Raw genomic sequence first — 60818 nt, forward strand, 5'->3', positions numbered from 1 at the left:
GAAATAAATCTGTACAAGGGAATACTGTGTTTAAATGAAGGCCAAGTTACTTATTCCACTGATTGGCTGGTCTGCTTCAACACAACTAAACCCCCCTGGTGATTAACTTAGTGTCATCTAACATTTTGCTAATCATTGCTAAGTGCTAATGACTAAGGTACCATTAATGTCAGTCACAGTCACAGCCACTGCCCAGCCTCTTGCCTGTCAAGAGGCACAGAGCAGAGTCTGCCCCAGCTGCCTCACACCAAGTGGGTTGTTGATCTGCTTAATGTGTGACTCCTCTTTTCAAAGATCGAGGGAAGGCTGACCAAGGAAGGAGAAGGAACACCCTGTTGGACAAAAACCAAAAAAAAGTTATTGATAATATAATATACGAGCCAATCTCAATAGTGCAGCAGTCATTTCTCAACCTTCACATATCATACAAGGAATGTGTGAGTGCAGAAGATCTCAAAGATTGGCAGCTTTTGAAATTACTGATTCAGCATTTCAAGAGTTTGAACAGGAAACATAACATACTGTCAAAATTGCAGAAGAAAGATTTTTTTTTTCCTTGTTACCAGCCTTGAGAGATTTGGAATGCAAGAACATGTTTTTGAGGAGTGGCTGTTAACAAGTATTAGTATATATCTTGCATCGTTTTTTGTAGTAATAATCTCCCTCCAAAATGAAGGCAAGATACACTGTGATAATCTCTTAGAGAAACAGAGCTCCCCCTCCAATTCTACAACTTTCTGTATTATCATCAGCTCTGAGCCCCAAATGAGATGCTGAACACATGTCTCCTTGGCTGCAGGAGGCAACAGACATCCCAATGATTTGTCAGAGCTTGCTTTAGCTGTGCCTGGATGGGCACACACTAGGCAAGAAGCTGACTTTTCTGATGCTTGGAGAATAAGCTGCTTCTGAGACTTAATTACTGTGAAACCAACACATCAATATGTAGCACTAAAAGTAAACCTCTTTGGATTAGCTGAGATTTTATATTCTTTTCACATTAGACCTCAAGATACTTGCACAAGCAATCCTCTGTTGCTCTTAAACAGCCAGCCAAGCTTCTCAGCACATCAACAGGTCACGGTAGTTGGGCAGCTTCTGCACCTGCATGCTTCAAGAATCTTTTAAACAGGGATATTTTGGGCAAGTAAGGGAATACACACTTCACTACGAACAAGCCCTATGCCCGTTTATGGCATGTCCTCCATTTGCAGTCATTGGCAATATCTGAAAATTTAACCCTAAACTCCTCTTTATAGAGCAGCTCTTATTAGGCTTGAGATTTGATACCAGATTTCTTTTTAAGTCTACAGATAGAGAATAAAAAACTAAAACCACAGCTAAAATGAGCTTGCAACCAAGTTATTAACGTTCTCAGAACTCTGGCCAGTGAGCTACATGGCCATTTGGACAACAGAAACAGTGAGGAATTCAACTGTATATCAACTAAAAAAAACCAAAAAAAAAACCCAAAAAAACAAACCCCATTTAAAAGTTTGTGAAAAAATAAGTTTGCACCCAGAACCAGAACCACATGTGAGTGCTGTGCATTAGAGGATGTTAAAGAACAACCCTGTGCATTAGAGGATGCTAAAGAAGAACCTAACACCACTTGAAGCCCTTTGTGCATTAGAGCTGTACCATGCTCTCTTAGCTTACAGCACTCAGGATTTCTTGCTCACTTCACTCAGGATCTGATGCACAGAATTTCCCAGCACCATGCTGGTTATCATCTCCAGCATCAGCACAAGTGGCAGTAACAACAGGGAAAGCACATGGTCTGTCCAAGGCATGACCATTTAAGCTTTCAAAGTTGGAAGAGGCTTTTCCTTCTAGAGCATTTGGAAGATGAGTATTTGGAGAGCCAGGACACAGCACAGGTCGAGGCTTGGAGCTTTGAGAGCTCCAATCAACAGAACTGGAGCGATGGACATTAACAGCACATTTGGCAGATCCACTTAAGCTGCACGTGGAAGAGGAACGAGCAATCTACAATTAGGAGGGATTTAAGAGTTAGTTCAAACAAGAAAAAACCCCCAAGTATCCAAGCTCTATTGATATTTTTTACTCTATGGCTATTTTCTGCACCAAAAAATTCCTACATAAGCGTAGGCCAAGATTTAATTTAAATAAAACAGTATGTCTGAATGACAGCTTTGACTCTTAATGGACTCAGACAGGTTTCCTGCAGTTTTAGTTTCCTATCAACAACTGCACTGGTATACCAGCTTGAGGGGCTGGAATCCAAACCTCTTTTCCCCTCAACCTTATAATTGAACCAAAAAGACTTTATGCAAGTTCAGTGGTGTGTGGCATTGGTTAAAAAAAAATCACAACACATCATCTGCTGCCAAGCTGTAGCTTATTACCACAGGTGCAAGAGGTCTGGGAAAAATCTGAAACAGGAACATGCTTTTGCAAGTTTTTAAGATTTTGTGGAAAACAAGTATTTTTGTCTGGGGTAGATATGCACAAAAAGAAAAGTACATGACATGCAAGTTCATGAGAAATGAGATACAGTGCTGTGTCAAAATGAAGACAATTAAAATGCAGAAACAATTGTTGCCATAATCATAACAGAAGGAAGAAAATCTCACTACAGAAAACTAGGCTAGAGCCCCATTGGTAGATGATTTTTTTTTTATTTCCTCTAAAGCAAGGGAGTCTGCTGTGCTACTTCCTCCCTTACTGCTTCATATTTTCTCATGTGGGAGAGCAGGGCTATATCTTTATGTTGTACAATTTAATGGCCACTCAAACATAGTGAATTACCTCAATACTGAAGTACTGACACATCAGTCAGTAATAGAAAGGTGAAAAGGATTCCCTTTTCTTGGCCTTCTGTCCCACATACTACAGATTAGAAAGCAGGTGCTTACTCATCAAATTTACCCAAACATTATAATAAAAAGCAAAGATGATGAAAAGATTTCTCCAAATCTAGTCTGCATTACTAGACTGTATTAGGAGATTGAGTTTGGCCTAATCTAGCAGGAGAAAGCTGTAACAGGCAGCCAGGCAGAGCAGAAGAGTTGCAATATGTAGAACAATATTTTATTTTACCAAGTTTTCTTAAACATTTACGAGGAGATAATTCCCTTGTTGTTTACAAACTTGCAGGCTGCAGCATCTATGTTTCTCTACCCTTCCTTCCCAGTTTGTTTCACAGGATGTCTGTCATCTCACTACTTTGACTGAAACATTCACTATACTATTCAGGGTTGTACACCACATTTCTTCTTAGTATTCAAAATCAAAAGCATGAACCAATACAAGACTTGTGTTGAAATTTTCTCACTCTCTCAGAAGAGGAAACATTCACTCCTGAGCAAAAAGATTGGTGGGTTTTTTCAACTTAAATGTCTAAGGCAACCCCCCAGTTTCTAGTGCATCAAGATTTTTCTGCATTTTCAGGAAGCAAGGCTTGTCATTAAACAGCTCTTGAAAATAATATCCCTATGAATGCTGTTAAAAATATTTTCTCCCCGCTGTAGATGCTGGAGTTGCTAAAGTGAGAGCAGCAGCAGCCATGAAAGGAGTGTGATGTAGAGAAGGTTCCTGGCTTGCCTGCACAGCTCACTCACCGCGAGGGAGGTGGTGCTGGTCAGGCGGCTGCCGATGTAACTCTCGGTGGAGCTGGGGCTCCGCCCTTCCGTGGCGCTGTGAGACATCAGAGCCCTGCGCAGGGCTCGCTTGGGCGTTTTGGAGAAAGAAAAGGCTCTTGTGACCTGAGGAGGTTGACAAGTGGTTAAACACTGACTAAATCCAGGCTGTAATAACTACTATTATACAGGCTACCATTCTGAAAATCTCTGGGATGTGTATCAAGTGTTGGTGGTTGGATCACATCCAGCCAAACACCCACACCTAAAGTGATCTGACTTTTAAAGGCTTCCCATCATCCTAGCTCTTCTCATTCTGTCCAAATACAAAGACAACACAGGATGGAGTGAGGAGAGCAGAGATTCAAGGAGAAGTCAAAGCAAGGTTTGGTCACCAAGGCTTCCCCACATCCCCCAGCCCTGCAGAGTCAGGCCTCCCCTCCTTTAAGTTGCTTCTCAATTTTGCATTATATTTAAAAGACTCAAAGTATTAAACAGCCTAAGTTCCATAACAGACTGAAAAATGACTACATAATACTTATGACTGTAATACTTAAGACTATAAATTCAGATATTCCAAAACCTTAAACACCCCTCACCTTCTTTCTTTAAGGAGATTATATTTAAGAGTTTTAGCTCAGATTAAGTTTTTCCTGTCACTACTGTAAATACTACAAACCACCTGAAAGAGGAATCCCAGCACAATTCTCTGGATAAAAAGCTCTATCTTACCTTTTTTGATGTTTTCTTTATTGCTCTGGATGCTCTGCTTAAAGTACTGTCCATATCTTTAGTATTCACTTCAACTGAATCAGGATCAGCAACATAAATGAGATTTTCCTGTAGACAAAAATATGGTCTTAATAATGGTCAAATATCAGCACTTGCCAAAATATAGTTTTCTAGTGCATTAGGTCAGATTTAGAGGGTTTAATAGCCATATTCCATATTTAATTCTTTACACAGTCCAGGAGCTATTCGTTTTCAAGCCATTTTGTTAGATCAACAGCTGGTGCAATCAGTTTGAAACCACTTCATCAGTAGTTTCACATTCAGTTTGTCTGATTCAGTTTCAAGTCCAGGGCTGACCAAATTAAAGGCAGTAGTTCTGAGGCATCCCCAGAGAGTTTCCAAGATAAACATTGCTTTATTCTACTGACACATCTAGCACATTTCTGAAGGGAAATCTTGAGAACTCCAGCTGTCAAGCATTAAGACTAAAGCCTTTCAGCTTAAGTGCAATACATGTTGCAGAATAGCCACGAGTTCTGGGTTTTTTTCATGCCTCATTCTTAAACTCCAGCATGTGCAAAGTAATCTCTGGCTACCTACTTACAAAACTGGGGAGGCAGAGGGGGCACACATGGGAGTGGGAAGTTGCTGGGATGATTTTTTTTGCTGTTTGTTGTCTGCATTTTGAGAAAAGACATTTTACAGTTAAAAAAAAAATCTCAGAAGGACCCCAGTCAGCAGCTTTATGGCCCTTCCTAGGGCCTAAGGAAGAGTAGCCAAAGCCTTTGCTGCCACCAGGTGGTAAAGTCAATGTTATCTCCATTTACATGATGCTCTAGAAGTATAAAACCAGGCAAAAGTGCTTAAACTGAAGCTCAATTTGACATTTAAATAAGCAAGAAAGAAACATTATATAGTTGGTACAGAAATTATAACTAATGAGATTCAGCAAAGTAGTTTACAATTTGTCAGCATATGATTGAGTGTCTTGGGGCAAGAGGGAACTATACATTTATTACACAAAGGTTTAATTCCTATTAAAAATCCAAGTTATATGTTACACAAAATACTGAAAATAGGCAATAGACAGACTAAAGAAAATTAACACTTCCACATCAGCACTTTTCATACTCAGTACCTAGAAGGGAAGGGAAACAACAAAGCCCAAGTTTTATTCCTAAGTCCCTAGACCACAAGACACACAAAATAAAAGATGCTGTTTTCATTACTTAATTACCTCTAGTGTAACAAAAATGCCTTTAAAAATCATAACCAAATACTGTTCTGTAAGAACACACTGTAGAACATAAAGCATTTCTAGTTTACACCAAGTAGCTTCAGCTGTATGTATCGCACGTATTTTCAGCAAATTGAGATGACTGATATGCATAGACTTTTACATAATTAAAACATCAGCTGAAAGCCTCTTGCTGTAATTGGAGAGGATCTACTCCTCAAATTAGTGGTTTTCTGCCTATAGAAAGCCCACACTGAATTTCTAGAAATGTGACAAGGCCAGTGCCTCCTTTATTTCACTGGTTTTTTTCATTTCCTTGTTATAAGGTTGTAGATTTCTGTCTACGGGAGGAAGATGCTTCATGTCTCTTGCAGTATTGTGGAGATAAAGTGTAGAGCAAAGAACTCAAACCAAAACAGAGTTAATCCAGCACAAATGATCAACAACGCTGGGATTGTAAATTCAAAGATAGCTGTGAAAGAAGCAAGCTGAATACAATTCTTGTTAAAACTACAGTGCAGAGTTGAATCATACCCTTTTCACCATCACAAATTGATTATAAATAATTTTTGATTTTTAAGCACTACTTAGCTTCTGCACAAACTAACTTGCAGGCTGTTTCCTTTTCTACCTTTTAACACTCACTTGCAGGCATGTTAGCACAAATGTTTTCTGCTCTACTTTACCTCAGGCATGTCCACTACTTCTTTCACTTCAGGTGGTTAAAGCCAAAAAGAGGGAAAAATCTCAATCAGCAGCATGGTTCCAGAGTACTTACTGCATCTGCTTTACAAATAGTGTTGGCCACGTGCCGACACAGCATCTTCAGCCAGTCCTCCTTGCAAGGGTCTTCAGTTGTCATCTGGAAACTGAGCAGCTTGTTGTTGAGTTCTGTAGGAGGCCTCACAACTAAGGCAAAAGCTTTCTGGCAATCTACATTTTGTTTAAAAAAAAAAAAAAAAAGCAAGGAGTTAATAAAAAGAATACGGATTTTTTCATCTAATTCATGTGGAAACTTCAGAAGGGTCAACTCTCTATCTGCCAGGAGCTGGAGCTACAGACAACATGATTTGGTGTGATAATTTCGTCTTTATTTACACACTAGCTCTTGTATCACTTGCAAGAACAGAATTCTGTCCACAGCCATCATCAAGAGGCTGCAATCAGCTATTCAGGCAATAGCTGAACAACCAAATAATCTGCAGAGCAGTCAGCCTCACCCACCCTCTTTGCCATTTCTCTTCTTAATTGGGTTTCTATGTTCAGGTGCTTCAGAGTACATAAAGCAGAAGACATGATGTGCATATCCTCTTCACTTACAGTGAAACACCAAATCTTGCCAGGAAAGAGATCTAGAAACTGGTGTGCCTAGATTCTTCATAAGTCACTATTAAAGCTGGAGCAGTATGGCAAATCAGACAGAAAAATTAAGTCATCTTTTAAGATGCCAAGCACAGCTCCTCCTGAGCATTATCATCACCAGTTAGAAGAAAATTTGGTTTCACACCAACAGCACTTTTCTCTGGCCAGTCTAATGCTTTGGGCTGAAGTTTGAGGTTTGGTTTTTATTTTGTAAATCCAGAGCTGTCAAGTGTTTAACTCTGTTTATTTCATACTGCCAATTGGTTGGCTTATGCTAATGCCGTCTAATGCCATCAGTTCTGCCAAATTCAGCATCCTGCAGCAATTCTCAAAAAGCCAAAAGGGCACCAGTACAAGGAATTCTCAAGCTCATACAGAGATTCAAACAGAGGATTTTACTAAAATCACATACCTAACTTACCATACAATAAATACACCTTAGCATTCCATCCCACAAGAGCAGAGCTTCCTCCTTTACACCCTGAAACACAGTTTAATTAGCTACCACAGCACTTCAAAACACACAGACCTTCTGTCTCCCTGATGTCCAAGACTTTCTTGATCTGGGAGAGAGGCATGAGAACAACATGCTTGAGAGAAGCAGGAGGCCTTGTGTGGCCATGGGGACTCTTGAAAGCTCCAATAACTTTATGCCGTTTCCTCGCAATCTGCGGTTAAATAGAATAGAAAGGGTCAGTTGGAAAAGGTCTTGCCATTGTTTCCTTTCCTTTCTATATTTTTTACCTTTTTTTGCCTGTTATACCAGGCACAGAAAATCTTGCTACTCTACCACTATTCACTGCCTACAGCCCAAGTGGCCCAGCAATATTTGCTATTTGGCATCAAAACCCTCAGCTGAAAAATACAATAAATTTTTTAAAAAATACCTAGAGAGGAAATAATTGTGCATTACAGACCTCAATTCTACCTTGCATAACAAACAAGGGTCCTTTGAAATCTACCACAAGGTAGTCTAGATTTAAGCAGAAAAGACGACATCTATATGCATGAACCAACCTAAGGTGTGGTGTGTTATGTCCTAGAATTATCACTTGCTGTTGCTTATGCATGCAACCATTGAGGCTGCAGGCTCTGCATAAAAACATGTAAGGCACTTGTGTGTTCAAGTAATGCATCTTGTTGTTTATCTCTTGTCCAAGAGACAAGCCAAGAAGCTTTATTAAAAGTGGTTTTATTTTCCTTTCCTTCCTCTATGAGAAGTGATGAAACTGAGTTGACTCAACAGGGAGAGTTCATCACTAGTCACAAGAACAGGCTTTTCTAAGTGCTGCTCAGGACAGCACTAATTTGGAATTATTTTAGAGTTGGTCTTCTATGAAGACCGTGTTCTTCACTGCTGCAGACAGCAACAAGTACTTTATGAAAGTGTCCTTTATAAATTCAGTTCTTCCACTTAAGTCTCCAAAACCCAGCAAGATTATTCTTCCCCTCTACTTCTTCCTAACATATTTTTAGTTTAAGGCATATATTACAACTTTTTGGTTTTTTGGTAGCTTAAGAACAGACTGGTCTACCAAGGCCCACTATTCACCCCCATTATATACAACTAAACTTTAAAAGGACAAACAACCTGATGAGCCAAAGACTCCAGCACTTTTTCATCCATTGCTGCTACTCAAAGTGCTATTCTGATAAACATTTTTTTAACATATTAAGCTGGTTCTATGTTTTTACTCTGGCTGCAATGCATAAAAGGCTACATTAACATCTCTCAGCCATGAAAGTCTTATACAGTAGTTAATAGAAAAGAAACATCAGCATGTGCTGACCTATCAGCAATCTCTGACTTAGAATTCTGCCTCAAAAGGTCTTAAATTCTACTTATTTATATTCACATGTAGTGTCAAGCCTTTTGCAATTCAGTTCATGAGATGTGCTGGTATAGTCACCTTACCTCTAGACAATCATTGAACAGAAAGAGCGTGACCTGCTCTCCCCTGTCACAGAGGTCATCCCCAAGAGCCACAGTTTCCAGACGCTGCACCAAGCTGCGGTGGGAGGACAGGAGATTGGCCTAAATGACAAAAGCAAAAAGCTCATTAAGCATTTAGTTCAAGGGCTGGATTACTGCTTGCTTACAGCTTAACACTGACAATCTGTTTAAACCAGCACCGTTGCATTGTAGCCTCACACATTTTTGCAAAGGGAACGAAGTACTGCAGTCATTTAAGAGATCTGCAGCTTTGGAGAAATTACTTACTGGACATCCATCCACTTCATAGACAACGTCAAAGAACTGCCTTTGTGCCTCTGTTTTTCTTTTGTCTTCATTAATGTGTCTAAGGAAAGCATATTATATTAATCTTCAATACCAAGTAACAGTAAATGGATGCACTGCAGTTAAGACATACAAAAATATTAAAGCTAAACATTCAGGGAGTGAATTTACACAGCAGCACTTGCCACATTTGCCTGAAGAAATAACCAAATACCACATGAAATCACATAGGAAACTTCATCTCTAGAATGCTATTCTTGTCACACTACCAGCACTTGACAGACCAAACAGTTAAAATAAATTCCCCTCTCCTGCCCTGCAATATTTTGAACCAGACACTGACACAACTCCGTTCTTTACAGCCTGCATTTTGTCTCCCCCAAATCAGGACTGCAGTTCATCAAGCAGCAGATCCAAGAATAATTACAATTTAAAAGTTGTTGCTAAAACTGGACAAACATTTACCCAATTAATGCAGGAGTTCTTGTTGCTGGAGACATACGCTACACTTCAAAAGAGGTGAGACTTACAATCTAAACAACTTCAGCCTTCAGCTAATTAACTCATGGAACACTGCCAAGAAGAGCTAATACAGGACCAGAAGAAAAACTAGTCTCCCACCAAAAGTCTGTCCTTTCAGTAGATATAATGCATAGGAGTAAGCTTTAAAGACAAAAAACCCAGCTCTTCCATTTCAGAGGGAAAAGATAGGAATAAGAGCTGGAACAGAACAGAGGACTGGGGACAGCCCCTGCTGAGGCAGGGGGTCAGCAGAGTACAAGTGCTGGGGAGTGTCACAGACTCCTTCAGAGCTCCAGCACAGAACACCAAAGTGACAAGAGCAGCCAAAAGGAGGCTGAAGAACACCTACAGTTATGTTTACTTACGGTTCCTTGTGGCAACATAACACTGACAATTTAGGAGGAACAGAGGGATGTAACTGCAGTATGTTTAACAGTATGCTCCATAGAATCAACATGACTTACGTCATCACCTCCTTTAATGACTCAATAGCTCGCTCTAGAGTTATTTTATCTGGGTTCTCTTCTGCTGTATGTTTCTTAATATCTACAATTAAAAAAAAATATAAAGAAATAAAAACTCTATGCATATTACAAGTGCCTGAAAAGAAACATTAAAAACTCGAATTTAAACTGAGTTAAGATAAGCTGACTGAAGACATCAGATCTACCCTGGAGTCCAAGTAGCACTGATTAAGTGGGGAACAGAAGCTGTCCAGACATCTCATTAAGAAAAAAAGACACATACAATACAAAAACCAAACCCTTAAACTATTAAAAAAAAAAAAATTGAGGTGCAGAGACAAGCACAGAAGCCTTTTTCCACCTGAAGCAAAGGATGATGTGGATTTTTTATTATCTTTATTAACAAAAGCATTATTACGGCAAGTGGCTGATACCAGGTGGAACACATGAAACTGAGCCTTGTCAATATGAATTGCTCTCTAGTTTATGTTAGTTTCATTTGAATCTCAATTATATTCTTGTTTGAAGAGACAGAATTGTCAGTGCAAACTGTTCCTCTATCTGTATCCTGCATACAAATGTATGAACAAGTGGAATTTAGACAGAATTTATGCTTTCTTCAGTAGTGGGTCTCACTGACTGCCAGGAATCATGGTTAACTCAGATAATCAGGCTTTTTTTAGATGAGAAAAGTTGTTTCTAATGATGACAAAAGGTAGACATCATCATCTGGTTTTAACACTTTCACAGACAAACTAATAAAAATCACATGTCTAGGTTACCATTTAGTAGCAGGGCAACACTGGGCAGCCTTTGAACAGGGCGGATAAGGAGCTCGGCGAGGCTTTGGCGGCCACATTCAGGTTTAGCTTGATTTATCTGGGGAAAAGGAAATAATGCTTACTTTTTTTTTTTTTTTACACACATACACAAGAAGAGCACAAGATCAGAGAAAAATTCCCTTCCTTGAAATTAGCATTGCTATACAAGTGTGAGAATTGTTTACCACAGTCATTAACAGAGCATGTTAAAAACCACATTCTATTCAAAAGTACACAGTGATTTATTTTCTCAGAATGCCTAGTTTTAAAGGGTCCACATCAATCCTTCAGCTCTTGTTCCAGGTAATGTGGAGTGGGACTGGGGATGACCTGTTCTCTTATTTATTCCCCATCTTTTAGATATCAATACTTGGAGGTAATTCCTAGTTCCTCAGAAAACACAAGCTGAAACTGTCAGTGTTTGACACTTGACTATTTAGATATAGGTGTTAAAGCTACACTGCACTATTAACAGTACACACATATCCAAGGAGATCAAGAGTCTTAAGCCTCATCTTCAGATAACTTTCTTTGAAGATCATCTTCCTATTAGATCTCCACTGTTAGGCTCCGATTCATTAGTCACAAGAATGTTGAGAAATCCTACCTCCCTGGAGCTTCACAGGTGCCCAAGGAAAGTTAAAAGCTGTTTCAGAAATACAAGTCTCACAGGGAGGGGACCAATCAAAGCAGCAGCTCCAGTTATCTTTACAGAAAGGAGAAAACATGTATTTGGGAGCAACTTTTTTCCAGCAATAAATGCTTATAATCAAACCATCTTGAAAGCTGTTTAACAAAGGAACTCAGACTTTTTCTGAAAGGGTCTTATGAGGAGCTTGAGGGATTGAAGTTCAAATCCTTCCTATTTCTGTCTCACCAAGAAGTGTTTGAACTTCACATTCTTCCATTTACTGCATTCAGTAGAACATGGTAACAGCCCCCATGTTCTACTCATAGAGTTAGTTCTGCAGACACTTACCTTTAGGAAGGCATGAAACCTTGGTTTCTGCTTTTCACATCTTGTAATCGTCTCCTTGCTCATTTCAAAGAAATTGACAAATGGAGGGTATGTTTTCAACAAGTCTTTTGACTGAAAGAAACAACTGTTAGGGCTCTGCTTTACATATTATGTATCCTTGTACATATGTTCATATGCCCTGAGCCATACAAATCTGCTCAAAGGCACACTGCAATAAAGAATAATGAAAAATGTGTTGTAAACCCATACGTGTTCTCAGAACAAGTTAAGACATTTTTGCATGCCAGATGCCCCAGATTGATGCTGCTGATTAAACACAGGTGGCTCCCATCAGCATCAAGCAAACGTGACAATCTTAGAAGCTGCTGAGCAGCTCGAGTAGGAGGCAGGTTGTCACCTAGCAAGAGGTTTTTGGTGAGAATTTTGGAAATTTCAGACAGGTACTTTCGCCAGTTACTGCAATCACCTTTTAAACCACCAGAAGCAATACCTTAGACTGAACTTTTGAATGACAAGTACTATTTGTCTCAAAATCATCAGATCAGCAAAATCATAAGATACCTAGCAACCTATTTATGTTAAAATACTTGGCAGTCCCAGACTTATCCTTCCTGTTCTACACAGGACTCCTTATTCACTTACACGTTTCAAGCCTTGAAGAAAGAACATAAGTTTGTGAAAAGTTATTTTCTTAGTTCTTTATTATTGATCAGAGGCAGCAGGTGGCTAAGGGCCTGGGAAGTGGCTTTTAATGTCTGAGTAAAAAGCGTGTCTGTAGCGTTGCAAATTGCAGTTCTCAAACTGTAGCTATTTGTAGTTATAATCCTTCATACCTGTGAACAGACATACACACTAAAACTTGACATGGATTGTATCACCTAACTCAACAGAAAAGTCTAAATAAAAAAGACAAGGATACAAATTGGAGCTCTTTCTCAGCAGTGCTTTGCTTGTGTTTGCTAGCTTCTAGAAGTGGATTGTTCATAAGGCAAGATAATAGTTGCAAGTATAAAGAAAGAAACAGGAACTTACATATTTGAGAATGATATCACCAATACTTTTGCTTTCAGTCCAGTTTATCATAAGATCTTCCAGGTCTTCCTAGAAGACATGCAGGGATGGGGGGAGAAAACAAGCTGAGCATAAAGTGCATAAAGCCATTAAATGGGATAACTATTTTGCCAAACACACATCATTAGGTGTGGTTTTGTGCTGACAAAACAGGCAATCCTAAAAGCTGTACAATTTTACATTCAGCCCCTCCAGTCTACTGAGGGCTGAAAACAAGAGATGTCTGGCTTACTGAATATGTATATATAGCTGTAAATCAGTGCAAGTACAGCTTGGCAGCATGTCAGGACTAGCCAACTCTGCAGCAAGATGACACTGCTGCATCCAACACAATACACAACACATCCCAAAGGAATACTGAGAAAGGATACACAGAAGAAAGTTGAACCAATTCTAATTAAGATTGCACAACTTATCTAGGACTTAAGTCTATAAGACAGGATTGAAATAGAACTAGGGTAGATTCCACTTGCTTGCTACACCAGGGTGTCAAGGAAAGTGAGACCAAGCCTGTTAAGCCTATATGAGCTTGCTAAGGATCAAGCTCAATCACCATCAGATAATAAGAGGGACAGGAGGGCACAGCTGAAGGTTCAGGATTCACCTTCAGTGAAAAGGATTTATCACTAATATTGGTTTGTTGCTGCCACTGCTCATATCTTTATAACACCAAAGATGAAGGAAAACACAACTACATCAAAGCAACTCTCTGCTGCAAGTGACTTCAATTTCCACACAGACACACAGCTCTGCTTTCATCTCTGTCTCAGTGGGCACACATCAATAGCCGGTGTGATTAACCAGACTGGACCCCACTGGTTGGAAAAAAAAAACCCAACAAAACCTGTACAAACAAATCACCAAGTTGCAGGTAGACTGCAAGTCTCTCTACTTTAAAAGCCTACAGAGAAATGTTGCCAGGAATAGGCAGATGCCACTATTTGAAAGAGTATGTATCAGCACCAGAAGAGTTTATACCTATCCAGCAGACACAACTGAAAACATACAAAAAAGACTCAAAGTCTCTATGAAAGCTTGCCTTGATTTTAGTGTGCACATCAAGAATATCTGGAATGCTGCCAAATATGGTCTTGATCTCTTCCTGTGCAAGGATTGGTCCCCCAAGTTGTCCTTCCTTCTCCAATGGAACTTGAAACAACTGATGAATTAAGGGGAAAAAAAAAGTTAATGCCCTCCCAACTGCTAACATTGTGTTAGAAAGTTATGAAAGCAACAGTGGTTTCCTTCTGGATCATCATTTCCCACAGTCATAATCTTGAGATGTCTCCATTCAGCAAGAGTGGGTTTTGGAGAGTGGTTTGAAGATACAAACACTTAGTTTGATACATTTCTACAGCATAGCCCCCTCTCATCTCTTTCTACTCACACACATCTTGGTTAATTCTTTAATTAGATAATCAGCTGCAATAGAAATAAACTTTCAAGAAATTAAGCTCTTCCTGTAAGTTGTTCGCTATTCTGCTCTTCTTGGAATAATTTAAAAAAAAATATTTTCCCCCTCTGCCATCTCTTTATTCACTAATATCTAAAATATTAGTCAAGAAGATCTTACTTTCCTGACACTTCCAATTTCCATATATATTGCACTACCACTGCAGATCCCAGATTAGAAATTGTATTTTCCAACCTGAACCTGAGTGTTTTTATATGTCAGTAAAATTACATGAGACTGCTTATATTGTCATTTTCCTGTGAAGCTTTGATGCACCCAAGCCCTCAAAAGCCTGCAGATCACAGATTGAAAATACTGATATAAACATTGGCTATCTTATTATATTTGACCTGGACTGGCTTTAAAACTATCTTACCTGAATAATTGTTGTCAGAATATCAACATAGTTACTTTCTGTCTGATACAATTCCTTTGCAACCTGCCATCTTGCAGACTGCTTGAGAGGAAGAGAAGTTGAGTTTTTGGAAGGTCTTGCACAGGATTTTGGTGTTTCTGATGAAAGATATTCCCAAAAGAAAACAGAGCTTTATTACAATAGAAAATAGAGCTTTATTACAATAGAGTCCCTAAAAAAGCTCACCCTCAAAGACAAATGAAAAAACTTCAGAATTTTTAAATGAAGATAAGTTTGGGGTTTTTTTAAAAGGCTATATTCTAGATTTATCAGGGCTCTTTCAAGAAAATGGCTCTCTATTACAGCCTACTTATGGAGCAACAGTAATACATTATTCCTCAAAATTAGACTGAAACTAATAAGCCATTTATAGGCAGGTCAATGACTTGACCCTATATTTCAAAGACCTAGGAGTGGGCCCTGCAGGAATTTTCCCTTTAACTCCTCTAGAAAAGAATCTTTGTCCTCTTTCCTCCAAGTATCCTATGGAGAATGTTTTAGATGATTTACTGTTGACCGCTCTGCTACAGACTTCCAGCACAGTACTTGAAGCATTCTGGAGCAACACTCAACTGTACTCCCTATTTATCACCTCTGTATCTATTCCTTCAGATATGAACACACTTACTGTGATGACAAGAGGCAGCTTGGCCTGTGTCTGAACTCTTCACTCAAACTTTTTCCTCCCCACTTTGAAAAGCCTGGAATTACATTGCAAATCTATAGCAGAACCTGTAAGATTTCCCTACCACCACCATTTCCACTTGCACGCAAGAGCTGTTAAACACTAAGTGTGGCTGAATGGAAGGTTTTAGCTCTACCTCCATTGGCAGTGCTTGACTCTGGAGTGTTGGAAATATCCAGCAAGGAGCCAATAGAGAGGGAATGTTCAGCTGAGGGGCGTTTCCGAGGAGGGAACGGGGACATGTCTGTTTCCCTGGTCAGCTGGGCCAGAGTCTCTTTCAAGCGGCGCCGTTTGCGGTTGCTGTTGGGCGTGCTCAGGGAAAGCAGCGACACAGACTTCTTGAAATCAGGACTCTCTGACTGCAGGGAAAGAAAACTTCATTCAGGGGGTTCATCCTCTGTGTCCACCTCAACTCAGTGCAGAGATTCACAGAGACAACACACAACACAGAAGGAAACTTCTTAGGGAAGCCAAGGGAAAATGGGTGAAGCTTTTTTCCCCCCCCTCTTTTTAAAATGGAAACCACACTGGCATTTTGTTAGACTAAAAGTAAAACCTTTGGGAAGGAGAAAAAAGTTTCTATTCCAAATTACTACTCTATGTATAAAATTTATAATGGATGACCTGGAACTTAAATGCTGCTATAAAACCTCTGATCTCTGGCCCCCCACACACTATGTTGCATGCTAATTTTACCACCAAAATATGCTGTGCATTGTGTGAGTGGTCAACATACCTTCTCAAACAAATACATGGACTCTCCAGCTCTGGCATCCATTTGAATGCTTCCCCAAAACCACTAAAGGAAAAAAAAAAGTTTATAAACACATTACAGAGATTCACCCAAAGTTAAAAATATTCAAAATAACCTATAATAGTTACACAGTTGGCATGGAAGATATTTTTTCAGAATAAGAACACACAGTTCTACATAGCAGCATTCTCTAAAGAATTTTCAGCACTAACCTCTTGCTTTACAACATAAAGTTTTTTTAAAGGCTCAAATGGAAGATCTTTTACTGTACTTTCTTCAACCACCAAGTGCGTACACCTTTCATCACCAACTGGTAAATAATGTCCTCCTAGATAAAAAAAGAGGCAAATAATCAGGAAAGAATATTCTTGTAAGAAATTAGTCTATTACTTAACAGTTCTGTGGCACCTATCATTATAAACTCCATCCCATTCTTCCCACAGGTTTTCATAAACAATCACCTTGCATTTCTGTCATTTCTTCCATATTAGCTTTCTCATCATCAGAGAATCCCAGGAAACTTAGCATGCAATCCTGAAAGGGAGGAACCTTGAACTGGTTTCTAAAATCATCAGCAGCTGCACAGAAATCACTGAAAGAAAGATGCACAAAAAAGTCACTTAAGTGACTTATATCAGTATTTAAGCAGAAGCTCACAACATTTCAGGTGAACAGGATGCAAAGTAAAGGCTGAAGGAAAATAAACACCTACATTTCATTCCTTTTCTCCCATGCCTTATAAATCCACTCAGCTTTCACGATAGGAATACCAAGGCTTACAGCAATCTACAAAACAGGAAAAAGCATAAGTTGTACCAAAGATTTCCATTTAAATCTTTGCCACATCAAGAAAAATTTGTAACCTTCCTTTTACTTTTATAGACAGATACTGCAAAAAGTGCATATATTCCTTCAAAAGTCATATCCAACTGCAGCTCCCCAGAGTTAGAACGTATGAATTCAGTGAGTAGGAAATCAGATCAATAGCTATTTTGACATTTCCTCAAAAGTGCACTATTTTGTTCGTCTGATATCCTTCATCACTCACAAAAACACAAAATCAAATCTCTGTTCCAGTGGAATATGGGATTTTTTTCTACTTTTGATACTTTGTATGAAGAAAAATATCCCATCCTGCTTTTATCAAAGAGAAAGTGACTATTTGAAAGGTAGCTGCTATGACTTCTTGAGAGGTTGTACAGTTTTCCTACATTTTCTCCTTTGAGTTGGCAGAAAGGAGTGTTTGAACAGAAAGTAGGACTTCTCTTCCAACTGCAAGATTATAAAGTAAAACAAGGGAAAAAAAAAAAGGCAACATCCTACCAACAATTCAAACCAGGGAGAGTCAAGAGGCATAGATTTTGCTACATCATATTGAATAGTATAAAATTCTATAATCTGTTATTTACTTCTAAGCTGAAGTGTCCCAAGTGATTCCCTTTTGGAATCGGAAAAGAAAAAGCATGCTCATGTCTATGCATAAAGTTATATTTGAATCCTCACCCATAAACAACTTTAAAATAATTTTTAGAAGACATGCACCAATTAAAGAATGAAGTTTTCTACACGTTACCTTAAAGTTTATTGTTTGGACAGACAAAAGCAGGCATTTGTTCATCACTATCTTCACTACTGGTAGCAAATCTTGTTATTTACTACACTTGTCTATTTCAAATTTATGTTATTTAGATCTCCCACAGATGTAAAAACATGCCAAAGCTAAACACCAGACAAAGATGAATTCACCATTACAAGTTATTGCTGTTAGTACAGGAAAAAACAGCAGCTTCTGAGCTGAAGTATAAGGAACAAACAGTCTACAAAAGCCAAATTCCAAAGGTTTCTATGAAACACCAACTCAAGCTTACATACTCTGAATTTGTCTCCATGTGTTGAGTTTGCCACCAGATGAGTAACTTTTGAGCTAAAGTCCCTTCTAATAATTCCACCCATGTGATGAACCAAGGTCACAAGCTTAACCTGAAAAATGAAGATGAAAAGTTTTCAGTATCTTTTGAAGAGCGAGTTCAGTACAAAAGTGGTTTACAAAGCAAGTTACAGAAGGTTACATTAAATGTCTAGAAATAGAAATACTCTGATCAGTTCTTAAAACAACTTGTTCACAGCGACAGCAGATACAGCTTATACATCAAAAGAGCTATTAAGATTTATTTTTATTTCAACATTTAACACAGCCTTGCTGTGTAGCCTGAAGACTGCATGCTCGTATCCAAGCTACCAGTACTCTCATGATCATCATACATAATGCCCTCACCTTTTCACACATGTTAGATTTGACATTTTCCTTGCTGATTTAGTCAATTCTAGATCAAACCTAACTAACCCCAACACCAGGCAAAGGCTTTTGGCTTGGGTTTGGTTTTTTTCATATGAAGATGTGGAGCCATATTGTTGATTCCCAAGTGTCCAGTAGGGAAATTAGATGGCAACTGCCTACTGAAATGGAAAAGCCATGTGCTAGAGTATCAAACAGAGTAAAGTCCTGATAGCACAATATCATGACAAGATCACAAGCCTGCAAATGCTCTGAACAGAGCTACAAAGATTTACTTGCTTATTCTACTACATGTACAAAAAAAGTGAACACTACTGAGTAAACATGTTCTTATCTGAAGCTTCAACTTACAAACCTTTAAGCCCTATTGAATTAGAGCAGTTTAATGTCACTTAACAAAAAAGTGACCAAAAATGACACAGACAAAATGACTTGAACACAGTTTTGTTCCCATCCTCAAATATCACTGCCTCTGGACTTGCAAAAATTCAAAAGAACAAACAATTCATTCTCCCCATACAAGCCTGAGAGAGTCATGGTTAAACCTTATGGGTGATGGAACAGAAGAGTATCTTGAAAATACACTTAACATGGTTTTACCAATCCCAAAAAGAATAAATTACTTACTAATTCATCTTTCTTTCTGAATCCTGTAAAGCACAGTACCAAGTTCAACATACTTGCACAGTACAGTGGACGGCAGAAGAAAGGTAAAGGCTGAAAACAAGAGGAAAGCTCATGAGTCAACAGCATACTGCACCCATTAAAGTTTTCACATTACCTTCAAACATTACTGTCATTTCTAGTATTAAAATGCATCAGACACTAGTCCAGGACTGTGTGCTCAGTTATACCTCTGCTCCAGGCCTGCTGATAACGTAACTAGAGCATCCCCAAGTCCTACAGGTAGCAGTCCATCCTTTTATTTCCTCCCCAATCCATCTGCTCTACATTACAACTTTGGAAATATAGAGTGATTACTGGAGAATCATTTGTATGCTGCCTTTCCCAATGGCACAATCCCAACTGGTGATCAGCAACTCCCACAACTATAGCAGCAGGTGTAGCCTTACCTCTGTCTGCCTGCACTCTCTCACTATGTGTGATATCCTAACACAGCATTAGAAACTTGCTTATCTCAAAATTCTCTTGCTAGGGATGTTTCTAACTGATTGGAGGAGCAAGAGGAATTTTACTGTGAACTCTTAGAACTCACTGCAGTGGGGAGCTACTCATCTGCAGGAAGCACACACCTCTCCTTTCTGTGCACAGTGCAGCACAACCGGCGGCCCGATGACTCGGCAATCTGCCTTGCAGAGGTTGCTAAAGATGGGAGCTTGGAAGTCTGACACAACGAAGATTGTCTCAAACTCTGGGGAATCAGAATCTCCAAGCTCTTCTATCGTGTCTGTCTTTATGTAGGGCATCTTAATTTCCTTGATGCACAGGGGTGAAAGGGAAAGCATTACTCAGGTAAGATACTTGCACAAGTGTAAAATTCAACTGATGTTTATTTGGACCATTAGAAAAATGTGTGATTCATATTTCAGGGACAGAGTTAGGATTTGTGAAAGCTGAATGCAATGCACTGTTCTCTAGCATAAGAATAGCTATGAACTGCTGCATGCTTTAAGACTGAGTGTCAAAGTAATTCCTGCTTTTGAAGATCAGAATTCTGGTTGCTTAAGTATTTTATGTATCAGTTCACCCCAATAATGTAGCACTGGAAGGAGCTAGATAGAATAAATACCCTAAGCTCAAAAGATAAATGAAATTTCAGATTGTCAGAACAGCTTAGGGTACTGCAAGATGCTACTAAAAAGTAGCATCCAGTTTGCAACAGCAAGCTCCATGCTGCAAAACACCTACAGAACAGAAATAGGCTTTGTTCATTGCTTGATATTTTTTAGGGTTTAAAAAAATTTGTCCATTCCATTTTCAAACACTAGATCCAAACTTTATGTCTTTCGCATCAAGAAACGGAAAAGCATTTCTTGCACTTCAGTTTGAATGCAGTTTTCAGTTGAAAGAGAAGTCCATTGACAATTACAATGCCAGTTCATAGCACAAACTTATGTGTGACTGAACATATGCATGCAGTTGGATGTTCCCATGGATATTCTGATGCCCCTGTTAGAAAAGAGCCACAAGTATTACTCCATTTTTTAAAAAGTGCTAATTGGATGAGCTGTGACACCATCAGAACCATTAGCATACATTATGACCATTATGCCCAATTAATCCAAATTAAAGTGCGTGCACATTTCAGTCCCAGTGAAGTGTAACATGCTGCATGCAATTACATGTGCTGAATTGCATGACATACCATATGAATAATACTTTTTATTAGTTTTTCTTCTGATTTATCAGGGCTACTTTCCTTTATCTTTATAACAGGTACTTCCATTATCTTAATGGTCTGTGGAAGAGGAGAACTTTAGTACAGAAGCAAATTGGTTACTACAAGTCTGAAGGCATAACATATCCTTCCAGTGACTGTTTTATCTCAGGTCCACATACCTCCAAGGCTTTCAGAAGCTCCTCACGTTTCCCTGCTTCCTGAACCAAAACCACTCGTGTTTCTATTTGAGGCATTTCTTCTGCTTAGAGAAAAGCAAGGATAATATTTGTATTTTAGCAGAAAAATCTATGTAATGTCTAAATCAAGCAATAATATATAGAAGAACACAGGCAGACAGTAGCCTTTCAAGATTCCTTATCAGGAGCAATCCTGAAAATAAATGTTACTTTAAGAAGAGTGTCCTTTAATTAAGGCAAACCAAATTGACTTAGGGCCCAACCTTCTTAGCGTGAGGTGAAACAAGAATCTGCAAGTCATGACCAGTCAAAGCAATAACGTAAATCAAGGGGTAGGGAGGAGGAAAGACAACAAGCAAATGAAAACCCCAAAAAATTACAGGCTTCATGCTTCTAGCAGAATTAGATACCAAGATCTGCTGGAAAATAGCTAGTATCTTTTCTAGTTTCTGTGTTCCTGGCTGACAAGGTTCTTTACTTTCTTGGTAATTGAGCAGTTACCAGGAATATCAGAACTGAAACTAGATGCCTTTTTCTTTTTTTCCATGCATTAATAAGCCTTCAAAATATTAGGAGTAAGAACAAGTCTTGCCTGCACATCATTTACATCAACAGACCACCAGCAGATTTTGGCTACTACCTTGGAGGAAAACATTGGTGGTTGTTTTTTAATTTCAGGATTTGTTATTGAATTAATTTTGGGCTTAAGACTGTTAATCCCTTCACCTCTCTACCTTATACCTATTAATCTGTCCACCTGTACGTAACAGAGCAGCTGCAGTTTCCAAACACTGCTGTCAAAATGTCACCTGGAGTGATTTATTCTACAGAAGAGACATCAAATGAAACTGACAGCTTTCTGTACAACAGCCAGAAAAATCATTCCGTTTGGGCTGTAACCCCAAATGCTCTTAATGAAAGGATTCCAGATCAACACCCTTTTCCCTGTTCTATGTACATTCTGGAGTTCAAAGTACTTCTGGTTTTTCAAAACTACTAAATACCAACAAAGTAATCAGTCATTGCAAAAACCAAGCAGTCTTAACATAAACTTCCCCCATTACCTTCAACATCCAGAACAGCTGCACGGAATACATTCTCTTTGGAGGTTTCTATAATCTTTGAATCAAGAACAGAAGTATCAGCCAAGAGGCTCCTCCCAGTTTCAGACACCAGAGTACTGCTGTCAGCCATGATTATGCTTTGTTTCCTTCTTCAACAGCTGGAAAGCAGAGGGGCCAAGCTCAGTTACACGTGCAAAAAGCTTATGAATAAGTCCTATGACCAAAGCTGTCAGAAGTGACTTCAGAAAACAAAACATTTAGGCTCTTACTGAACTCCCACTCAAACTGATAGAGCATCAAGAGTAACACAACTGATAGAAAAGACTGACAACAAAGCTGTTACAGAAATGGTTCTGTAATTCATCTGCACAGAGGGAACTTCAGCTCTGAGCACAGGCAAGCATGAACTCAAATGCTCATTTAAAAAAGCTGAGCCACAAAGCAGCAAACTAAAAGCACTAGTTTCTTTCAGTGACAAACTATTTATAAGCTACAGCTGAGACTAAAATTAGCATTGTTGATTTGAAACATTAGCAGAAGAATTAGGGTAAGCATAACATCTTGCTAAAATCTGACTTTTCAGGTGAACTGGCTAGAGATACTGTGGTTAGAAATGAGCCCCCAGAGAGTAGAGCCAAGACTATTTACTCTTAGAAAAATTAAAAAAGCTTGAGAGTCTCTGCAAAGTTGATATGCACATATATGTCTGGCTGTATGGTCTGGTCTACTGTCCTGCATTATGATAGAGTAGAAGTAGCCTTTCATCATTAGATAAAGAGGCCTTCTCTCCTCTCAAACACCATGGATCTGTGCTCTCCCTGCTCATCAGCCTTGTCACCTACTGGAAAGGAAGAATCCTTAACCCTCTCAATTTCTAGGAGCTACCTACCCAAATCCTGCAGCACAAAGATTGTTCTCAGACACCTGCCAACACACAGCCCCATTCTCTGCCACGCACGAGGCAGGCAGGGTGCAGCTCCTGTGACTCATCACACACCCAGGTTTCAATGTTTGCACAGTGAGATCAGGAGTTACCCAGGGCAGCAACTACAGCTGAACTGCTGTTGGATAATAACCCTTTGTAGCACTTGAACTGAAATTGTTCTGTGACTGCATGTGCCCTTTGAAAACAGCAGCTACTCAAATAATGCACTAGAGCATTGTCTCAAAGAGGACTCTTGAGGCAGTACAACCCCTAGAGAACAGCACATACTGTTTTTCAAATTGGGTAATGACCATCCCATTACACAGCAAAGTAAGTCAGAAGACAAAAAGCAATGGGTACTTTGGCATACCAGCAATATAAAAAAGACTTTATCTTCCAGAGATCACATTGGGACTCGTGGAAAGGATTCAAATCTTCATAATACACAAGTTCCTAATACAGTGATGAGCAGTAATCAACGCCACAAATCTATCATTATTCTAGACATACTCAGCTCCCACACTTTCCACCTTAGTTTCAATTTCCAGGTCACACACAGCTGTGCACGTCCATGGAGTTGAGTTTCCTACACCTATGTCCCAGCCACCCACCTCATTTTTCTCAGAGCAAGAGGAGAGAGTAACCTCAATCATAAATTCTTTGGGGAATCCCCTGGCCAGAATGTTACAGTGTCACCACCAGGAACTGTAACACAGTTACCAATTTCTTTGGCAGTGGTGAAAGTAAGTATAATCTTGGCAGATTCAAACCATATTGTTAATAACGATTACCACAAGGACAATTACAATGTAAATTCAGAGGAAAACAAGCCCTCCAGTTAGAGGCACAACTAAACGTAAATCCTAGAGATTATTTCCTAGAAGTCTGAGACACCAGTACAGTTGTTATTATACCAAGTAAAATGTACATGAATTCACAAAGAACTTAATTGGATATTTGAAGAAGCCCAGACCTTACTCTGGGCATTGATTTTCTTTATGGATTTTTCCAATTAATTTACTTCTGAGGTTCTATCCTGGGTGTGTTTAAAAATACTCCTTGTTTTAATAATAGCAATATTTGCCACTAAACTGACGGACTGACAGTGCCAGGATACAGAGGAGAACAAACTGCACACAAAAACACGAACACAACATTTTCCCTCACATCAAGAGCAGAAGCCAGAACACCATCACTACAGGCTTCAGGCAGAGCCAACACCGCCACAGCATCACACTCAGAAATGACCTCCCAATAATTTGTGGAAAGCCTGAAGGGCACAAACCACCCACAAACCAAAACAGGTTTGTTAAAGCAAGGGAAGGACAGCAAACACCTCCCACGCTGTCCATGTCCCTCCCGAGGAACCACCCAGGAAGGCTCCCGAGCGCTCTGCAGGGAGGTGGCCCAGGACAGGACAGGACAGGACGAGGGGCCGCCGCCGCCGCCTCACGAGCCAGCAGGTGCCGCCGGACCCGGGGCTCCGCCCTGCCCAAGCGGCGCGGCCGGCGGCCTGAGGAGCCCCGGGGCAGCGCCGGGGCCCAGAGCCCCCACAGGTGCCCAACACACCGACCCCGCTCCGGGCGGGCCGCCCGCACCCCCCGGCCCCGGTGCCCCCCTCACCGCCGGTGCCGCCCGCCGCCATCCGCCATCAGCGGCCGCCGCCAATTCAAAAAGCGAGCCGCCGCACTCACACCGCCGCCCATTGGCTGCCGACCCCACCGCCCCTCTGTAAGCCGCCCCCTCATTCGCCACGGCTGCGAGATGCCCCGCCCACTTGCCCTTACTTTTCGGCAGCACTGCGCCTTTGTCCCTTTCGGATTGGTCGCTGCACCTGCCACTCAGACGGAGCGCGCTTCTATTGGCTGTGAGACGTTTCCTGGGCAGACGCAAAGCGCTTGTTGCGCTACCGAGAGCAGGTTGCTGAGTAGGCGGGGAGGAGGAACTCTGCGCTGATTGGCTGCTGGGAAGGGCACGCTCTGCGCTGATTGGCTGCCGCGGGGTTTGAACGCTCGCAACGGCCGCGCCCAGAGTCCCGGATGGAGCGGGCGGGGCGGGAGCGGCGCTGCCCTCAGGGCTCCCTCATGGCCCCGTGTACGGCCGTGCTTCACACCAACCCCGGGGACCTGGAGAAAGCCGCTGTGGTCACCGCAAAAACATTAATGCTGCTAATAAGGAAAACAAACAAACAAACAAAACGGTGTGCATCTTTTGTTGTGAGTTTCAGAATAATCAGTTCGTAGGAAACTGCCGGGAAAACACGACTGGTCAAGGTGAAAATCAACCAGCTGACTCCACGGCAGCAGTCCCGAAATAAATTATGTCAAATGTTTAAACTGTCCTTTTATTTTGAATTTTCCCTGATACTAAAGCTTACTGGTACGGAAAGGGATTCTTAGGGGCTCAGCATCCTGGAACCTGATTTAGCACAATGTTTCACTGCAAATGTAAACAAACTCCCAGTGTAAAAACAATGAGAGATATATTTTCTCTTTCCACAATGTTCTGTTATCTGCCAAATTGAGTTCTTAGATTGTCCACATTTTTTTAATACAACAATTTTTTTTCAGTTCAGACTTTTTCATGATTGATCCAGCAGTTGTAAAAGCCCATTGACTTTTAATGATTTGGAAGAAAAACAAAATAGGAAAAAGCATAGGAAAATGATAATGGGTGTTGTTTATATGGATATAGATTTACTGATGAGGTACACTGAAATTGGGACTATTTTCCTGCGGAAAAGATTTCAGAATAGCAGCCTGGAAAACAAGGCGGTCACTTTGATGTTGACACTTGTGTCCAATTATTATACAATTACACGAGCCCTACAATTACTTTATTTCACATTGACTAATTTGAATGATAACTTACAGTCAAAATCCACCCTTACCTGAGGTCCTTTTGTCACCTTCAAGTACCCACTTGGGCCATCATTTTACAGTTCCGGGCCAGGTCAACTTTCACTGGATTTTCCACTGCACACTCTTAAATAAAATTCCTTTTCAGCCAGGTTTCCCCCACACCTGGAACCAGAGGCCAGGTTTCTCCTAGGTTTGTAGCAAGTTTTACAGCACAGGAGTCAATAGTACTTGTTTCTGGAAAAGATATTGGTGATTGCACATTAATTTTCATTTAACATCAACATCTTAAAAAAAATAAATAAAGTCTGTATAAAATGTTGTGCTTGCAAAGACAGGAGAACCATATTTAATTGGACAGGGGATCAAGAGGTAATAAGATGGATCACTTCCCAGATAAAGGTTTAAAAAATAACATAAACAATACCCAAATATTCAGTACATAAATAGAGGGTCCCTGTGCATTTGGGAGTGACTTGTATTAGCCATTTTTACAATATACTTGAAAATCCAGAATTACAAACTGATAAAGCAGTTGTTTATTCTGGTGAACCTGGAGTCCCAGGAACAGAACAAATTTTAGGTATTAATCACTTAAAAAAACATGGCTAAGTTGTTGGGTTTTTTTTTTAAGAAGTGCTCTTATCCTCTCTAAAGATTAATACAGAACTGATGACAAAATAATTACTATTCTTCATATGTCTGACATTTAAACATCAAAGTGCTTTTCTTATAAAAGGCTCTGAAATAGAAACACCCATTATTTTGTGTTCTGTAAAATGTAACATGCAGCTGAAACCTGCCCTTCCTTCCAGTTAAGTAGGCATCAGTAACCCAGGAGCATAACATTTATTTTACAGTTAAATATCTTCTTCAAGCAGTGACACCCACAGGGAGAAAGTTTCAGGAGATTAAATCATTAAATAAATCCTGACACACCACCTGTGTGAGAGCAGGGATCTCATACCTGTGGCAGAGGACAAGGAGGCCACACTGGAAAAGCTGATGGGACCCCAGGAGGCCCCAGGAGACCTTAGTGCCCCCTTGGTGCCCTGTGTTGTCCCAGGAATTTGGGGTCCAGCACCTCCTCCTTGGCTTTGGGGTGTGGGTCTACACAGGTAAACTGCTGGCCCTGAGATGTCTTGCAAGCATCCTGGGGTTTCATTTATCTCTTTTACATGTTTTTAAACAAAGGAATCTCAAACTTGTTGTTGGTTTGTTGGTTTTTTTTTTCAATCAACTGAAAATGACCTGAAATTTTTTTTCAATCAACTGAGCCATTCATTCAGTTTAGCCAGAGCAGCAGTTTTCAAAATATGAGGAAGGGGAGAGATCAAGCACCAGATGTATGTGGGGGGTCAGAGGGAGCATGAGACACCTCAGAAAAATCCCATCCAACCTTTTTATCCCTACTTGGAGGAGATAAGTAGCTGAGAGAGGAGTGGGGCTCAGTTTTGCCGGAGGTTTGGGAACAGTGAGTTTTGTTAGGAGAGATGGGTACCAATTATTACACTGAGGATGCTGGGTGTGAGTTTTAGGGGCAGGAGCTTGGGAAAGCAGAGGAACAGGGCATGCAGAGCAAGGGAGGCAGGGGAGCAGGGCACGAGGTGAAAGAGGAGGTGCGAGCACAAAATAATACAGAAAGGCACAACTTTGTATAAAAATCTGGAGACCTGAGGGACTTACCCTGTGCTGCTTTCTTGGCTTGTTTCTTCCCTTCTGCAGTCTACCCAAATGGACTGTGAAAACCACAGAAAATCCATCTGCTGTTGTTATTAGAAAAGGTTAAAGATGCTTGAGGGCCTGACTTTCTCGCTCATTCCAGAAACATTCTTTTGCAACCTTTAGAATCAGCAAGGTGGTACTTCAGTTCCAGGAACGCTTGACTAAAAGCTGACCTTTTAGTTTGCAGAAACATATTTTTCTTATATTACGTTTTCATGTCAACTTTTAAAGGAAAGTTGTGCTTTCCAGGTCTCTATTTATACTTCTATGTGACTTTTTAGTATTATGAATTCATTTTTAATTATAGTCAGTGTTAAGTTTGGTGCTCATTCTTTTTTTTTTTTCTGCACTGGATTCATAATGTACGTGAATCTGGCTATTTAAATAAATATTTTAATTTGCTGACGATAGGACTGTGACTAAGTAATGACTTGTGTAAAGGCTGAACTCTTGATTTAAAAAATCTATTTAAATTTTTTTCCTGTCTTAGGCACAAGAAATATTTCTGTGTTAAATAAAATTTGTTACTGACCTATGGTAAAAAAATGAAAACCCCAACAAACTCCCAGTCCAAAACAAAATTACAAAACAAATGTACCTTAAATAAATAATCTTTCTGGAATCATTTTGTGATATGTTAAATGGGAAACAGTATGGTTTCTTCAGGTCAAGTAAGGGTGTCCCTGAGTTTCTGGAAACACCTTGAATCTGAGATCTTGTCAAACTGACTTGAATTGATCCATGTTGCAACTTTCATCTCACCTCCTCAGCCTCCGGGCTCAGTGGAGAGGGGCCAACCCTACCTGAGCACTGATATTCTTGTTCTCTGCTGGCAAAGAGCTGCCGCCACACATATCTGCTGCAGCTACAACCCTAAATATGAAAATCAATGCCAGCTCTGACAGGGCTGGGAGCAGCTTGGTCTAGTGGAAAGTGTCCCTGTCCATGGCAGGGAGTTTGCAATGAGATGGTCATTAAGGCCCCTTGCAACCCAAACCATTTGGCGATTCCATGAAACTGGTGGAGTTTGCTCGTATGTCGGGGCTGGCTGCTGCCAGGTCAGCCCCCACAGAACCACTCAGCCTGAGGTGGGCAAAGCTTTTGGGTGTGGCTACAGGGGTCAGGTGTAGGCACGGGGTGCCAGCAGTGGGTATGGGATGCTGGCTGTAGGTGTGAGGTGCAGGCAGTGGGTACGGGGCGTCAGCAGTGGGTACGGGGTGTCAGCAGTGGGTATAAGGTGTCAAGCAGTGGGTATGGGGCGTCAGCAGTGGGTGCGGGGTCTCAGCAGTGGGCATAGGGTGTCAAGCAGTGGGTATGGGGTGTCAAGCAGTGGGTATGTGGTGCCAGGAGGCAGCACTGCAGATGTGGATGCCTTTGTTGGCCGAGAGCGCGATGGAGGAGCTCCGTCATCCCATGCTTCGTGTGTCCGCACAGCCGCTTTCCCCGCGGCCCCGCGCCAGACCCGGGCAGCCCCGGGCGGCTGCGATGCTCCGGGGCGGCAGAGGCCGAGCGCGCCCGGCCGCGGGGCGCGGCGGCTCCGCGGGGCGGGCGGGCGCGGGCGGGGCGGCGCCGGGCGGGCTCTGGGCTCGGCTCGGGCCGGGCACACGGCCGGCGGCCCGGGAGGAAGCGCCGGGACTTCCTCCGGGGGAGGCCGGGCCGGGGGCGGTGCGCGCCCCGCGGGGAGCGCGGCGAGGCGGCCGCACACGGCGCGGAGGAGGCGATGCGGGCCGCCTGGCTGCTGCTGCCGGCGCTGGCCGCCCTGTCCGCCTACTATGTGTACCTGCCGCTGCCCGGCTCCGTGTCCGACCCCTGGAAGCTGATGCTGCTGGATGCCACCTTCCGGGCGGTGCAGCAGACGGTAAGGCGGCCCGGCACCCCGCGCTGGGGAGGCGGGCGGACAGCCCCCGCACCGGTACCGGAGGCGGTCGGAAGCGCGGTAACGGTGCCGGCCCGGGGCATCCGAGCAGCGGGAGCGACCGCCCGCACAGCCCTCCCGGCCCGGCCCCCCGGGGCTGCCTTGTGGCTGGAGCCGAGCGGGGAGTGCCCGGGTCGGTGACATCGCGAGTGCGGCGGGCCGGAGCTGGCCCGGTCCCGCATGCAGGAGGAGAAGCGGGCTCATGTCCCTCTGTAACTGCGACAGCGCCAGCGCCGCGCGGGACAGCCCCGGGTGTCGCCCCTGTCCGTCCGTCCGTCCGGCGAGCGCCGCTCGGAACCGCCGGCTGCCAGCGCTGCCCGGGGCTCCGGCACAGCCTCGCCGCGTGCGGCTCGGTCTGGTGTGCGAATTGCCGGCTCTTGGTCAGGAAAAAAGAATTAGTGGGTTTTAATCTGATCCCTGTGCCTTAGGGAAAGAGGACGTACGAAGCTCTTTCAAATGTTAAACTGCCTTGATTTGGAGTCTTGTTACTAAAGAAAACTCTATGAATGCTTGCTTGTTGTCACAGAGCAGTTGTCACTTAATGATTTCTCCCTTATTTTCTGCCAGCGTTTTTGTGCTGACGTGAAACAGAAAAGAGATGGCAAATTTTATGATAATGACTTAATCTGTGAAGTTTGTTTTCTTCTGATACTATCCAGTCTTTCACAAGGACTGATCAGTCATAGACAGGACTGATATAAGGCAGGGTGTATGTGAAAATTTAAAGTCGTTTTGATTTAAATTTCAGTTTCCTGTATTGTTTTGAAAGGTGCAAAAGCTTGTCTTTGGAGCAGATGATGATCCCTTCAAAAAGGGATTAAATGAGTTAGTGGACAGAAGGCTCATAAATGGACTAGGTGGGAAAGTACCTGCTACATTCTTAATGCAGTAATGGTGAGTAGTGGGAAGCTCGAGGACAGTGACCCCTATAAAGTGTCCAAACTTGTACATTCTGCCTGAATAGCTTCTCTGGTTGTCACCTTTGGAGACAGAGGCTGGGACTAAATGGATCACTCATCTGATTCCCTGGGACATCTTATGGTCCAATTGTATAGCTGAATCAAAGCTTGCCTCTAGGTTGAAATGATAAAAACTGTTTGCTGTACAGATAAAATCCACTTGTATGTCCTCCTGTATGAGAGGAAAATTATGCAATACAACAGCTTAAATTCTGCAGTAAAATCTATGGCTTGACATTTGCTCCCTCCATGTTTTTAACTCAAGTGACTGAACTGCAGGTGCCCAGCTTGCCCAGATTCATTGGTGGGTAGGGACAGAAGGGCCATGGTGCCTGCACAGCATGGTGCCTGCAAAACACAGTGTCATGATTTGTCCAGGAACACCTGAATCAAGGCCAGAACCTCTGGCTCAAGGAGACCTAACTTTAGAAAGTGGTATGACTGTGGCTATATATATGAATATTGCTGCTGCCTCAGCTACACATTGTTTGTGTGGTGTGTTGGGTTGTAGATGAATTCTGGTGCCTCTAGCTTGCAGGCTAAGGAGTATCTCTTTTGAGATATTCTAGAGGTCATAATCCCAGGAGGAGCTGGCAGGACAAAGCCAGCTGGAGCAGGCTGGTGGCAGGACTGAGGTGCCCACATCTACCCCACTCTCTGGGGCAAGGAAGACTTTCTTAGGGAAAAGTGGTCATTTCTTAGTTCTTTACATCTCTGGCCTTAGAAATAAAAACTTCAATAGTGAGAAAGCTACTAACCAAGTAATAGTTCCTGTAACATCACTTGCAAAGCAAAGGGACAAGTGAGTTTTACCCAGAAGCATGAAGGAGGTCAGTTGTTAGAGGTGCCCCAGTCACACAGCAGGTGAGCCTTGGGGCATTGGTTTCTGGAGAGAAAGAGAAGGTGCATTTCTAACACTGAGGCAGCACAGTCGGGAATAAATGACTGTCATTAGGAAGGAACTCTTGTGAACCAAATTTTATATATAATATATATATATATATAAAATAAAGTGTATGTCCTTTTCTAGAGGTCAGCTTCCTCTTTCTTTCAGCTATTTCAAGGCCAAATGGTTTAACATTTCTCTCAGTAGGACTGCTGAACTTTAACCCACTTCTGAATGAATTTCAGCTTGCTGTTTATTACTTTGCTTTATAGGTCTGATAGCTGACAGAAATACCTTTCTAATTTTAAAATCTCTGAAATGTATTTTTTCCCCACAAACTTCAAGTGCTTCAAATAAATTAATTGTCTTTTGCTTATTTTGAAATGGATTTGTCAAGACTCTGATGATTAAGTGTGACCATTTCTTATTAGGGATAATGTGTTTATTTGCTCAGTGCATTAATAATCACTGTGAATAAAACACAATAGGGCTGTCACTAGCTTCCAGTGTGCTAATAATAAGGTTTTTACATTTGCATGTAGAGTTTTGTCCCAGGCAGCTATAAATTTCTTTACAAGCTTGGGAATGAGTCAGTGTCCTGGCTCAGTGTGAGACTCAAACACTCAAGAATAATCCGGTGCTTTAAAACGTGTGTAATGTTTATAGGGCAGTTCCTTTAAGCAGGTTTCAAAACGTACTACAGAAGGGAACTGATACTGCTGAAGTATCAGTTTAAGTTTTAAACTGGGGGGAACAGAGGTAGGAAGAGCTGGAGTGCTTATCAGAGGTCACAAAAATTCCAGTGAAGGAGCTGAAAACTGAGATGACTTTCCAGAGCCTTGTTCCTGTGCCCTCTCTAATGCCCTGTGCTACTCTGGAAAGAAAACAGAGAAGCTGAGACATTATTGATATTAATGAATTGATGTGAAAATGCTTACCTAAGAAAGGGCAATTTGCCCATCACTTGTCTCAAAATGGGGCCTGGTAACATTTTAAATAAAATTGATATAACACAATTTGAGATTAGAAATTAAAAACTTGTATACGTACATATATATACAGGTACATCCGAACTCAGCTTCACTGAAATTTGGGAAGCCACAGAAAGTTATTTACAGGATTGAGCCATAGATTTAACCATAGTCATTTTTTCAGTGGGTGTCTATTTACGAGTGTCTAGAGCAACAATTCATAATTCTGCTGTAATAGCAGTTTTGATAACAGGCATTTTCACTTTTTCCTCTAACCACCCTCCCTTAGAAGAGGAAAGAGAGCAGCACATGTTTACTCAAGTCCTTTGAAATAAGTTATTTCTAAACACCGCTGTCAAGACACTTGCTATTCTGGTGCATGGCAAGGAAAGAGGAATTTTTTTGGAATTGGGACAGCTGTTAGCAAAGGTTTGGAAGGATAAATGGGTTGGCATAGGGGCCATCAGATAGATGTATATGGAAGAAGGCAGGCAGCTGGACAGGGCAGAAAACTTCTCATCAGCCAAGTGTTTTCTTTGTGCTTCTTCTCCACTCACTTTTGGAATAAAATCAACCATGAGATATCAACATTCAGGAGTAAAGAAAACAGTTGTATTTCTGTCTAACATTTAATTTCTCTCTACCCACATATTTCAGAGTGTGTGACTTCTGGACAGATGTAAGTCATAGTTGTAGGCAGTGCAGTAAGTTGTTGATGGTTCTGGATGCAAGAACAGTCTTAGAACTGATTTACAGTAAAACGGGTTTTTAGTTATGGAAGGTAGGTCTCACAGCACTGGCATCTGAGCAGAAACTGAACCACACTGTAAGTCCTGCTTGCAGGAACAGGTAACTTGTGTTGCTTTAAAAGCAGATCATCGTGGTTGAATAGGTATATGAGCAAAATCTTACATTAAAACATAATTAGATTTTGTTTCTAATTAATAAACTGAAAAAACAGTCTTCCTGGTTTATTTTGAATTCTAAAGGAATTTCAGAAAACTAAGAGCACTTGTCTTTGAAAATTGTCTTATCAATTAGTATTAAAAATACATGTTCTTTACTGGGCAACAAGACACTTGCATTGAGAAATCTTTTTGTAAAATCACCCTTAAACAGGGTAAATTGCCCAAGATGCACACAAAGCAATCTGTTCCACACACAGCTAAATCTGGAAATGATCATGTTTATTTTTCACTAATCTGTTACGGACTACAGACATTGTCGTTGGCATTTTGGCCTGTAATGTTTGTAGAAGTATCCTTTTCAAAGCAATGCCTGAACTGACTATAGTGTCTGTGTCTTTTAAGGTAAGAAGTTGAGTTTTAGACAGTCCAGCCTTGCAGTTCCAGCATCATTACTCAGTTGAGTCATGAGTGAGATTTGGCTGGCTCCCAAGTAGTGCTGGATGTAAAAAGAGCCTTAGCTGTTTGCCCAGTTCCTGATGCCCCCAAAGCCTGAAAGGTCGGTGCAGGACCTTGGCTCTGCCCGCTGGGAGGGCACTGGAGGCAGCAGCTGTTGCCTCTGGAGGGTGGTGCCTTTGTGCCTTTGTGCGCTGCAAGCGCCACCTGACCTGTCGCAATCATTCCGTGCTAAAGGGCAGAGCCAGGGTTAGCCCAGCAAGTCATCTGAGGACAGAGAGTCCCAATGTGCTGAGTGGAGTTAGAGGTTACTGGACATTTGCAACAGAAACTTTTGGGTTACTTTTTTGCAATAGAGAACTTATGATGAGAATGGAATTCAAGTCCTTGAGGGAGTTTCTTCATTAAATTATCAGCTGAGGAGCCAGTAGGAGAATCCATATAATTTAGGGGCAGATATTGGTGGTTAAAGGTGAAGTAATGGTGCCTCACTGGTGCAGTACTTTGTTCATTCTGCCCTGATTCCTTTCTTCATTTACTGAAAAATTTCTCCTACATCAAAGAGAAAAATTTCTCCTACATCTCCCATATCAAAGAGTTTACCAGAAGGAAAGTGTCAGTTTTGAACAGTTCAGTCCCTTGGGAGTACCTGCATAGTCCTTACCTTAAAATCTCAGTCATGGGAACATCCTGGCAAAAGAAAAGATTTTGCTGTAGTGGAAAAACTTGCAGCTGTGATCCAGAGTGAGCAATGTGCTATGCCTGTAGCTGGCATGGCAGTTCTGGGCCAGTTGCCCACAGACTTTTTATTTTTATACTATCTCCTCTTTCTTTCCTGTAGTCTCTTAACTTCCCCCTTTTCCTGACGCTTTCTCTTCCCTTCCACTAGCCTTTAGTATTACAGCTCTGTCTGCTCTCCCTTTTCACCAGAGAACATTCTCCTCTCCTCTCCTCTCCTCTCCTCTCCTCTCCTCTCCTCTCCTCTCCTCTCCTCTCCTCTCCTCTCCTCTCCTCTCCTCTCCTCTCCTCTCCTCTCCTCTCCTCTCCTCTCCTCTCCTCTCCTCTCCTCTCCTCTCCTCTCCTCTCCTCTCCTCTCCTCTCCTCTCCTCTCCTCTCCTCTCCTCTCCTCTCCTCTCCTCTCCTCTCCTCTCCTCTCCACATCCACATCCACATCCACATCCACATCCACATCCACATCCACATCCACATCCACATCCACATCCACACATAATCCCCTAAAATATTGAAATGTAACATTTGATCACCTGCAGCAGCAGCCCTGCAGGTTGTAACTGGGAGGGTGTTAAAAACCACAGCTACCAGCAAAGATCAAACCCATTACTGCTCACATGAGACGAGCAGTTCCAGTTTATCCCAAGTTCAGGGTGATCCAGCTGCTGCCAAAAGGTCTGGTCCCATCCTTCCTGTTCCTCTTTCCTGCCTTGGGCTATCAGTAAGGTGGTGACATGACTAAAGTTTAGTGTTCCTCTGGCTCTGCTGGGTTTGTATTTAACTGGTGCAGCAAGATCATGCTCTGAGGCTTCCAGGGGCACCACAAGAAAGGTGCCAGGGAAGAACGGGCATCAGGATGGGCAGGGCTGTCCTTTGAGCTACTCCTAGGGGAGAGTTGGCCAACCACACCTTCTGCCAGGAGTATTAGTACAGACTGCTAAGGTATGATAGGTCTTTTTTTCATATTTAGAGAGAGGAAAATAAGAAATTTATTTGTGAGAACTTTGTACAAGACTGGCTCTTTGCCAGCAAAAGTGCAATCCTGATGCCTTGTAAATAACAAGCCAATAGGCTGATTAGGCAGATTGACTAACAAAGAATCTATCTGATAAATGCTTGGCAGAAAAACCGCCCATGCCTGATAAATAATTAGGACTGTTGCCTTTGGGTGCTGATGTGGAAAGCATCTCTTCCAGGTTTCTGGATTCTTGGAAAGCATGGTCTATTCTAGGAGAAATAAGCATGAAAGGACATGGTAGGCTGCAGATGGCCAGGGTGCTCTGTGATTTGAAGAACAGGGCAAAACACTTCTTGGTAAATACCCCTAACTAGCCTTGAAAACAAAACATTCCTGACTCCAGGGAACATGTGGTAATCTTGTCTACAGAGAATGAAAACTAAAGTGTGAGAAAACAAAAACGAGTTGTCTATTGCAGCACAGTCAAGCTAAATAAAATCTACAAAAACATTATTTTCTTGAGCAGTATTTCTCAGACTGCTTCACAGTGGTTACCTCCCCTGGGAACTTCCACAGGGCACAGAGAGGATCAGACATTTATGTGGTTACATCAGTGGCAGCCAAGCAAGTTGTGTGCCAGATTATTAATAGATGTATTGCTGTTCAGATTTCAAACTAGTCCTGGGGTTTCCTGTGGGATTTTTAAGTAATGGTGGGAGAAGAACATGGGCTGAAACTCAGAGGTGCAAATAGCCTTGTGAATTCAGCATTTCTTCCTGCCAGGTGGATATTTTGTGTTTCTTGTCCCAGAGAAAAGACTTGCAGTATGAAGAAGTGATGTCCCATCCAAAAAGCAGTACACATTTTAAAATTTGGATTCTTACCAAACCATCTCAGCAGGGTGATGTTACCACAAGTTAAAACAAGAAAATAAATTTTTTTTTTGTTAATTCTTGTTTTGGAAGTGAGTTCCCCTCCCAGGTCACGTAACAATAGCCCATTGTATTTGGTGCAAATTTTGGTGTTTTTGTTTTTTTTTAAACATCAAACTTGTCTTTTTTTTTCTACAGCAGTCTGCAGTGGGAGCTGTGCAGGGCCTTTTCTGTACCAAACCTGGATGAAAGCAAATACTTCAAATTTTTTAACATTCAAACTAATTAGGACAGAGAAAAAAAATTACCTGTAAGAGATTGTGGCTGTAAGATCTTTGGAAGAGAGGATGCTGAGTGCTTCAAAGCTGGCTTTTATTCTGGAGGGGGGTGTGTGCAGATTTTGTACAGATTAAACTGGCAACTATCTGTTCTTCAGCAGGTGAATGTGGTTAGACCAGTACCTGGGTGACCCTGCTCCTCTGTGTCAGCATCTTGAATTCTTTGTAGCAGGTTACCCTGCACTAGTGGGACTGGCAGAATTCACACTGCAAAGTGGGCGTGTGTAGAAAAGCCCTATACAACAGGACACCTCTTCTTCTTCCAAGTATTTGGTACCTGGACATACAATAAAAGGTCCCAGCTGACAGTTTTCCTAGTGGTAGTGTTCCTACAGGTTAAATATATGTGTTAATTTTGCCTCCCAACTGCATTGCCTTGCCTGAGATAGTTGTGCAAAAGGCCTTGCTGGTTGTCCAGTTTCTGAGCTCAAAGGGGAAAGATCTCCACTACTTTTCCTTTTAAAGGTCAGTCTGGACACTGAAGTCCCTGTGGTCCTTTGGCTGCCCTTTTGCCACCCCTGGTGCACCATCCAGGGCATGGGAACAAGTATGCACTACAAATAGTGAGCAGATCATGTGTGGGGAGCAGGTCATGACCATTTCAAAGGGAGGAATGCCTTGAATCCCAGTAGTGTTTGCTAAGAGAAACAGATTTCTAATTGAGTCAGAGCAGAATTTTAAAAATAAACATTAAAATAAAAGTCCTGGACAGCTGAAGGGGATAAATTCTGTCTCCTTCTACCATAAGGAGACAGAAAGATCAGGTTATTCTTCAGTTTCATAGTGTTTTAATCACGTAAAAAAGTAACACACTTGAGTCTCTGGGGTTGGAAAAAGTGTCATTAACCTACTGTTGTTCTTGACTAGTGTTTCAGATCCTTCCCAATTCTGCAGGTAAACACAGGACAAGCCAAAAAACACCATTATATTCCTTTTAGAATATTCCTGTTTCCAAATTTTTTGCAGGCCTTGGGAACTATTCTTAATTCAGAAGTAGATTTTTGCTTTGCAGTGGAACTAGAGAAATGATCTGCATTTTTGATACTTTTCCACCAAAAAACATCGCCTGTGTAGTATTGCCCTCTGCTGGCACCAGTCTGAGGAGCTTCGTAGGTCCCCTAGTGGAATGTGGGGGTTGTTCCCTTCCAAGGTGTCTTTCAGAGGATCTGAGTGTTCGTTCATGGCTGTGATCCACAAAGTGCTCATAGTTTAATTTTATTTTTCCACAGAAAATCTTCTATGGGCAGCTTTTTGTTTTAATACAGCTTTAAAAACATTAGAGGTTCTTGATAAAATTTAATTTTCTGGTGAATATTGTAAGAATCATGTAGGACCTGCCCTTTGAATGCAGTTCTATTACACATCAATGTTGTAGAGTATGATATGCTCTGAAGTAACAGAAATTTCTTTTCTTCTTTAGTGTCACCTGATTCACTATCTGAGACTCAGCCATCACTTGATAGTTCTGAATTATTTGATTTGCACCTTTGACAAGCTGAAGTCTGTCTCCTCTGAAGACATTAAAATCACGGATACTGTTTTTGATGGCGTGGAAGTGAGAGTGTTTGAACCTCCTGCCAAGGGAGATGAAAGCCTCAAGCGCAGCGTTGTTTACATCCACGGAGGGGGCTGGGCCTTGGCAAGTGCAAGTAGGTGTCTGACAATAATTAAATAGGATTTCAGTCTGCTTTTCTCCTAGCAGGAAAAGCCACAAGCTCTTTTTCCTGCCAGGAATGGCGGTTTTGCTAAGATGTACCTGAATTCAATAGTGACTGTCTCCACTCTGGTGGATCAAGTCCACCAGAGAGAGGGAGAAAAATATCATGAACACGCAGCAGAAGTGCATATCTTATCTGCAGGTGAGCTGTAAAAGGAACAAAAGGTTTATTTTATTACATCCTAAGAGGCAAAAATAGATTATTGATTAAATTTCTGTGATGCCAGGGTGGTCTGCTCAGGCCAGTCCTCTATTTTCTGAGGTAATGTGCAAAAATCAGCTCTTGGTGATCAGGTTCCAGTGGCTACATATAAGGAAATTACATGGCTTTGCCCCATTTTCAGGGAATAATTAGCAGAAGACTGAGCTGATCTGCACTGCATGCAACAGCCTTGCTGATGTTTGCTTCTTAAATAACATCTACCTGGGAATACACACTGCTGAGCACAGGCAGGAGTAGTGTGAGGGAAAACAGGTAGAGGTTTCTTCCTCTTTGGGGTGTTCCTTAGGGACTACAACCATCACTAGCATAATTACCTTGAGATGTAATGCTGTTTGTTCCATTAACTTGGGAACCACAAATATGATCAAGGGAAGTGAGGTACAGCTATAGGCAGTGATAAGGTAACCACTGATTGCTTCCACATTGTACAGGAGGAAAACAGCCTTGGGAGACAAAGGGCTCGTGGCTCCTATGGCTGCTCTGAGATCCAGATCTGAGAAGAGTCTTCTCCCTTTTCCTTCCCCATTGTTCCCATGACATCCTGTAGTCCAGGATGTAGTCCATCCTAAAGCCCTGATTCTGCAGCTTCCTCTACAGACAAAGAACATCAGTGGATTTTTACAAAATGATACAAAACACAGACTGTACTGATTGCATTTGGACTCTGGATGTACAAGTCATTTAGACCATGATTTGAGTGATATTTAGGTTCCTAAAATCTTTAAAATGTGGCCTTCACATGCCTTTGGAAATTCCAGTCTTTTTGTCCTGTAGCACTTAAACATTTTACTCCTCTTCCTTCAGAGGAATTGTGCTTTGAGATGGATTTTCTTAGACCTGCCTGAAGGATATTTGTTAACCTCTTGCTTGCATCATTTGTTCTGTAATAGTTTGCATATGACTCTTGTTGTGCAAAAGTTTATATTAAATTGCTTCACTTTGTCAGGATGATTATAGCTTGGCTTTGTCAGATGTATCCCTGAGTCCAAGGTGCAGAAGTTAATGACACAATTGCTACACCTAAATATTAATTTCTAAGACTGGATACTTTGGAAAATGTTTCATGTCCTGGTATATTTTATAGTACTGGGAACCACCAATTAAGTAACTGGAAAGGAACAAAATTAAAGATAATCAGTTCTCTGATAAATAGAATAGTTGTGATTAATCCTCACTTAAATGAGTAGCTCAGCTGACGTTAATAGGGCAACTCATTTGAATTAAAGCAATGCATGCTATAATAAATGAACTACAGGCAGTGACTCATACAGCAGTAACCCTCTCTGGATGTAAATGCCCCCAAACCACTGTGTGCCTTAGATTTTGGTCAACTAAGAACATTGTGATAGGTGTGTGAAATGACATGTCTGAAGTCACCAACAAACAGATGAGGAAAGGCATTAGATTGCAGGATTCTGAAATTCTGATGAATTATGTTACTTCTGCTGTAGTATGGATTTGGCACTTGAGCAGTTGTGGGCTGGTCTCATTTATCATTTACTTTGATAGTAAAATCTGATGGATTCTATCTGTGTGATAGCTGTATGTTTTCTGAGAAAGCTTAATGACAGCTTTGTGACTATTGACTCACATGTCCCTAACACCATGTCCTTCCCTTCCAGGAACAAGCCTTTACAACAACCTCTGCAGAATCATGGCTGAATCTCTGAACGCTGTTGTTGTCTCTGTTGAGTGAGTAATCTAAAACTGATCAAGTGGTTTTAAGGTATTAGAAATCTGGAACATAGTTCTTTTAGCTTCTCATTCCGTAGTGGCTTCTCTATAAGGCTGTAACTTGGACAGTAATTTTCTATACTAGCCTGATACCTTTATCCTTTTAAAATTAAAACAATTTGGAGTGGTATCAGAAATTCATCTGGTTTTCTAATTATTTTAGAATACACTGTGAGGTCTGGCAGTTTCCTGCTGCTCTTAACAGTCTCCCACTGTTCCAGTCCTATCTTTTAAGCCTCGTGCTTCCCTCAAGAGCAGAAGACTGCCAGACAACAGAGAAGCAGGGCTGCTTTTTTAACATGTTGAACAATTCCAAGGCAAACAAACCTCTTGATTAGCTAAATACATTACCTAGATGACTCCAGCTTGATTGGTACTGTTCCCATCTTTATTGTCAACTTCAATATTTTCTTTTCTAAACCCAACCACTTGATAAAATTACTCAAGTTTCCCACCTGCAGTTCATTACATACTAAGCTTTGGGATCTAATTGCAACTTAATTATATGGAGTTGATGTTACTCATTTAATGCTTATTATTGTGTACTTTAAAGGATTGGGGGGGTGGGTTCATTTTTTCTTGCTGTTTTGGTTTTTTATTTTTAGAAACAAGGAAAACTACAAAAGCAGCTGTTGGTTATTCCAGACAAGCAGCAATCACAATATTGAAAACTTCCTTATTATTCCTTTTCTGATTTATGCTGGTGTCATTCTGCCTATTGCTCTGAGTTACTATTACCTCTTTTCCTTAATCATTACATCCTTCAGTCAAGGGGTGTGTATTCAATTAGCCAAGTCTAATTGGATTGCTCGTTGGTCTAATTGCATATCTCACTTTCACAATCTATGCACAGTTTACTGTTTTGCAAGGAGCTCCCAAGGGACACCCTCAGATTCCTGTATATACAAGATACAGATTGCTTTCTGACAGCAGGTCACAACTGGAGTTTGAAAATTGTAATCTTAAGTTCAAAATTTATTCTGCATATGAAACTTCTTCAGCTTACAATCTAAAGATGTTTTGAGTCAGAGAACTGAATTTTGGTTGGCTAGGCTCTATTGAGAAGGTGTAAAATCTGTAGTTTGAAAAGCTGAAAACTGTTTTGTACCATAAGGCCCAGTACAACTCTTGGTTGCCAGATTATTCAGTAAATACAAACAGGTTTCTCCTGCACTGTTATTTAGAAGCTGAGGAAGCATCATGTTTGGGATTCAGCTGCTGGCTCTTCCTTGCAGACTGTTTGCTCTCTGTGCCTCCATCCCCCACCTGCCCAGTGGGTGTATTTCTGCTCCTCTCCTTGATACAGGAATTATTGCATCTGTTGCATTGGAGAAAATTGGCATTGCTTATTTTCTTGGCTATTGTTCATTTCATGGCACAGAGGGATAGCAGGGTTTATTCTCTCCTGACATCAGTAAAACTTTGGGAAGCAGAAGTGCTTAGGTGTTTGGCTCAGCCAAATAGGAGCACATTGGGTGTGTATGATTTACTCACCCTCATCTTGGTTAAGGTGGGAATTTGGATCAAAACCAGGCAGGGTGTAACGACTCCCTTGCCAAGGGTGTCTAAACTATTGATTTTTATAATGCATGATGAAATCCTCCATTGTAAATTCTTGGAAAGTGCTGCACAATTTTATACTATCTTGGTATTATTTATGTCTTGTAGGTTCATTTTAATTTTTCCAAATTAGAACATTAATTATAAGATTAAGTCTTACATACGTATTACACACCTCCTACCTCTTCTGTACGATTTATCCTTATGAAATAACCTATTTCCAGTAAAAGTTATCTGATATAACCTGTGTAAATCCTAAAGGAGAGGTACAATAAGGCAGAGGTAAGAATTGTTTCTCATCCCTTTCCTGTTGCAGATACAGGCTGGTGCCCAAGGTGTGCTTCCCCGAGCAGTACCACGATGCTCTTCGTGCAACAAAGCATTTCCTGCAGCCTGATGTCTTGGCTGAGTATTCAGTGGACCCCAGTCGAATTGCAATCTCTGGGGACAGTGCAGGAGGGAATTTGGCAGCTGCTGTGTGCCAGCAGGTAACATCCGCTGAGTGTTCTGTATTGCACTACTGCAGTCCAGCCCAGAGGGGCTGGCAGGGTCTTTGTGCTGCACCGTCATAAGGTGATGTGCCACACCTAAAACCAGAATGGTAGAAAACCAGAATCTATTAATTTTCCTTCTGTGAAGTGACTTAGTCACTATATGAATCACATAGGTTGTGATGTGTTGTAACAGTGTTGTTATGGACCAGAGTTTAAGAGCAAGTAGCTAAACAACTTTTTTTAACCTATTTTGCTGGTGAACTCCTTGTTTTTCCAAGTAGGCATAATTTCTTAATATGGTTGCCTATTTTTAGATAATTGTCTCTAGAAATATGCTTTTATTTCTTTCAAATACAAATTAAGGACAAAATATAAAGTAAATGTAGCTTAATTCTTCTGTTAAATTGTCTTCCTGTAGCATTTTGCAATTTTAAGGAAATTTCTATTGTGTATCTGCAGTTTAAATGTAATCTGAATTTGATCTAGTAAAGAGTTTAAAGGAGACCCAAGGCAAGTAATATTTTTCACGGTTGAATGAAATATTATTATTACTAACTTATTTCCATAACCATTAGTGATAAGAAAGCAGATACCATGTCCAGACAACTAATTATCATGACAACCTTGCAATATTGAATTAGGGTGGAAAAATTAATAAGAGACAATTACAATAAAAACTTCAATATCGAGGACTGATAAACATGATTGTGCCACGTTTTGTAAAGAGCATTCCTAATTCGATTTCCTGATGCATAATTCTTTTTAAACCAGATGAGACACAATAGGGCTCTGGGTATCTTGTGTAGGAGATGAAACAGAGAGTTTGCTGACTATTCCAATAAGGCAATCAAGGGGCACCAAATTGGTAATTGGTAGACTTAAATCAAATGCAGGTCAAGTCAGACACAGGGAGGTGCTTCTGCACCAGGTGAGTCTTTGCTAGAAGAAATTGTGGATGCCAGCAATCTGCATTGGCTGGAAAAAACCAATTAGATCAATTCATGGAAGAAGAATCCATTAAAAGCTCTTAAAAGCAAGAGTAGCTCCTTTGATTCAGGAAATCCTGCTGTTGCCACTTGTTCAGCTGGGCACTCTGTTAGAGAAATGCCACTTTACACTTTTTTGTTCTTCTTACTACCTTCAATGAACTGATGTCACTGGTTTCTGTGGGGAACAGGATGCTGGATCTGCCTGAATGGCCACCTTACAAGAGGAGAAAAAGATCAGGAATATACTTCAGACAAAACGACCACATGACCTATATAAGAGCAGAATTCACTCTAAAACTGTCAAATGAATGCTTGCTTTCCTAAAGTCCCACATTGATACATGTTTGTCCTTAATTCTGTCCTGTGTTTTTCACACAGCTTAGCAAAGATGAGGATTTGCCTGTCAGACCGAAACTGCAAGCCTTGATTTATCCAGTCCTCCAGGCGTTTGACTTCAACACACCCTCGTACCAGCAGAACATGAACATGCCCGTGCTCCCTCGCTACGTCATGGTCAACTACTGGATCGATTACATCAACGGCAACTACGACCTGGCTCACGAGCTGCTCATCAACAACCACACCGCGCTCAACGTGGGCCGGGCCCTCTCCTTCCGCGCGCGCCTCAACTGGACCTCCCTGCTGCCTCCCTCCTTCAAGAAGAACTACAAGCCCGTGGTGCAGAGCACGGGCACGGAGGCCATCGTGGAGCGGCTGCCGGCGCTGCTGGACGTGCGGGCGGTGCCGCTGCTGGCGGACGACGCCACGCTGGCGCGGCAGCCGCGCACCTACATGCTGACCTGCGAGAACGACGTGCTGCGCGACGACGGCGCCATGTACGCCGCGCGCCTGGAGCGCGCCGGCGTGCCCGTCACCCTCGACCACTTCCACGACTGCTTCCACGGCTGCATGATCTTCACCGTGTGGCCCACGGATTTCTCGGCCGGCGTGCAGACCAGGAACAGCTACATCAAGTGGCTGGATGAGAACCTGTGAAGGGTGGGCGCGTGGCTGCAGTGTCTGTTCTGGAGGAAGAGCAAACAATCAAGAAGTGCACTTTTTCTGAATTCTGACTTCAGTGTTCGGCTGAAAACCACTAACTGCAGCATTTTCTAGCTCCATTGGCCTTGCCCAGTAAAGAATTTTAAGAAGTATTTTTTTTTCCAAACCAGTCTTTTTTCCACTTTGTCCCAGATGACTACTGCCAAACATAAACACGTGTTGAGCAGGGAGATCAGGATTCCTGCAGGATTCTTGCCTGGCTGCAACTTTCAAGCTTTGACTCTTAATTAGGTACAAAGGCCCTGGCTTTGAAGTGATGTGAGATAAATCCTAAGATCTACATCTACTTCTGAATATGTAAAAAACCTGATCTAGTTTGCAGCAGTGTTAGGCATCTGATGTCACAGTGAGAGCCTTGGGCAGCAGGGCCATGAATTTGAATGACAAGCACGGATTTAGGTGTTGGCTTTTTGCCATAGACAAACAGCTCATTTAAATTTTTTAAAATATTTTTTGAAAAAGCTCTTCTAGGCAGTTAAAAAACTATGCTAGATGAGTCTCTTAGCCAAACATGTAATTCAGCTTTGTAATTTGGTCTTTACCACCTTTTAATAAATATATTTTTAAAAGGTACAGGACTAAATATATTTTCAATAAAAAGTATGATAGCCTACACACAAATATGTAAGATTAAATATTATGTGTAGCAGCAGAATCCAGGTTTCCTGTGTGAGTGACCTTCAAAGCTGACTACTTATTTGGCTAAAGAATGTGACTTCACCTGTGTTTAAAGCCTCAATTGTATGACCTTACAGAAAATACTGACCTTACTACAAATAGTCTGCTGTGTGGTTTGCACTAATGTTTGTAATTAATAGTAGAAGTTTTTGTTCATTGACTTTTCTTTTGTGTTTGTAGTTTTTATTGTATTTCCTGCTTCGTGAAAGGAGGAAAGCAAGCGAATACAAGTGGGCTCCAGTCTATACAGAAGATTTAATTCTGAGCTTTGCAGCTGAGCTTTGTCTGTCTTGTAGACTGCTCTAGGTAAGATGATCTCGCTACTGGGCAGCAAATCTGTGCAGTTTGAGCCAGTCTGTAAAGCTCAGACAGGACAGGGGAGACAAACCACTTTGTGACTGTCTGTTGTCCAGGCTGCTCACTGCTTGCGGAAATGAAGGTGGTGTCAAAAGGCCATAGCCACAGAGGAGAGAGTGGGAGATTAAATTCATCCTCAGCTTTACCACAGACTTCCTGTGGGTCCCCAGGAGAACAAGGTCATCTCCTTACACCCCACTTCTGCAAGGGAGGCAGTAATTTCCTACCTCACAACAGAGCTGTGAAGCTGAATTCTCAGGCGTGGGTGAAGCACACAGATGGGCATGTGACTGCAGGCACTCAGCAGCTCCCATGGCTTTTGACTTCCCATCCTTCTCCAAGAGCTGGCTCAGAGCAGCCTGTCCCCACATCAGAGATGCCGCTGGGCTTGGGTCCTGCTGAGCAGTTTGCTCCCCTCTGTCCTGGTTCAGGAACCCTAAGGTGAGGCTTCTTAGCCCTTGGAGATCATGACAAAGGCTATTTCATTAAAGCATTCCTTATAGCAGGATTCTGAAAAGTTCTTCAAAAAAACCCCATCAGGTTCTGTTAGATCAAACTGCCTTCTGACATTTAAAATACATACAGAGCAGTCCCCTTTCACTGAGATTTAAATTAAATAGGAGAATGGCTTTGCTGAATCGCCGCTTCCTGGAAACACCAGGTTGTTAACATGGTTGTGTGTATTAAGAAAAACCATTAACGAGACAAGGCCTGGATGTCAGCTCAGTCATGCAGGCCAAAACTCATTCCCAGCATAGTTCACACAGAGATCACAGGGCAAAGCTTTTCCAGCAGTGGCCCAGATTGTTCTTCCATTTAGCATTTACAAAGACTTGGTGGAATTAGAGCAATCAAGTGACAATCTGCATCAGAATAAGTTTTGATCAAGAAACCAAATTAACACTGCAGAGGAATTCAGACTTTTTATCTGGATATAAACTCTTTCCTCCTTTTCTCCATAAACACAACTTCATAGATTGTATGCTTTGAACAGACAGCAACCAAAGTTATATCTATTCAAAAGACAAGTTCCTAATCTGCCTCAGAGTCCTTTCCCTTTGTATGGAGACAGCTATATTTACCTGACCTTAAACTATGACTAAAATAGTTTAAAAAAAAAAAAAATCACTATACTGAGTTATAACAACAGGCTTCTTCATGTCAGAAAAGATACAATTCATATCTGCTCACTGTCATTAGTATAATATGTAGATATACTATGATTATATATCATAGTATAACTGTGGTACTGGAAGAAAGTGGTTAATATTCCTAAAAATCTTATAACAATTCACTTTCCTGAGAGCTTTCTGCAAAGCTTTAGCTCAGCATTTGTTTATAGCTAAGTTATACAGATCTGTTACGAATCTAAAATATAATTGCTGCTGGTTTGTTTTTTTTTTTAACTGAATTGAAAGGGAGAGCTGGAATATATATACACATATATATATATATATATTCCTGGAGTGGGTTGTAAATTTCCTTCATGCACTGAAGCACATTGAAGTCTTGGCACAAGAAATAAGTAAGTTTATAACTGGAGTGATCGTGTTTACGAAGCCGTCAGCAGCCCGGTGCGATGGCCGAGATCTCAGCACCACATGGATGTGATGCACACTGTAAACTACTTCTGTCAAAGCATCTGGACTACTTTGATCTTGCAGCCATGTGGTTTAATACCTGCGAGCTGCAGAGATACCTGAGGGGTCCTACAACATGCAAAAAAAGAGGTCTGAGTTCCAGCTCTAAAGAGACAGAGAGCTGTCTTTTTGAATTCAGTGTAACCCTTGAGCTGAGTTAGTCCCAGCCCAGCTTTCCTCCTCCTGTGCTTTTTTCTCCTTTGCACACAGTCCCCATGTCCCAAATTGGAAGTTTAGGGTTGTTTCCAGCTGTGTTGCTGGAGCTCCTAAGAACTGACTCAGGGTTATAGAAAGCAGATGCCTGGTAGCAAGGGATTAAGATTAATCCGTGTTACAACACCTGGATTTGTTCCTCTGTTTTCATCCCCAGGTGTTTCCTTGGGTTCATCTTGCACCTTCATCCCTTGGTTATTTCACAAAGCAGTTTAAGGCATGATGTAGGATCAGAGCAAGTGTTTGTAGCAATATTTCACCTGTGCATGGTAGAGTCTTTTCAGAGAAGATGTTCAATTAATTTGTTTTCTTATCATGATCTTGGCTTTTGTAGGTAGCTTTTCTTCCACTTCTACAATTATACTCTATCCCTCTATTGCAAAAATATCTTGTTCCTGATGGCTATCGAAGCATTCAGATGACAGCTTAAAAAAAAAAAAAAGGCAAAATCATCTTGCATAACAGAATCTATACTCATTCTTATTCTGCTTTCATAGACCTGAGAACTATATTAGTGAGTCCCCAGTATTTTGGCTAATATTTGCAGGAATAGATGGAGATTCTTCTCTTTGGCTGAGGACCTCTTAAAGGATGGGTGTTCAACATTTCTGGAAGCCCAGACCTCTTTCAAGAGGTTTCATGATGCATAAAAATCACAAATAAGTTGAATTTCATAACCTTCATCTAAGTAATTTCAGAACTGCATTCCCAGTCAAAGCAGAAGGGCCATTGTGAGTTTTAACACTTACAAACTAAATAGAAATACTTAATCTTTAAAACATTATTTTGTAGTATTTGGCCTCTATATTTTTTAATCTCTTACCAAACTTTACTAGAAACTTTTAAAAAGAAAAATATTTGAAGGAAGTAAACTTGAGTTAAACCTTTTAAGCTGCTATGATCTGTAACAATGATATTGTTAAAAAAATTCCAATACCAGTTGGTTTAATGTTCTCATATTTATGATGTTCAAAAGCCCAACATACAACATACTTGATGTGAATGCATTCAATACCTTATGCATGAGTGGGTTTTGCTTTTTGTCCCAGAGCAGGGAAAGATTTGTAAGATCTCATTACCAAGTGTAATTTGAGATATGCTATCAAAATGAAGAACAAATAAATAAAGTGAAATATACCTGTGATTTATTTTATTTTTCCCAGGACCATTGGTTTTGTATTTCTGAGCATTTCCAGTCTGATTTTTGATTGTTTTCAAGGCAGGAGACTTCTGTGTGTCTGTGGGCTGTGAGGGTCACCTCCTTGTACTTCATTTCTGCCAAATGATTAATGGTGACCATATCTGCTGGTGCTGAAGAGTGTGAAGAGTGGACAAACCTGCAGTGCTGCTGGTGTTCTTCTTCAAGATAAACAGCAGAACTCACATTCTCCATTCTGATGTATAAACACATTTTTATGTGCCTGTAGGGTATGTGTATGTTTGAAATTTGGTTTAGCCAGCAAAAGTCCAGGTTCCTTTTTTATTCCTGTTTGCTTTCCTTTCACATTCTTTTTTTTCTGACCTTCAATCCATTTTCTGCCCCTGCTCTCTCATTTATTGATCATTGCAGCATTGCTTTTGAAATATCCTAATGTGGGGAGTTTTCCATTTTGTCCAGCAGGCTCCTGTGCCTTTCACAGAATACAAAGCCTTTTTCCTGATGAAAAAAAAAGTGGTGGGGGAAAAAATGCTTCAAAGGACTTACAATCCTATTTTTAAAGCCAGCAAGAGTCATACTCCTGCTTGCATAAAATTGAATGCATGAAATTGAATGCATTAGAAACACTCTGGGCCACATAAAACATTTTTTTTCTGAAGCAGAATCTCAAACCCCAACACCTCCCATCATAAGACGGTCTAGGGGTATAGGAGAAGCAAAATTTGTTAAAGAAGATAATAAATTCTATATTAAGAGACCTAAGTCAGCAATAATAATTGGTGCTATAGAAAAGTCCCTCTCCCACAAACACTGTGCCAGTGTCAGGACAGGTGCAGTACACTCAGTGCCATTGGGGGATTTGGGGTGTGGGAAGGAATAAAGGGAATTCTTCCTGTTAACCTGGTAATGTCACCACAATCTGATTCCACTTTGAGGTTTTTAGTTAAAAGACAATCGTTTGCAGTACAGCCAGCAGAGGGAGCGTTTAAAGCAAAGTCTGGTGCGGCAACAGTATCTGAAACACTGCCAAATGGGAAGTGTTATTGTGGGAACTGCACCAGAACGTTTGGGGCAGCCCAGCCGTGACTTGTGAATTCATGCACGGGCAAGGCAGGAGAGCCAAGGGGGAATTACTCAGACTTCTTGCCAAAAAAAACACCCAAAACAAAACACAAAATAAAAACAAACAAAAAAAACCCCAAAAAACTAAAACCCAAACAAGCACCTCATAACCATTCCATCCCAGGGACACCCCATCCCTGGAAGTGTCCCAGGCCAGGTTGGACATGGCTTTGAGAAACCTGATCCAGTGGAGGGTATCCCTGCCCAGGGCAGGGGGTGGAACGAGATGAGCTTTGACCCAAACACTCTGTGGTTCCTCAGCATGACTCACTCAGCCCTTGGCAGGCTCTGAGGGTGTTTTTCAGGTGATTTGCCCGTTATTTCAGGCCCTGGGGTGTGTGCAGTGACCCGGGTTCGCCGCAGCTGCCCGAGCATGTCTGCAGGGCCAGAAGGACAGGGAGTGCACCCAGGGGGAATCTCTGCTCTGTGCCCAGGGCCATGCCCACGGAGAGCTGCGTTTTCAGGGCTGTCTCCATTGCCTGCTCAGCCATCTGTCTGTGCCAGTGAGGGCTGCATGGAGGCATAAGCAGCATCTCCAAAAACCTACAGAGAGCTGGGAGTCCCCCTGGAAATGGTGCAGGGTGATACCTGAAGAAGTGGGGCTACTTCTGCCCTTGTGCTGTGGCATCTCTGCTCTTTTAACGGTGCAAAAGGCAACTCACTGTAAGAAAAAAGGCAATTTTTACAGTCCTGGTACACCCTGCTGCTGATGCTGGGAGGAGATGCCCATTCCAAGAGCCCCACTGGCAGCACTTTGCTCTGGGGCCTGTGGGAGCCAGGGTTCCATGGCACAGCCAGCAGCTGGGTGTGGGTTATTGGGGTTATTTGGGGTTCTCGGGCTATCAGGTGAGTTACCTTTGGTGTTTGTCACAGCCAGCAGCTGGGTGTGGGTTATTGGGGTTATTTGGGGTTCCTGGGCTATCAGGTGAGTTACCTTTGGTGTTTGTCACACCCGGCCCCTCAGCAGCCATGGCGCCCTGTGCCACAAGCGCGCTGTGGCTGAGGGAGCACTGCCCGGCCAGAACAGCTCGGCAAAGCAGCTGAGCACATTTACTGTGGCTCTGTCTATTTGTAAGGGGATTTTCCTCCCCAAAAAATCCTCTGCTGAGGAGCATGCAAAGGCAGGAGTCGGATGTGCCTCCTCATCTCCCTGTGCAGCTGGAGAGGCTCAGCCTGAGGGGTCAGGGCCTGCACCCAGCGCTGCGGCTCCAAAAACCCCCGAAGGAAAAAAAAAAACATGCCAAAAAACCCTCCAAAACTCCAAATTTCCTTTTGCATTCCTATTTTTCATCACCAGTTCCCCTGCTCAAGTGCAACAGAACTTCCCAGCCTTTCCAAATACCATACCATTGCAAATCCTGGTTCTGGGGGCCTGTGTGGGCAGTCAGGGGAAGGAAGATGCCCCTCGTTGTTTCACAGCCACAGCAATGCCCTGGAGGAACAGTCTCAGCCTGGATTTGAGCACAAAGAACCAACTTTGTTTTAGTGGTTTAGTTCAGGTCCTGTATGAGCTGCTGAAATACCAGGTGATTAATCAGAGATCAGATCTTGTACATTTGTATTTCATGTTCAGCCCCAGAGTGGTGGCCTACAGACGGGAGTCTGGAATGCAAGGAGTCTCTTTGGACACGCACACAGATTTAACTGGATGCTGGCCAACTCCACAGGAGAGTTATGAAAAATCAAAGACAGGGGCACAAATGTGAGGAAGGCCTGTGGAATTCCATGTCTCACCATGAGTGACAGGGTGAAGCTGGTGAAACAGCTTTCAGCCTGAGCCAATGTAGATTTTTCAGCACACTCTCAGAAACTACTTGCTATAAATTATGCTTGTGCATATATATATACACACATACACATATACATTTAAATTGCCATAGTACAAACCTAGATCCACTTCATGAAGGATTATAGGCTGGCTCTAGATTTATAATGGTCATTTTAGTCAGGCTGAAATGATGATATTGGCATGAATTTGGGCTCACGCCTTTTATTTTTTTAAGTGTCATCATCTTGGCCTCTTGGGCTGGTCATTTTCTCACTTGAGTTTCCAAGGGAGTATCTGAGTTTAAGCAAGATCTAAACAAGTCTGCCGAGCTGTCTCCTTTCAGATTCATCAGCCACTCATGCAATCTCTTTGGGCCTTCACTCCAAAATGCAAATCCCAATTCCAGCTTACTCTTTAGTGTCACTTTGAAATGCAACTTTAGCTTGAATAGCCTATCATATCACCTCTCCTGCTCAGACCAGTATCTCCTGAGCTGTGAAAGCCGTTTGCTGTTTGCATGTTAATGCAGCAGACCCAGCCCAGCTGGGTGCTCTTCCCCCTAAAACTTCCTCAACAGGCTTGTTTGCTAAGTGGGGTTGGTTTAAGGGCAGCAGGGTTAACTCAGTACCTTTTTGTCCCAGCTGAGAGCAGTCACCACACTGTTCTTGTAAACATCCAGCAGCTCCCCTTGACCCAGACTCATTTCCCAGAGCTGGAGCTGGGAGCAAAACCAACTATCTTTCTCCTTCCAAATCAATCAGGGCACAGGAATCGTTAAAAGCTAATCTGTGCCAGGACCCATAATGAAATGCTGAAGTAATTTATTTTCCAGATGAATAACAAGTTAAAGCAGAAGGTGAATTTCCTGTTAATACTTCATCCTTCCCCAAAGGGCTGTCTCAAGAACCAGGGGATCTTTACTGCGTGGGAAGGAGGGCATTGAGCTTGGGGAGAGAAGAGTTTAAAAAGCAACCAAGACAGCAAGGGCTGAAGATCAGCTGGGTTAAACTTTTGTGCCTGCACCAGGCCTGGGAGCAGGAGCTCTCCCATGGGCAGGGTTGGCTGTTGGATCCAGATGGGGCAGGGAAATTCCACCCCTTGTGTCACTTCCCCGGTGCCTGGACATGGGCCAGCTCTTCAGACACCATCTAGGCAAAACAATGGAGGCATTTCCTTGTGGAGGTTTGCAGGAGGAGATTGTGAGTTTAGTCAGAAATGGTTTGGCAGTCTGGGGAGCCCCTTTGGTGCTGGGATTCACTTGCCCAGCACTCAGGCACAGGGGTTGCATGCAATCCATAGGATCTCTGTCTCCTGTGCAAGGCAGTGCAGAATGCAGCAGCTCACCACGGTGTCAGCAGTGTTTATTCAGGCAAGGATTTTAGGACACAAACACAGCAGCAGCCAATGGGCTGGCACTTGCTCTAGCTTAGCAGGTTTGCTCTTTTCTTTTCTCACCAGGCTCCTACAGCACCAAGCTGCTGCAGGCTTGGGAGCATGGAGAGTCCTCTGAAAATATTACATTCCTCACAGCTGAGGAGACTTGGCTATTCATTAAGGAAGAAATGAGATGACTGACATATTGTCATTTTAGGACCTTAACAACAGTCTGCTGCATCCAACAGAGAGACTGACATTGTCCTGAAGAGCTCTGGGACCGCAGCTGGCAGAGGGGACCCCAAGAGCCCAACAGCAGGAGCTGCTGCCCCAGCCAGAGGGCTCTGTGAGCATCTCTCGAGCTGTGTCAGTGAGGTTTGAATAGGAATACACCTAACTCAGATTAGAAACCTTTTGCCCACTTTATTTGTAGCTACTTCAACTAATGTGCTGGTGAAGGAACCCCTGACACCAGAGCAAGGAGAGCAGGGACAGGCACAAACAAATGGGGTATAAGTGGGAATTTGCCTTACTTTTCTGAATAGGCAAACTGCAACACACAAGGCAAGGTCAAAACTTGTAGAGCTGGTGCTTTCCACATTATCAGTAAAATACTTAGGCAAGGAGGGAAAAACACTGCTGCTTATCTGCTCCACCCCTCCACTCAGCTTGTTTCCCTTTCCCTTAAATGTTTGAAAATAAATGAGCCAGTGTGGTTTCAGTAGAGTGCTTCAAATATTAAACAATCTGCTGCTCACAGCTAATAAGGAAGGAGCCTGGCCAAAAAACCCTGCCTGTTTACTAACTCAGCCCTGCCCTCCTGGAGCCAGGAGGGAGCAGCACTGAACAGAAATCTTGGGAAATGTTGGGAAATGTTGGAATTGTGCAAATCAGGAGAGTTCTGCCCTTTAGCAAAACCTTGTTGGAGGTATCCAGACCTCACCAGCCAAAACCAAGCCCCTTACAATTGAGGGAAAGACTACTTTAACGTGCTTTGAAGTATCCCATGAATCTGAAGTTTTGTTTGCCCTGGGTGTAGAGAGTTTCAGTTCTGTTTTCTCTCTGGTCTACCTTGAGTAATAATCATGAAATGAAACAAGTCCAGCTGGGCAAGGTTGCCTGGTTTATACACTCTTTTACAGCCTTTATCAGGACTAAAGAAATGATAAAATGTTGCAAACAGCACACAGCCAGAAAGATCTTGATCCAGGCACTACCATTCTTAAAAAAACTGTTCTTCCACTAAATGCCTGCAATTCTGCAATTTCAGCTTTTTTTTTTATAGCTGGGACTTAAAGTCTCAGGTATTTAGCATGCTCTCATGCAGCACAGCATGCAGGGCTAGAAATGCAGGCCCTGGGTAAAAGGAAATGTCTCCTTTCTCCAGGCTGGTCTGTTTTAACTCTGCAGAGGTGCCAGCCTGTCTGTGTTCCATCACCTCACTGGAGACATGTCACGCAGACATGTCACCACTCAGTTGGACTTGTCCAGATTTGTCTTTCTTTCTTTCTCACCCTGTTATTTTTCGTGCCCTTGTTTCCTTAGACATTTGTTTTCTTTGGAAATACTTTTTTGGTGGCAGCCACAGGTAGAGAGGAGGTTCAAACTGAGGGTGACAGGGATTTCTGTGAGGTCTTTGCAATAAAGTCTTGCAATGGTGTGTTTCTACTAGAGGTTAAAGTGTATTTAAAGTGTATTTTGTGAACTATTTATATGACTAATAATATATTCACACCATAAAGAAGGCCATAAGTGAATCGAGAGGCAAAAGTATTAGGCATTTGTGAATTCTCAATCTCACTGATAAAGCAAATAACCTGGTTTGCACTGTTAATACCATTTCTGGTTTTCTTATCTTATCAGAAACTTTTTTCCCCCAGAATATTTTCACAGGGACAGAACTGCAGAAATTTCAGTGCTGTGCTCAGCAGCAGTGTTTTCCAACTTGCTTTAGCTACTTTCTGTGTAGGAATTTTGCTTTTCTTTGGTCATGTATTTTAATTTGGGAATTAAGAGTGAGGGACATTTGTGCTCTCAGTACGTAGGTTTGCCCCTTGCAAGATGTCACCAGTGTGGCTCTCAAGCCCATGCTCCCTGCTGAGGCGTGTAGGGAGGAAGGATGCAGAAGCCCAGACCCCATCTGAGCTGCCTCTCTCTGCTTTTCACCCCAGACAAACTTTGTTTATGTGAAAATTTGTGTTTACATAACAATTTGAGTTTAAACACAAATATTTTCCACAGTGCAGCAAGCCAAACACATTACCTAACAATATTGTACAGCTATCTGCAAACATTTTGAAGCCTGAATAATATTTGCTCAGTTCAAGTTTAGACCATACTCACCAAGAAAAGTCAGGTGAGGCTTTCCAGCATGGTGACATCTTCCTTTTCTTCCCTTCTACAAACAGGGATGTTCATTCCAATTAATGTAGTCTTCAGAGAAAAATAAAATCTGTATATGAAATCTAATAGCACAGGTAGATCTGAAAGGATTAACAAGATGAAGGAGAACATTGTCAAGCATGTAATGATATTTTTTTGTATGTCTGCTACAGCTAATGCTTTTAATTGTATTTTCCAGTTTAATTCTAGTAGCCAAAGGCATGATGCACAAGGCAAATAAATGACAGGATCATTGGCATGTCCAAGTGCTTCTTCTCCACATAAACAAGGCAGACAGCAAATATGAGTTGAGAAAGGAGATCACTGTGTTGCAGTTTAATTCACTCAAGATTTCATCAAAATTAATTTTACACTGCAGGATGGAAAAACAGACGTGGGAAATGCATTGAAAATGTCAGGAGGGACAGGAGCCAGGGAATCCCCCTCCCACGTTACCATTTCTCAGAAGTGTGGGAAGGCTTTGTCAGCAGAGGGCCTGGAGAAAAATCGGGTCAGACAGAGCATCTTGCTGCGTGCAGTTCTCCATTCCCTGCGTGCCTGAGGTGCTTTACTGAGAGATTCCTCTGTGATTACAGGTGCGGTTGGTGAAAGGCTTTTGAAACAGAAAGGCATTCCTGCCAACCTGACAGCAGAAACAGATTTAATTATCCATGCCCAACTGGGTTTTTTTAAGAAATCAGCCCTGCAAATACAGTGGAGGTGAACTATCTCAGCACTTCCATCGGTGCTGCTCAGCTTGTTCTAATGTACCCACGGAGCTGCAAAGAAATGATTTTGACTGTGAGCCCTTGAGGGCTAAGATTATCTTTATGGTCTTAGACAAATACACAAACACATTACCAGAGCTTTGTTTTTAAGTCCATCAGAGCTGAAAGGTGAAATACGTCAAAAGAGAAGTACTTTTCCTTGACTTTTTAGTCAAGGAAGATTTTCTCCTGTTTCATCTACAAATCCAGCCAGAGTAAATAACTTCTAAACTGCAAATAGACATTAAACTTAAAATTCAAGGAACCCTTGGCAACTCTTCACCTGTTTCTTAAAGCATCTTTTACTAACTATAAAGGAAAGCCTATCTGTATTTGGCTTCTTCACAGATTATTTGGCCATCTAACCTACCAAAACCCTGCAGTGATACCGTTGATCACATCCAGTTTTGGAAAGCCACACTGTGTTGAGAAGAGTATTTCCAGGCTGTGAGCCATAAAATGAGCCTGCTCCTGCTGCAGTTCATGAGGCTTTTGCTGTGAGTTGGAATGAGGGCAGGCCCACATCCAATGCAAAATCCCAACACACATTTCAAACCAAAAGCCATCAGCTGTGAAAACAAAACATTTGGGGGAACTCCAGTCAGGGAGCAAGCTGCCAAAAGAAATGATTCTCTGTTTACGTGGAGCTCTTGTTTTGCTCTGTGGCTGACCCAGGGCAGGACAGGTGAATGCAGTTCCTGGGAGGCAGCAAGCAGTGAGTGACAGAGCAGACCCCTGGCAGCACCCACGAGCCACCTCCTGGGCTTTGCTGCAGGGTAGGGCTGCACCCTAACATTGCAGAGCTTGTTCCAATAGACCCCTCACTGTATTCCTGAAGGGCATTTTCTCCCCCAATAATCCATTAGCTGGGTGAGTCCCCAGCACCATTTGTGCCTCTGGGATTCCTGCAGGGACCACTCCTGTCCCTGATATCTCAGTGCAGACCTCTCTGGTGTCCTCATCACCTGCACACTTACAATTTTCAGCTCAGGTCAGTGCCACACCAAGCACTTTTTGACAGTCAAAAAGGAGGTGTTGGAAGGGATGGAAGGTAGATGTGTTTATCCAGTACCAGTGATTTCATAGCAAGAAAGTCACAGCAAGTCATGACTGGATTACCTCAGCTGCCAGCAAGCAGCACAGCCTAAGCTGAGTTCCCTCCACCCAGCACACTCCCAGCATTGAACTGAGCCACAGCAAGATTAAACTGCCATGACTAGGAAGAAATGCTTCAAAAACATATATATATATACATATACATACATACATGTGTGTGTGTGTGTGTATGTGTATGTTGGGGGTTTTTGCCTTTTGAAAACTGGATTTCAAAACTAGCTACCACATACTTTAAAAACCTTTGTGCTCCTTGGAGCACAAAGTTTCAGTCTGTGAAAGCATTCAGCTCCATGGTATGACCACTGGCTGACCTTTTTGCTGGTGCTGCTTTGTGTCAGGATAAAGCACAAATTCTTCTGCAACTACACAGCTCTGTCAGCATTGATAATGCTGGGTGAACAAATAGTGTCTTAATCTGAGCACAACCTAAAGCCTTTTTATTTACTTCAGCTAAAGCTTCCTGCACTTGAACATTTCTGCTCAAAAGATTAATATCTTGTTAGATAAATATCTTGGATCACCCAGCTCTTACACTCTGCTCAATTTCTCTTACCCTTACAAGACTTTTGCACTGTAACAGCTGAGATTCCACCAAAATGCAGAAATTAGGTGAGAAACTTTGGAAACCAGGTTGGATATTACGCCTTCTACTGACATAGAGCTGAGAAAAAGAAAGAGGTGAATACAAGAACTGCAAACTCTGCAAGTCAGTGTAAATGCACATTAAACATACACCACACCTCTGCTCCAGGCTGTCAGAAACAGCAAAGTAACCTGACAAGAATTTTGGAGAGCTCTTTCAAAACAAAAAAAGTGCCTCCTCAGCAGGCTGGAAGCAGTGCTTGGAAAGGGAGTTTGGACAAACTCTGTGTTCACATCTGCTTTTCTTCGTGGACTATGAAAGATAGAAAAATAGAACTATGAAAGGTACATTGTAGTAGGACCCACGGGGGGTAATTTTAGATTATTAGCTTCAAAGCATTTATAACGTAGTGTAGCTGAAGCTGATAGATTAAGAAACACTTCTAGTGTATTGCAATTAAGAAACAGCATCTGATTGTGATAGCGTGAATTATAACACCTGTTATATGTTTGTTTTATGTGAATTATAACACCTGTTCATGTTATTGTCTCACCCTTCTCATAAGACCAAAAATAGAATAAAAGGTTTTTAAGTGCCTCTCAATTACCCCATCTCTAAGTCAAAAACAATATAATCCAATATTTCTTCATAACAAAAAATCTGCTCTTGCCAGCTTCCACCTCCTGCTGCTGTATCCCTCCCCCAGACCCCAGCCCTTCCCCTGGTTAACTCAGACATGCTGAATTCTTTGTGGGAATCTTCAAAGGGCTTTAGTGCTTTGTCCTGCTAATGATTTGCAAGCATATTATCACAGCAATCTCTGCTATCCCCGTGCAGCTATTGTGCTCCCTGGAGAATAAATGCCTGTGTAGCCATGCAAGGCAAGCACAAGAAAACAAACAGATTACTACTATAAATATTCAGGACATATCTGATTTGCCATACCTGCACACAACCGTTTTCAGGACTGTGTGTAATTATTTCTGGAAGAATTTGATTCACTCTCAATGTGGCCACAGTTGGCAAATCTGAGCCTGCAGGAGGCATGGCATCCTGGGGAGAGCTGCTGTGCATCTCCAGTTACAGCCTCAAGTGTCCCTGAGACAATTTCTGAGCAAGGAAATAGGAAATGAACATAATAAATATAGGGTATTTTAAAAATATTTCTAACTTCCTCCCTGTTAATATCTTGCAAGGACACTGAAGTTGCTGTTTCATAATCAGCTGCTAAGAAAGGGCTCTCTAAAGAACCATCCCTTGCTTGTGGACACTTTAGAAGTTTTAAGTGATAGAAAGGAAACAGCACCTCTGCCATGTGGCAGAGGGGCAGTGGTGGTAAATGTTTCTTAAGAAGGCACATTGAAGAAAAGAAAGTAAAGCTATGTACAGAGCTGAGCACTCTTTGGATATTCACTGCCAACAGCTCTTGGGCAATCTAACAACCCTTCTGTCTGCACAGCACCTCACTGTCTTCTCTATCCTGAATTTCAATAAAATCTGCATATCTATCAGCAATCAGCAGAACAGAAGCACTGGCAAACACGATGAGGTCTACAGCAGCCTCACTGCTCAAATGAAGATGGCAATTTCACTCTCCATTCTCCTGCTTCAGCCGATGGCAGTGAGTCAAAGGTCTAATGTTAAAAATGCACATCTACCTCATGACATTCACAGCCCAGCCAGAGGTGCTTCCCCAGGTCCCCTCTGAACCTCTGTGAAAGGTTTCACATGGGAGAAGGATCCGTGTTCCTGCAAATGTCCTTTACACAGCTGGCCGCTGCCAGGGATAACTGCAGCACATTTTTTACATCTGGGTGGGAAGCTGAGGTGGAAAGAGGTGTGTGAGGGGCTGACCCATGTTCCCAGCCTGTTCAACAAAGGGCAGCTCAGGCCACAGCTTTGGATGGGATTTCTCACCCTGCCCTGCATCTCTGGAGGAGGTCAGCAAAACCCTCCATGTGACCACACTACAAACCTGTCTGGGGAACTGAATTTTTCTTTCAAAAACAGTGAAAAGAAGTGGGAGCTGTAAATGGATATTGCCACTGGGATGGTCAAACCACCAGTTCAGGGAAGCTGCTGGTGATTTCTCTCTCTGGCCCAGGTGAGACCTCCCAGAGGCACAGGCTGTCGTGGTGCCTGGAAAGCACTTCAAGACATGGCTGGGAGCAGAAACTGAAAGCAGGTTCAACTGAGGTTCTTCAGACAACCTTGGGTCTAAACATTAAGCTTCTAGTAACAAAGAAAATGAAAACAAAACCAGTGATAATCTCACTGGAGGAAATAAGCATTGTCTTTCTCATAAAGAGTGTTTTTCCCTCCAAAATGAGTGCTACACAACAGGTAGGATTTTTCCCACTAATCTCTTTGACAGGAAAGTTTCAGCAGCCTGAAAAGCACTCATTAAAAATTTATGGCAGGAGTCCTGAGAAAGCCATTTATTGACTCTTTTCCTTCAAACTATCAACTTAGAAGAAACCAGTGCCTGAAGGCGAACCAGATCCCACCTCTGCACTGACAAAAGCTTTCTTGGTTGGCTAAGGCTGGTGCTGAATGGGCAGCTGAGCCCTCCTCATGGCCAGGGAAGGGTCATCCTCACCCTGGCACTGGCTCCCACCTCTCCTTGCACTGCCCTGGGCTTGTGGACTCTCCACTGAACCAGTCCTTGTTGCCAGCCCAGAAGAGAACTTTCTGGTGTGTTGTGGGAATAATGAGCTGTACTGGCTCTGATGAGCACCAGAGGTGATCCAAGGTAAGCAGCAAGACCATGGAGTCAGGAACAAGATGGGAAGGAGGCAGAAGTGGAGCTTTTTTCCTTTGGGAAGGGGTGAGAACTCCTAACACCTCTCTGCATCTCCCAATCATCTCTCCCCATCTGAGCTTTGCCTGGACAGATGGGTATCAGATCCTACCCAGTTATAACATCCTGCTCCTGCCACTGACACCAACGACACCAACAGAGGAGGAAAGTTATCTTTGTGAAGCCATATCATCATCTCCTGGTGTTTTTCTTTCACAAGACTGCATCTGCATCATTAAGGTCCATTTCTTAAAATGAAGCCCTTGAGTCACACACCAGAACAATCTCTGTGCTGGGAATGGCTCTCTGCTGCCAGTGTGATATTTCTTCTTTAGGTAATTAAGGA

General features: G+C 42.1%; 2 protein-coding genes across 2 annotated transcripts; one reads left to right on the top strand and one right to left on the bottom strand.

Annotated features, from left to right (window-relative positions):
• Nucleotides 1–242: 242 nt before the first annotated feature.
• On the bottom strand, nt 243–22364 carry ECT2 (epithelial cell transforming 2; the record flags this gene model as incomplete). Its single annotated transcript, XM_084212154.1, has 24 exons — nt 243–332; nt 3585–3728; nt 4335–4442; nt 6350–6504; nt 7463–7601; nt 8849–8968; nt 9155–9233; nt 10159–10240; nt 10941–11037; nt 11959–12069; nt 12991–13059; nt 14069–14188; nt 14859–14995; nt 15719–15941; nt 16319–16381; nt 16549–16664; nt 16798–16928; nt 17049–17122; nt 18209–18316; nt 19260–19349; nt 19886–20068; nt 20959–21051; nt 21153–21232; nt 22235–22364. 24 exons carry the CDS (start codon nt 22362–22364, stop codon nt 243–245), a joined length of 2742 nt encoding a protein of 913 aa, XP_084068280.1.
• A 6969-nt stretch (nt 22365–29333) lies between these two features.
• NCEH1 (neutral cholesterol ester hydrolase 1) lies at nt 29334–47720 on the top strand. The gene is made up of 5 exons (XM_084212131.1): nt 29334–29600; nt 38155–38383; nt 40297–40366; nt 42285–42456; nt 43830–47720. The coding sequence occupies exons 1-5, from the start codon at nt 29463–29465 to the stop codon at nt 44445–44447; spliced, it is 1227 nt and encodes a 408-aa protein (XP_084068257.1). The 5' UTR covers nt 29334–29462; the 3' UTR covers nt 44448–47720.
• Nucleotides 47721–60818: the final 13098 nt, after the last annotated feature.

The sequence above is a fragment of the Fringilla coelebs genome (genome assembly GCF_963513975.1).
Source record: "Fringilla coelebs genome assembly, chromosome: 10".
Taxonomy (NCBI): Eukaryota; Metazoa; Chordata; class Aves; order Passeriformes; family Fringillidae; genus Fringilla; species Fringilla coelebs.

What these genes read in the sequence shown, in the direction of transcription:
- NCEH1 (XM_084212131.1), top strand. Translation starts at nt 29,463, where the DNA reads ATGCGGGCCGCCTGGCTGCTGCTGCCGGCGCTGGCCGCCCTGTCCGCC. An exon ending in TCCGGGCGGTGCAGCAGACG is followed by an intron (nt 29,601 to 38,154) that starts GTAAGGCGGCCC and finishes TTTCTTCTTTAG; the next exon opens with TGTCACCTGATTCACTATCT. An exon ending in CTGGGCCTTGGCAAGTGCAA is followed by an intron (nt 38,384 to 40,296) that starts GTAGGTGTCTGA and finishes CTTCCCTTCCAG; the next exon opens with GAACAAGCCTTTACAACAAC.